The following is a 72,089-nucleotide window of genomic DNA, read 5'->3' on the forward strand; positions in this document are numbered from 1 at the left end:
TCCCACTAGAGGATTATAAATAGAAAAATATGGGAGATTCCTGTAAATTAATGATTACCCAAGATAGCAGGTGTTTGTTTTGTTTTGTTTTTTTCTTTTTTCTAATTTTATTTTATTTTTAAACTTTACATAATTGTATTAGTTTTGCCAAATATAAAAATGAATCCGCCACAGGTATACATGTGTTCCCCATCCTGAACCCTCCTCCCTCCCCATACCATCCCTCTGGGTCGTCCCAGTGCACTAGCCCCAAGCATCCAGTATCGTGCATCGAACCTGGACTGGCAACTTTATCCCAGGGATGCAAGGGTTCTTCAATATCTGCAAATCAATCAATGTAATACACCACATTAACACACTGAAAAATAAAAACCATATGATTATCTCAATAGATGCAGAGAAAGCCTTTGACAAAATTCAACACCCATTTATGATAAAAACTCTCCAGAAAGCAGGAATAGAAGGAACATACCTCAACATCATAAAAGCTATATATGACAAACCCACAGCAAACATTATCCTCAATGGTGAAAAATTGAAAGCATTTCCTCTAAAGACAGGAACAAGACAAGGGTGCCCACTTTCACCATTACTATTCAACATAGTTTTGGAAGTTTTGGCCACAGCAATCAGAGCAGAAAAAGAAATAAAAGGAATCCAAATTGGAAAAGAAGAAGTAAAACTCTCACTATTTGCAGATGACATGATCCTCTACATAGAAAACCCTAAAGATTCCACCAGAAAATTACTAGAAATAATCAATGACTATAGTAAAGTTGCAGGATAGCAGGTTTTTTAAACACAAACCCTAGCAGGCTTGCTTAGCAGCAAAACCATGTGACAAAGGAAGGAGACATGCCCTAAAAGAATAAAAAATATTGGCATGAGACTCACATATTGCCCAGTGAGCTCAGTAAGTTAGGACACACTCTCTGTAAACATAAAAACATAATTTTTTTTTTTATGGTAGACCTAGCTTGGCCATGTAGGGACAAGAAAACTCCCCTGCTCAACCTGGAGGAGGAGCTGATGATAGAAGCATGAAGTCTACTCAAGGAAGACGAAGACCTTCTTCTCCCCCTCTCTACTTTTCATTTGATTATAAAACTATATATGTTTTCAGGGGATGGCGTTTCTCACCTGCCCACTTGTAAACCTCACATGCATTCTATTCTAATAAATCACTTCTTATCTATCACTTTGTCTCTCTTGAATTCTTTTCTACGCTGAGATATAAAGGTCTATAGTACTGGGGCTCTTCAGAGCCCCCTCTCCAAATGACACCCAAAGGGTTTCATATGCATACATACATTTCCACAGAATGATAATCAGTTGCATTGCATGGAGCATAATTTGCATTTTTATGGACAAGAATTATTTGCATTACTGTCATTTTTCTGCAGCTTTAGGGGTTGTAAAAATATCAGAGACAACAAAAGCTTGAAATAATTCAAATTTAGAAGCTAGTTTTAATTTCACTAAATTTAAATCTTTCATAATTTTTTCCTGTACCTCATGTTTTCTGAAGTAGAAGGCTATACTTGTCAATCCTTTATTTAAAAGGAGGCTTAAGTTAATTATTTAAAAAATATGAATATAGAGCTTACTTAATGAGTTTTTGGATAGAATATTTTCAGTTTAAAAGAGATTGAACAGAAAAAAATTTGAAAAAATTCCCTATAGGAAGTTTTTTTTAAGGCGATTTCAGCTTCAATTCCAGTCAATAAATACTTCATAAGTACCTGCCGTGTGATTCAAAGAGGAGCAATAATGATACTTGTCTCTTGTTGTTGCTGTTCAGTTGCTAAATCATATCCAGCTCTTTGCGACCCCTTGGACTTCAGTACGCCAGGCTTCCCTGTCCTTCACCATCTCTGGGAGTTTGCCCAAACTCATGTCCATTGAGTCAGTGATGCCATCTGACCATCTCATCCTCTGCTGCGCCCTACTCCTTTTGCCTTCAATCTTTCCCAGCACCAGGGTCTTTTCCAGTGAGTCGACTCTTTGTATCAGATGGCCAAAGTATTGCAGCTTCAGCATCAATTCTTTTAATGAATATTCAGAGTTGATTTCCTTTAGGATTTACTGGCTTGATCTCCTTGCAGTCCAAGGGACTCTCATATTGGCACCAGTAATGTTCCACTACCCAAAGTGTTGGGTTTGACCTCATGTTTGAGTAGGACCTTATGTCTGATACTTTATTTCTGGAAATCTGGATAATTCAGTCAAGAAAATAGCTATGTATGAGTTTCCATAATTCACGTAGAACTCAGTTAAGTCCACTTTACTAGTGTGAATTGAAGGTATGTTCTTCTGTCCCTCCAGTTACCAGTTACTAGTTACATCTAATCTCTGTGTTGTAGCCACGCGCTCTGGGAAACAAACTCACTCAGAAGGACAATGCAGATAGTGGAGTGCAGTTGATTACACTGGCGGGCCCAAGCCAGAGTCTCCTCTTAGCCAAGGGCTCCAACCAGTTTTTGTGAAAACCTTATATACCCTAAGTGTACGTGCCCAAACCCACCTCCCCAAATTCCCTGAAACTAGTCTGAACAAAGGAAGAGAAAGATACAATCAAAGTTAACCCGTGATTCATATGCCTTAAGCCTAGATAGTTAACAGTGGACAATTATCAATAGGCCTGTGGTCATACCCCAATAAGCATAATAGAATGTATGATTCTATTCGGTTACACAGATAATTCAGTTCAGTTCAGTTCAGTCGCTCAGTCGTGTCCAACTCTTTGCAACTCCATGAATTGTAGCACGCCAGGCCCCCCTGTCCATTACGAACTCCTGGAGTTCACGTCTATCGAGTTGGTGATGCTGGGTATTCTTTTAGGCAATGGAGAGTCTAGGTATGAGCCCTGGGGTTCTTCCATCTGGGGGGTCTGGTTTTCCAGTTGGTATGTTGTTTCCACAGATACTGGGCATCTAGCTCAAAGTCCACAGTCCAGTCCAAGATGGAGTCCTGCTTTCAAGATGGAGCCTGTTCTGTCTGTTTCCTCCTTCATCTGTATCCAAACTCCCCCTTGGTAGCTGATTGAAGAAAAACACACACATCTAAGAGCAAACAATAATTTTCCTAGAAAGGTGCATTCTGAATCCCTATTTTAGAAAGTGACATTAAAAAGTCTTTTCAAGAAATGTATCCCTGACTTGTTTAGTGTTCTTCATTCTGACAAGGTATAAAACTGAGTTGAGAACCATGATTTTCTGGAGCAGTTTCTCAGACTAACCTAGGAAGTAGGTATCCAGACAAATCCTCAGTTTGGCTCAAATACAACTCTTTTCTATAAAAAAAAAAAATCTTTTCATTATTATAAAGAACTTAAAATCTTTGCATCTCAATCTTCTTTTACTTAGAAAAAGATCTTTGCTTTGTTTTGCAAATTAAATTGTTGTTGTTGTTCAGTTGCTAACTTATGTCTGGCTCTTTGCTACCCCATGGATTGCAGCACGCCAGGCTGCTCTGTCCCCTCTATCTTCTGGAGTTTGCTCACATTCGTGTCCATTCAGTTGGTAATGCTATCTAATCATCTCATGGGCTTCCCTGGTGGCTGAACAGTAGAGAATCCACCTACAATGCAGGAGACTTGCAGAAGACACAGGTTCGATCCCTGGGTCAGGAAGATCCACTGGAGAAGGAAATGGCAACCCACTCCAGTATTCTTGCCTGGAAAATCTCATGGACAGAGGAGTCTAAGCGATTGAACAACAAACAACAGTTTGCATAACTAAAAGTTTCCATCAAATGTGTTTTTCCCAAAACAAAAACTCATCGTCCTCAAAGGTTAATTCAGGTTCTTGACTTAGAAAGCTCCTGGCAGGTTTTTTTCCTAACTGAAGTCATTAAGATTAATAATAAATAAGAATAATATTTTCAGAATCAGCCATCATATTAATACAAGACTGAACTGGGTTGGTCACTTATAAGAGTGTGTAGGGTTTTCACAAAACCATGAGCTAAAGAGGTCTAAGTTGTGATTTTAAAATTCTCTTTTTTTATGATTTTGTCTCCTCTTGCAGTTATTTCTTCTCATTGTTTTTGATAGACTTGCCTCAAACTTTTTTTTCTTATAGTTTGTGGCTCATAAAGTTAGGATACTGCCATGGTCAAAGCTCATGAACTGGCCCAGAAGTATTCTATACAGGATTCCAGCAGACTTGATAGTCCCTTCCCACAGCTAACAGTATTGAGAAGTTCAGATAGACGCAGTGGCCAAATGGTTCTCTTTGTGAGTGAATTTAGAAAGTGTGTGTGTGGTATGTAAATATGTACATCTGAATAGATATGGAGTCACCAGTAGTATATGGCAGAGTTGGCAAACATTTTCTATAAAGGGCCAAATAGTGAATATTTCAGGTTAGCAGGCCATAGAACCTCTCTTACATCCTAGCTTAACTGAAACCAACTGGTGTCATTTCAGGGGCTCTGCAGACCTCTGTTACCATAGTCCTTTATGTCTCAGTGTAGAAAAGAATTCAGCGAGAGGCAAAGTGATAGATAAGAGTGAGTTATTAGAATAGGACACGCCTGAGGTTTACAAGCGGGCAGGTGAGAAATGCCACTTACTGGTATACACTTCTATAATCAAAGGAAAAGTGGAGAGGGGGAGAAGAAGTTCTTTGTCTTTCTCGAGCAGACTTCATGCTTCCATCATCAGCTCCTCCTCCAAGTTGAGCAGGGGAGTTTTCTTGTCCCTCATGTAGGGACAAGAATTATGGTCCACAAATTGTTTCTTTTTCTTTTTTTTTCAATGTGTTCAGAGAGCACATCCTAAGGATCATGAACTCACTGAGCTCACTGGGCAGGATGTAGGTCTTATGCCCCATTGTTTTATTGTCTTGGGGCACGTCTCTTGCTTTTGTTGCGTAGTTTTGTGGCTAAGCAAGCCTCTTTGGTTTTGTGATTAAACAAAGCCGCTTTCTTGAGTAATCATTAATTTACAGAGGTCTCCCGTATTTTAAAAATCCCCTAGTGGGATTAACTGTTTAATCACCTACTTTGTCCATTTACTGTGTCCCTGTCATAACTACTCATTTTGTAATCATTGTAGTACAAAAGCAGTAGTAGTAATAGACTGTATGTAAATGAGTGGGCACAGCTGTTTTCCAGTAAAACTTTATCTACAAAACACGCAACTGCCCCAAAGCTATTGTTTGCTGACCCCAGAATATAGTATAATCTGGGCAAGAAATTAGAATACTAGGGGCCCCCTACTCTGCCCCTTACTGGCTGAGTGCATAAGTTAGTTCCCTAAACTGTGACTTGAAAGAGTGGTTTTGTAAATTCGAAAGTGCTGTGCAGACATCTAAGATGGTATTCAACAAACCTTTCATTTATTCATCAAATGTCTATCATATGACCATTGTGCATCAAGAACTCTCCTCAAATTTAGTAATGTGCGTAAATCATCAGTGTACAGCTCAGCAAAATTTTAAAGTGAATACACCCATGTATTCATCCCCTCCAGGTTGAAATATATGCATAATATGTACATAAATATTACCTTCGCTAGTGCCCTTTCTCCAAAGGTTTAATAGCCTTTTGATGCTCAAGTTGTTCTAGCTTCGGTTTTTTCTGATTGACTCCCATGTCTAATAAAAACTATCCCCAAAACGAAAAAAAAAAAAAAAAAGGAAATCTATCCTAGAACAGCAAGGTGCTAGTAGATAAGGATGAGTCACATAAACTTTGGGGGGTACTGATATTGAGCTGTTAGGTGATTGTCAGGTTGGGGTCACAGGGTAAGATGGCAGCCTGGTAGGTGGGGGTGGGGTTTTCCCCTGAAGGGAGTGGATGTCCAGAGAGTCATTCATTTTTGGGAAGTGGTTAATTTTGGGCAGGAAATGAATTGGCACTTTGGGTTGGGGGTGGTCACACTTTTCTCTGTCTCTCTCTGGGTCCAGAAAAAGTTAGGTTAGGACTCTCAGTCATGAAAAGGCCTGGATAATTCTGGTAGTGGGGAGTGAGATGTTGCCTGACTGCAGAGTGAGGCCTAGAGTGACTGGTGTCTTTAGGTTCATGGTTCTCCACTTAGCAATGACAGTGACCAAGAGGAGAAGCAGCCAAAGTTTCTAGAACAGCCAGAATGAACCATAAAGTTTCAGTGATGTAGAGTGACAAGCTTCAAGAATCCAAAGTAGGGTGTGAATGGTGGAGGACCATGCCAAATTAATTTGGAAGCAAAAATCACTTTATTTTGTAGACTCGGGCAGGGGGCATGTACTCTGTTTAAGCCTTATCTTATTAAGAAGCCTACAGGCTTGACAAGTGACGCAAACACATAATTATAGTTATAGCACAATATGATAAGTGTTTTTGATGAAGATGAGATTACCAAGGCCCAGGTTGGAATGCCTAACTTAGCCTGGGAATGGTTCTTGAGAAATAATGCTTGGGTTGAGATTGTATGAATGATATCAGCAAACCAAGATGAAAAGGAAGGGCACGGACCTTGTAGACAAGGAAATCCCATGTGTGAAGTCAAGTGGCTTCACAGTAGAGCAGTGTAGTGTCCTTTGGGATGTGGTTCTTGAGTCAGACTTTGGGCATGTATATCCTGACCTGCTTAAACCTGGACTTGCTGATGCATTTCTTCGAGTCTCAGTCTCCTCATCTGTAACATGGGACTGGCAGTCTCTCATAAGATGGTGTGAGAATGTAAGAGCTACAGTCTTTGAAGGCTTCAATATGATGTCCAGAACCTGGACATAAAGAAGCATTCAGAAAGTGTTGTCAATTACATGCTGCTGCTACTGCTAAGTCACTTCAGTCGTGTCTGACTCTGTGCGACCCCAGAGATGGCAGTCCACCAGGCTCCCCTGTCCCTGGGATTCTCCAGGCAAGAACACTGGAGTGGGTTGCCATTTCCTTCTCCAATGCATGAAAGTGAAAAGTGAAAGTGAAGTCGCTCAGTCATGTCCGACTGTGACCTCATGGACTGCAGCCTACCAGGCTTCTCCGTCCATGCGATTTTCCAGGCAAAAGTACTGGAGTGGGTTGCCATTGCCTTCTCCTGCCAATTACATAGATTCATTAAGCTAGGTATGAACAAGGAGAATGGACAAATCAGGTCCAATTGAGACTGTGTATTCGAGGGTAAGAATGTAACTTCAGCCGTAGAAATTAAGCCTCCTTCAGCGTTTTCTTGATTTTCCTCATCTTGCTGGGTCAGCCGCATGACGGGTGCCCTTTCTTCCCTTGTCATCTTCTGTACCCAGTGCTGTGTGCATCAGGCCAGCTGGTACAAGGAAACTAACTGTGAGAGCAGAAGGCAGAGTCAGGTCACGGCAGTTCTGTCTCCTGTGCCTGTGCCCCTGGTGGAGGGAAGGGAATGTTGAAATACTTGAGCTGGTTTTCCCTTGGAGCCTCCCAGTGGCAAGAGGCATAAAGCTTCGATTCAGCATTTTCCTGCTTCAAACCAGCTGCACTGATAGCCTCATCCGCTGACTCCCTGTCTTGCTGCAGGTGAAATCTACTTTTCTGAGTGCTGGCTTTGTGCCAGACACAGATCTAGGTCCTGGGGGTTCAGAGAAGGAGTCTGGCCTTCCAGACATTCTACACTCAGTGGGGAAAAAGACACGCCAACACCAGTCGTCCAGTGCTGTCATGAGGGAGACCCGGGAAAGGACCCCCAGTACTCTGTCTCCAAGTATTCCTTTGGCTTATGCAGGCCAGTTTTCCTGAAGCAGTGGTCCACAACCTTTGTGGCACCAGGGACTGATTTCATGAGAGAGTTTTTCCATGGACTGGGGGTGGGAGGAAGGTTTGGGAATGAGTCAAGTGCAAAATGTGTATTGTGGACTTCATTTTTAATCTAATGCCGCCGCTGATCTGACAGAAGGTACTGGTATGTAGCCTGGAGGTTGGGAACCCCTGCCCCAAAGTATAAAAGCACCCCCCGGGTGTCTGTCTCACGGACGCCTTTGCTGGTCAATGGCTAGTTTTTCTGGCCACAGATGAGAGATGGCTTCGGTGAGTTTGAGGAACCTTCATTCACCTTCATTCCCCCTTAAGCATTTCCTCTCCCCACCGTCAGACTCCCCTGTGACTGTGAAATACAATACAATTACTTCACGTTTGTGTGCTTTTCAAGCTTGTGGTGTGTTTGTTCTCCCACAGCTTTGGGAAGGATTATGCTTCTTATTTTTCAGCAGAGGAAATTTCAGTTTAAAGAGTGCTTGTAACTCATGGAGCTCCTCATGTCAATGATGGCCTGAGCCAGGATTCAAACTCAGGTTTCTAAGCTGCCCTTCTCACCTGCTGACCTCAGACTTGTTTCCTGTGTTTCTTGGCCACAGGGAAAGTACGGTACATCCCCGTCTCTCTACCATGGCCAAAGCTTTCGACATATTGGCCAGAACTTTGTCCCAGCTCTTGCCTAAGGTTCTCAGGGGAGAGAGCTGGGCCAGAAAAGCAAATTTGAAAAACTCAGTGATAGTCATTTCAAATGAATACTGTCATAGTGACTTAACGATGCCCTTGGCAGTGTCCAGACCCTCACATTTGTATATACAGCAGAAGGGAAGGGAGAGTTCATTTCCCAAAATCAATTTGGGGGAAACTGGGAAGCATAATGGGTTCAGAGTATTCTCCACTTATCGGGGAAAGTCACGGAAACCAGTGTTGCTCAAACCATTAGGTGCCTGTGAATCTCTTTCGGATCTTATTAAAATGCACATTCTGTTTTAATAGGTCTGGTTGAGTGTGAAAATCTGCATTTTAGTAACTATCTTGTGATGCTGAGGTTGCTAGTCCAGGGCACAATATGGATACCATGGATTTAAACCACTGACTTTTAAACTTAGTTTACATTGTGGGAGCTCAATCCTGGGGTCTGGGGCCTAACCCTAGAGATTCTAATTTAACAGATATGAGATGTGGCTTGGGCATGAGGAGTTTAAGAAGTCTTTCAGTTGGCCCTAAGGTGCACTGAAATTTGATATAAACTCTCTAGGGAGAGTGTCTCCAGCTATGACAGGATTCCAATAGCAAATAGTCTTATAGAGATAGTAAGAGAATAGCAAGAAGAGATAAGAAAGCCTTCCTCAGTGATCAATGCAAAGAAATAGAGGAAAGCAATAGAATGGGAAAGACTAGAGATCTCTTCAAGAAAATTAGAGATAACAAGGGAGCATTTTATGCAAAGATGGGTATAATAAAGGACAGAAATGGTATGGACCTAACAGAAGCAGAAGATATTAAGAAGAGGTGGCAAGAATACACAGAACTATACAAAAAAGATCTTCATGACCCAGATAACCACGATGGTGTGATCACTCACCTAGAGCCAGACATCCTGGAATGCTAAGTCAAGTGGGCCTTATGAAGCATAACTACAAACAAGGCTAGTGGAGGTGATGGAATTCCAGCTGAGCTATTTCAAGTCCTAAAAGATGATGCTGTGAAAGTCCTTCACTCAATATGCCAGCAAATTTGAAAAACTCAGCAGTGGCCACAGGACTGGAAAAGGTCAGTTTTCATTCCAATCCCAAAGAAAGGCAGTGCTCCAAATTTTCAAACTACCACACAATTGCGTTCATCTCACATGCTAGCAAAGTAATGCTTAAAATTCTCCAAGCCAGGCTTCAACAGTATATGAACTGTGAACTTCCAGATGTTCAAGCTGGATTTAGAAAAGGCAGAGGAACCAGAGATCAAATTGCCAACATCCACTGGATCATTGAAAAAGCGAGAGTTCCAGAAAAATATCTACTTCTGCTTTATTGACTATGCCAAAGCCTTTGACTGTGTGGATCACAATAAACTGTGGAAACTTCTTCAAGAGATGGGAATACCAGGCCACCTTGCCTGCCTTCTGAGACATCTGTATGCAGGTCAAGAAGCAACAGTGAGAACTGGACATGGAACAACAGACTGGTTCCAAATTGGGAAAGGAGTACGTCAAGGCTGTATATTGTCACCCTGCTTATTTAACTTATACGCAGAGTACCTCATGTGAAATGCCAGGCTGGATGAAGCACAAGCTGGAATCAAGATTTCTGGGAGAAATATCAATAACCTCAGATAAGCAGATGACACCCCCCTATGGCAGAAAGCAATGAAGAACTAAAGAGCCTCTTGATGAAAGTGAAAGAGGAGAGTGAAAAAGTTGTCTTAAAACTTAACATTCAGAAAACTAAGATCATGGCATCTGGTCCCATCACTTCATGGCAACTAGTTGGGGAAATAATGGAAACAGTGAGAGACTTTATTTTGAGGGGCCCCAAAATCATTGGCAGGTGGTGATTGCAGCTGTGAAATTAAAAGACAGTTGCTCCTTGGAAGAAAAACTATGACCAACCTAGAGAGCATATTAAGAAGCAGAGATATTACTTGGCTGACAAACGTCCCTCTAGTCAAAGCTATGGTTTTTCCAGTAGTCATGTATGGATGTGAAAGTTGGACTATAAAGAAAGCTGAGCACCGAAGAACTGATGGTTTTGAACTGTGGTGCTGGAGAAGACTTTTGAGAGTCCCTTGGACTGCAAGGAGATCCAACCAGTCCATCCTAAAGGAAATCAGTCATGAATATTCACTGGAAGGACTAATGCTGAAAGTTTCAGCTGAAGCTGAAACTCCAATACTTTGATCACCTGATGGAAAGAACCAACTCATTGTAAAAGACCCTGATGCTGGGAAAGATTGAAGGTGGGAGAAGAAGGGGATGACAGAGGATGAGATGGCTGGATGGCATCATCGACTCCATGGACATGAATTTGAGCAAGCTCTGGGAGTTGGTGATGGATAGGGAAGCCTGGCATGCTGCAGTCCATGGGATTGCAAAGAGTCAGACACGACTGAGCAACTGGAATGAACTGAACTGAAGAGATGGATTATATAGCAAATATTACATCTGACTTACAGAAAAGGTTTAATGAAACCAGTCAGGGTTTGTCTTTTTCCAAATTCTCTAATGGCAGGGGTGGATTTTGTCTTTTGAAAATTTGCCCTCTCTTTAATCAGCATTCTTGACCCTCTTGAGTGCTGTGAAACATTCGTAAGAGAAGATGGCTTTCAGTCTTTTTAAGTTTTTTTTTTTTTTTTTTGGTGGCTTATTTGGTATTTTTTCTCCAGAATAGGGCCCATGTTTGAGGAGATTTTCTTTGGTTACTTATTTAAGAAATATAGCTATGGAACAGCTGTCAGATATATCGGGAACTGTGCTAGACTATGAGGACTGAACACTGAGTAAGACTGACGGGGTCCCTGCTGTTGAGGACTTTGGATGTTGGAGAGGAGCTATAGGGAGAACCAGGGTGAACAGTAAAGTGTCATGCAGCTAAGGATGGGGCGAGAGTGAGAGTGTACAGCAGGGGACTAGATGAGGCCAGAAGATCCAGAAGGACTTCGTTAAGGAGCTCAGAACAATGATAGGAGTTAATCAAGTAAAAGAGAGTGAAATGAGCATTCCAGGAAGAAGGAAAAAACATATGCAAATACTTGGTGGGAAGGCTGAACACAGGTTTGAGGAACTGGGAGAAGTTCAGTGTCATTTGAGCAGAGGACGTAGGAGGTGGGAGGTTGGTATAAAGGTGTGGTGCTGAAGAGAAAGGCAGGCTCTAGAGAGAGACAGGGAGAAGGCAATGGCACCCCACTCCAGTACTCTTGCCTGGAAACTCCCATGGACGGAGGAGCCTGGTGCGCTGCAGTCCATGGGGTTGCTAGACACGACTGAGCGACTTCACTTTCACTTTTCACTTGCATGCATTGGAGAAGGAAATGGCAACCCACTCCAGTGTTCTTGCCTGGAGAATCCCAGTGTCGGGGGAGCCTGGTGGGCTGCCGTCTATGGGGTCACACAGAGTCCGACACGACTGAGCGACTTAGCAGCAGCAGCAGCAGAGAGAGACAGAGCTGGTTTGGAAAGCTTGGATTTTAGGAAGGCTGGGCTTATAGCAGCTGGTGCATGGATGTTGAAAGGTGAATGTTCACAAACCAGGGCTTGAATCCCAACTCTGCCACCCCTGGCCTGTGTGATGTTGACCACACCTCTGTGTCTCAGAGTCTCAATGTAATTGTTGCCTGCAGTGTGGGGGTAATAATGCCTCCCTCCTAGGGCTGATTTGAGGATTGAATGAGTGAGTACATGACAAGTATATAACATATAAGAGCTTGATAAATGATAATTATTGCTGTCAGTTCCAAGAACAATGGAAAGCTGTTCTTCTGTCTGGAGGTATAATTTGTAAGGAGTGAGACAGGGAGGTGAGTTAGGAGGTGATGGTAGCTGAGACCAGAGGACCCACAGATATTGGACAGATATTGATTGGATGGGAGGTAGGAAACAAGGGTCATGGGAGTCTCGGGTAGTCCTTGGAATTTGGACATGGGGATGGTGACAAGTGTGGGATGTGTATCATGAGGTCGGTTGTATACAGGTTGAGTTTGTATCCATCAGGGATCAGTTGCAGGGAACAGACGTCACTCCAGCTTGTTTAGCAGGAAGGCATTTATCCCAGTGTATTAAATGGCTTGGGCTTCCCAGGTGGTGCTAGGGGTAAAGAACCTGCATGTCAATGCAGGAGACTTAAGAGATATGGGTTCAATCCCTGGATTGGGAAGATCCCCTGGAGGAGGGCATGGCAATCCACTCCAGTATTCTTGCCTGGAGAATCCCATGGACAGAGGAGCCTGGTGGGCTACAGTCCATTTGGTTGCAAAGAGTTGGACACAATTGAAGCAACTTAGCGTTTATGCATTAAATGGCTTATGGATCATCAAGAGGGCTGAGGAAACAGAATCCAGGTTGAGCTCTCAGGAGCAACCTCTAAGGCTGCTCCTAGGAACTGAGCCTCTGTGGTCCCTGCTGTCTCTTCAACAGTCTTGCAGTCAGGAAGTTGCCCCCTCTACAGCCACAACATCACCATTTCAAACAGGAAACCACCCCCAATAAGGAAGCCACTGCTACTGCCAGCTCTAGAACCAACGTGAATCTACAACAGACCATGTCAGCAGAATGCATTCTCCTGTCCTTACAGCCAGGCTCGCCACACCTGCTAAGCTGGATATTGGAACCCCGGCAGACCCCTGCAGCTACAAGATAACCACAGCCCTGCACAGCTGTGCATGCTGAGTGAGTGGATGAACATCCCAAAATCTAAGACCAAACCATTCTAAAGCCTGAGCTGCAAGGGAATAAGGAAAGTCTGTTTTTAACTTTCCCACCTGTGAGGCAGGGAAAGCTTGAACGGTTGTGGGATATGACTCATGAGAACATTATAAAATCAATTCAGGTGGTCACAACAAAATTATTTCCGTAGTCACAAATAAGGGTAAGTATTACTTAATGAAATGTTTGTCTTTGAGGTGTGTGTGTTGTTTGTATGTACACACACACATGCAGTTGTTTGCAAAGTAAGGTGTTTTTTCCCCCCTGGGTCAAGGCAAAAGAGTGAAACAGAGCTTGAGAGCCACTGCACTAGTCACTGAGTTCAGTCTCCCACTGCAGGGTCTCAGAACTAGAGCACAATAGCTACTGGACTGGACTGGATTTTAGGAAAAGAACCAAACTGAATGTAGAGATGATGCAGTCACTGGCAAGAAAGTGTCATTTGAAGGCAAGGGGGTTGGTTCAGTCACCCAGAGAGACAGTGTGGAGTTTGAAGAGAAAAGGGACCTGAGCCAAGGAACATGGATGTTTAGTCTCGGGAGAAATTTCCTTCTGGTGTTGCGTTTACCCCTCTTGCAGACTAGATTTTTCATTCATTCTCCAGAAAGAGAACCAGGTCCAGGGGAGCCCTGGAGTGATTTGGCAAGACGTTCCAAGCACACGCTAACTAGAGCTGATTTTGCAGTAGCCTGGCAGAGCCGTGGCACACAGGCTGGCACCTGGCCTGGGGCCTGGCACCACACTGGCACTCCGGACTTTGTGTGGGATGGTAGCACAGAGCAGAGAGGTTCTTAGGAAATACAGAAATGGCTCTTTGGATTCCAAGGCTCCAGCTTGTGAGTTGCGACCACAGAGGACTGTAAACCCTCACTGGTCAAGGTGAACGTAGTAGCTTTAGGGTGCTCTTTCTAAGTTTTAAAGAGAATCCCTTTGCTGTATTGAAAAATGGCAACAAGGGATGGGAAGTATGCAGGAAGATCCTTATTGCAGCAAGATCAGAAGGCAAGCCACATCCTTATCCGTAGGAGAATGAGCATACTCTGATGTATTCAAACAATGAAATAGTATAATAGCAGTTAAATGAATGAGCTATTAATAGATCTGTGTGTGTCAGCTTAGATAAATCTCAGAACCTTAATGTTATATGAAAATTTCAAGTCACAAAATGCCATATAAAGTAGGATATCATTTATTGAAAAATTTAAAAACACACAGACTTGTACTATATATTCCTATGGGAAAACAAATATAAAACCATATACGTGAAAGTGTTAGTCACTCAGTTCAGTCATGTCCAACTCTTTATGACCCTGTGGACTATAGCCCCACCTAAGCGCCTCTGTCCCTGGAATTCTCCAGGCAAGAATACTGGAGTGGGTAGCCATTCCCTTCTCCAGGGAATCTTCCTGACCCAGGAATCGAACCCGGGTCTCCTGCAGAATAGCAGGTGGATTCTTTACCATCTGAGCCACCAAGTGAAGGGAACATGCAAACTCCCAGGCTGTATTAGCTCTGGGGAGGGCACAGGGAAGTGAACAGAGCAGGGAGGCTTCAGCTCTACCTGTATTTTTTATTGTTTAAAAGAAGCAGAAGCAAATATAGTAAAATATTAATAGTTATTAAATACTGGTGAGTCATGGGAGAAATACTACTTTCTGTTCTTTTCATAATTAAAAATAAATACAAGAATATATAAATTTTGCAGTGCCCAGAGCAATAATCAGGCTTCTTCCCCTGACCCCAGGTTAAGCAGATGACCCGTAAAACAATTATTAGGGGAAACTGTATACACACACACATACACATATGCATACATAGAGTATACATATATGTACATGCATACACACATACCTACTTACACACACATATATACACTCACCTATCTATGTAACCTCAAATAAAACAAAGAACTTTTAATTTTTTTACTGCAAAATATTGTTCATATCATATATTTCTTCATTTTCCGAGAGATGAAACATTTACATCATGGGACCCTAAACTTTTTCCGTGATTTGACCATGTACAAAAATCTAAAGACCACCTGTCTCACATTAGAATGATGATCCTGGATTGTTTTGAGAGAGTCAGGGAGAAACAGAGGAATCCCTGAGGACTGAGGCCTGCCGCAGGGCAGTGCTCCTCTATGCTCTCAACAGCTTTGTCCCCAGTACCAGGACAGTCAGCAGTGTGCAGGGATTCCGGAAGCCTCCCCCGTTCGGTGAGTCCTGCCCAGTTTCTCCAGCACCCCTTTCTTTAGTGCCTGATCCTATCAGCCCCCCCACTGCCCCCAGATGTACAGGGCCCTTCTCCCAGCCAAGAATTGTGTGATGCGGGGATTCTGAGAAGGAATTGGATGAGGAAGTTACAGAGGCATCCATGTGTGATGGAGAAATGGGGTGAGGAAGAAGTCACCAAATGTGGAGAAAGACAGTCCTGTGGATTTTCCCAAGGGCAGAAATACATTTATACTCACTTGTTATTATTCATCAACTTGTCCATCACCCTCCTCTGCAAGTTCTACAAGTATAGTTTGTGCGTGTGTGTGTGTGTGTGTGTGTGTGTGTGTGTGTGTAATTATGTGTTTGGGTTGGGAGAGGGTAGAATGAGTGAGCACCAGATGAGTTTTTACCAAAGAGGCATACGTTCAGGCAGCCTGGACTCCCAGTTTGAAAAATGACTTATTTTACTTGTGTAGATGGTGTCATTTGCTCACAGCATTACCAGGGGGTTGGTAACACTCAGGGAGTGACAGAATTCCATTTTAAACTTTCTAGGCCATCCACTCCCTATGGGTTGCCATTCCCTTCTCCGGGAGTCTTCCCAACCCAAGGATTGAATCCAGGTCTCCTGTATTACAGGCAGATTGTGTACCATCTGAGCCACCAGGGATTCTGTATTATCCCTACATTGGGTTATTAATGATTATTATTCTAATTGTTTGTCTTGCTACTGGATTCCTTTAAATTCTGTGTCTTCAGATGCTGGCTTTCAGGCCATTGCCCGACAGAGACTGAGATTAGGAACCCCTCAGGAGGTAAATATCAGGTACCTCTGCTCTGGAGTGTTGGTTAAAAATGAAAATGGAAACTTTCTCAAGTTAATATATGAGACAGTAGAAAATTTTCCACATGCTTAGGTTGCAGATACTTTTTCAAGAATGCATGAGTTGGTTTAAGCATGATTCTTTTGTCCTACAGAGTTAGGGTGTAAATGCCATGTGCCCCCTTATTCTGTGGCTTCGGGTCCTCAAAACCGATGTTATTTTGTTTGTTTGTTTTGTTTTTTTATCACAGACCACTTGATTTGCTGAATTCAACATCTCTTCCAATGCCCACTCCTCCCAAAAAATCTGCTCCAGAAAGTGTTGAAGAGAAATGTAGACTTCACTGAACATTTCTTAGTGGAGACCTAGGAAGCGGTCAATGTAACACCTGGCTCAGCAAATTACTTTAATCTTTCCCTTAGCCGTTTTTATTCTCCGAAGTCCCTCTCATCCACACCACCACTGCTGTTTTTACTTCCCTTCTTTTAAATCATTTCTAGCCCTTCTCTGACAAGCTTTCCCGAGTTCCTACTCCTTTCTCTTCTTTCCTCCTAATTGAGAAAAATGCAAATTTTACTCCCTTCCTTTACATAGCAGTTAAGGCATTGCTTTTTCCTCTGAAGCATAACTTCACGAGCTTACATTTCAAGTCAGTGGTCCTTCTCTCGAGCAAACAAGGTGCTCCCTCGCGGATGGACACATGTAAACGTAGGTTGAAATGGCCTCATCACCCAGATCAGGAGAGGAGGCGGCCGTTAGTCACAAGTCCTCACCATTTTCAGTCATCATCGTCTGTCAGCAACACAGTGAGGCCTTAAAAACCCTCCACAGAATGGTTTCCTGAGAGCTGTTTGAAGTGGGGAAAGAGTTCATGTGGGAGACAGCAGCCGCTCTTCTCTTACCAAACGGCTGATCACCGTGGCGGCTGCGCGCTGACTGAGTACTTGCCGAACACATGGCACTTTCCTGACGGGAAACAAAAGCTGCCTGTTGTCTTATTGTCAGTCTCAGTTCCGGCAGAGTCAAGCCTGGCCGGGTGGTTTTCCAAATACCCACAAGGTATTAGATTCAGGATGGTCAGTTTTGCACACTTTAGATCCTACTGTCCACTCCATTTGTCAAGCAAGGCGCCCTGAACCTCATCCCCAAATCCCGAGTGACATGCCAGCCAGAAGGCTCCTAAGTACCATCAGTTTTATGCCAGTGTGGGGGCCTTTCCTTTGGCTGGGGGCTTCGGGAACAGCGCCTGGAATCTTAGTTCTCAGGTCTGTGATGAGAGAGACCTTTTTTTTTTTTTCCTGCTCTTCTGAGATGGAGGAGACTTGGAAGGGTTAAAACTCAGCCCCTTGGCTTTTCTGACATGAAATCCAAGTTCCAGGGAAGGGAAAGGACTAGCTCCAGGTCACACAGTGAGTTAGTGATTGGGCTGGGCCTAAATCCATCCCTTCTGGTTCCCATGCGTGGCTCTGTCCACCATGCCACATTGCGTCCCCACCTTCTATCTGGACGATACTTCACTCAAAAGTCTCTTTTTAACCCTGAGTTGGATCTTCCCAGGGGATGGAAGTGTACTATTTAATTCCCTTTGTGTTTTCAGTCTTGGCCTAAAGTTCTCTTGTTTTCCCCAAGTGTCTGGAAGGATAAGTGCTGTGTGGTAGGGAGTTGCTTTCTTCCCAAAGGCCAGGAGGGGTGGTTCAGTCTGAACTACTGTATAAGAAGAGGGACAGCACGTTCTCAAGGGGAAAGGTGTTTGTATCCACATACTGGAATTTATCCACCTTGACTGATATGGTGGTGTTGACCTGGAGGTGTTCCAACAAGAACTGGGAGAGGTTCTGGTATATGTTCTTGGTTTGTGCTCCAGACTCACACACTGTCACCAGGGTCTGCTTTTTAACGTCTTTGTTGATGAGGAGCTCCAGCTTCAGGTCGACGGCATGCTCTGGGCATTTCACAAGAAACTGCAGTTGGCAGATGATGAAGTACCAACCTGGGAACTGGATCACCAGGTTCTCATCCTGATATCTGACTCCATGGATGATGCCATCTTTGTTCCAAGACAACTGGGTTTTGTTTATATGCTTTGACACTGGAAGGAGAAAGACAAAAGGACCTCAGAGTCATTAGGCAAATTTCGGATGCAGATTGGAAAATTTGAAACTTTTATTCAAGGTTCCCCATTCAAGCCCCATGTTTTCTGTAATATTGCCTGCTGGTTCAGCTGTCTGGAATACCTTCCATGTTACTCCTAGGCATTGCTAAATGTTTAAGGTACAGGTACAAAACCATCCCTCTGCTTTTTCTCTAAAGCATAAAGCTGAAGGGTCAGAAAACACACAGTCCTAGACCTTTACCCCCTCCAGAGGTAATTGTTTTCCACTTAATCATTTTATCATTCTATTATTATTATTATAAGGTTTACTTTTCCCTTTTCAGACTATAAGTTCCTGGACTGTATACCTTATAAGTTTTGGGCTATCATGGACATATATTCAATCAATCAATGAACATTTGATCAACAGGGGACTGCTATCGGGTAAGCATTGCACTAAGTATCAGAGAAAAAGCATTCAGTTTGGTTCAGTTAGTAACCAATTCAGGGGTCAAGAAGTCTAGGAGAACCTCAGTCTGTTCTTTCACATTCAGATGCATCCCTTAACTATTCATTTTCTGAAGTTTTAAATGTCTTCCTCTCTTTAAAAGGGCAGCCAGACATCATTGTGCAGACCTCTTAAGTTCACATTAAGGGATTCCTCCCAGCTGGGATTTATAGAGGAGCAGAGAATTAGCAGGCCCTCTAAGCAGACATGTTGGTGTCAGAAGCCAAGTCTCTGAGTCTTTTCACTGACAAGTTAAAATCAGCCCTGATGGGTCCAGGTATCTTTCAGAATTGGGAAGCTGGGATGTTCATTTTAATTGCTTCCCTTTAAACCTCATTGCAATTCAACTGAAGAATGAGAACTAATCTAACTGCAAAATTGAATTTTGAAAATGAGCAGGATGGCTATTGCAGAGACTCTTGGCCATCTCCTCTGTACCTCATCTATCCTAGCATAAATGCCTCTTATTATTTCGTCTCTAAGGGACCTCTTACCTGAAGCATGCTGCAATATGCAAGTGGGGCCTGTGCCAACATGGTCATTAAGCTATCAATCTGGACACCAGGAAGTTTTGTGACTCTCTTGTGAATGACTTGATAGAGGCAGAGATTAAGAGCCTGCTTCCCATGTATGCGGGAAACGACAGTACCCTTGGCCTGCAGGCCGTAGATGAATGAAGAAGGGTGGGGGTGGAGCACCGATTCCCTCACAGGCCAGGGAGGCAAACTTAAAGGAGTGGATGAGGTTTAGGAAGCAGGAATCTTGCAGCTTTTGAGAGTAATGCTCTCCCCTCTCCCCCTATGCCATTAAAATTCAAATTATAAAAATTATCACACAGGTTAAACAAAATACACACGCAGGTCACATTTGGCCGTGAGCCTCTGCTTGTGACCTCTGGCCCAGAAACCTGAGAAAGGCCGCAGGAGTGACCCTCATATGGTTGGGGTTCCTGGTTTTGGTTACTGACCTTGGAGGTAGGCCCATGATTTCTTGAATGGAGCCCTTTTCAGGATACATGAGATGTCCTCTGAGCAATTCCCTGAAAATAAGACCACATGTTAAATGCCTCTCTCTGCTCTGGGAAAAGGAGATAGCAGATCTTTTCCCATGACCCTTTGATGGAGACAATTACTATTCTGCTTCCATTTGGGGGATAAAAGGAAAACCTGTTTATTTCTCATTTTGCCATCAAGTACCTTAGGAGTTTTTCTCTTTAAACTTGATTGCTTCCACATGGACTTTTACAAAAGACTGTGGAAGTTGGAGGAAGGAAACCAACAGGGCCTGACTTCCTATATGTACCTGGTGCCATTCTTGTCACTTCGTATACTCCACCTCACTGGATCTTTGCAACAGCTCTGTGAGAGAGGGCTGACTAAGTCCCTTTGGGAGATGGAAAAAAGTGTGGGCACTAGACAAATTCAGTGCATTGTCCTATGTCACTCGGCCAGGCAATGGCGGTTAGAACACTAAGGCTGGTAGTAATTATTGCCATCCTTCCTTTAAGAGTGTGCTTCTGTGTATTCCAGCTGATTGAATTCTCAGAATAGCTCTGCAAAGCTCACCCTGATGTCCAGACATGGTCAGCAATACAGCAAAGGTCATTGCAAGTTGGAGGAAACCCTGATATCCACTCCCATGTCTATCTGATTTCAGAGACCAGACTTCCTCCCCAAGGCCATTTTGCCAGACAGAGGAGGTAAACACATCCTGGTGTTCAATTTTAAAAGGCTATAAGATCATAGAGACCTAAGCAGGCAGCCTGCTATATGGAGCTTCCTTGGCAGGGAGAAAAGACAATGTTTATGTCATTGTGGAATTTAAGAAATCAGAATATTTTAAATGTATTCACTGGTGATGGCAGCTGCATTTCTTAGTATAGTAACTATTTTGTATGCACAGAACCAAGCCATACATTTCCTGCAACGACTCATGAACTCAGCTTATTCTGGGCATTTTTTTCTTCTCATTGAGTCTTGGTTTCCGTAATCTCTAGAACTGGCAGATCTAGGATCTAACATTGACATCTTTTTGATGGTGTCACCAGAGATGACAGAGACGACCGATGATTCCATCTGTCAGAGACTAGGCAGCCATTCGGTTGAGGCGGCCACATCCTAGCGGGCTTGCTCACGGGGATTTTAGAGTAGCATCTGTTGGACTCACAATCTTCCCCGTTGCCCTCTGTCCTGGCCTGGGAAAATCCCTCCTGGTCGTCCTTACAGTGGGGGCTTGCAGTGGTAGAAAGTTAAGTGAAGAGTTCCCCCTGCTGTCTGAACAAGCTCACTGCTAGAGGCACCCCCCAGCAGAAGCAGGGGTCTGTCTTCATTCTTATCTCCCCTGGAGGCATGAAGAGGCTCTGGTCCACAGGTCTCTTGGGTGAGGAGGGCTGGAGGGCCAGCTGCCCTTCTTCTTTCGTTCTTTTGATTTTACCCCTCACTCATCCTCCAGCTTTATCCTGCCTGCAGCCCACACTCTTGGGGTGTGCAGTCATAGCAAGGAGGCAACGAGGACTGCTCCTCCTTATTTTTTTTTTTTTTTGAGCCATGCCTCACAGGGCTTGTGGAATCTCAGTTCCCTGGCCAGGGATTGAACCTAGGCCAAGGCAGCGAAAGCCTGAATTCTAACCACTAGGCCACCAGGGAACAGAGGGCTGTTCATTCTTAAATGTGCTGTGGCTATGAGAAGGCCCAGCCTTCTCTTTTTGGGGTATGGAACGTCAGGTCCAAAGGAATCGCAGAGAGACATGTCTGGCTGTGTCTCTTTGCTCGGAACCCCTTTCTGACCCACTGTGACTGCGGGATCAGGGCCAAGCTCCTCCCCATGGTATTTGTGTTCCGTTGTGTTCTAATCCCTAATGAACTCTGCAGTCTCCCCCCTCGCCTTCCCTCTTCCCCCTGTTGCCTCTTGAACTTGTCCCACCAGTAGCAGCAGTGGTGCTGGGAATAATAGTGCTAGCTAGTACATAATGACGGATGGCTATTTTCTTTTTACTCGGCTAAGCCTGCTACATGCATTCTTTTATTTCATTCTCACTATCACCCCACAAGAAAGGTACTCTAGAAACTTCTCTCTTGTATATAAGGAAATTGAGTCTTTAAAAAGTATGTGGCTTGTCACATTTTCACAGCTAGTCAGTGGTAGAGGGGCAATTCAAGCTGAGGCTGTCTGACTCTAATGCCTGAGTGGAATTTTGACCATTCTATTGGAGGTTGGGCCCTTGGGATGCCCCCAATTACACCATACTGGCTTTCCATTTCATCTGGAATCCCCCTCTTCACTGGCAAGTTGTGCCTTGTTTAAAGCACTGCCTGGTAGCCACCTCCTCTGGGAACCCTTCTCTGACCTCTCCTTCCATTTATTTGCCTTCTCCATTGGACCATGAATCCTCAGGGCAGAGACTACTGTTTCCATACCCCCACTGCCAGCCCAGAAGATACTCTGTAAATGTTTGTCGAGCTGAATCATGTAGTCTGTCTCTGCTCCTTCCCTCTGTGGATGTCAGCTCAGCTCTCAGGGCTTGAGGAAGGGAATGCGGATGGTTGGCCTGGCCTCCCCTTCCGGGCTGGATGACACCTGGCTTCATTCTGTCCTTGGTTCTGCAGGTCAGGTTAGATTACATGGGAGGTTAAGCTTCAAGCCCTCGGCTCAGGCCAGCATGTCACACCGTGAACAGCTCTCCTCCTTGGCCAAGGACCCCCTCACACCTTGCCACTCGTGGCATCTGTCAGGTGAGCTTCTCTTAACAGGTGGATGTAGAAGTACAAGCCTGGACTCGCCTCTCACACATGCAGGTTCTTTTTTTTTTTTTCTTTCCCCTTTGGTCTTTGTATGTTTGTTGGGTTGACCTCAGCTGTAATTCTGAGAAACCCAAGGATGGAAAAAAAAAACTTACTTTTGAAGCTTTTGCATTTCCTGAAGTCAAATGCCATGGTGTATCTTAGTTTTTCTTTTCTTTTTTTTATCTTAGTTTTTCTTAAAGAATCTGTTAGATGTTTCGAAAAGAAGGGAAAACAGAGGCAACTCTCTCGAAGAATGACATCACTGAGTTGGCTAAGGGAAGGGACTGGGGAAGCAGGGCTCCAGAGGAGCTCTCGGTGGAATGGAACTGCTGAATGTGGAGAGGAGCCTGGGGAAGGCACGCTGCTGGTGCTTATCGACTTTCAAGGCTGTTAGGAGGGCCAGGGCTGATGGGGGCTGGCTCTGTGGGCCCAAACAGCATGGCTCCTGGAAGTTTTAGGAGATGATGCGCTCAGCTAATGGCGGACACCGCTCTTGTTCCCATTTCCCGGAGGAGGCAGTGGGAAGACTTTCATTAAGGACATACAACACACATTGCAAGTCACAGTGCTGGCAGCTCAAATGTTGGACCAGTTAGTGCTGTTCAGAGATGTGTTGGGCTGGTGTGAGAGTCATGTGGCTCTTGTCAAGACCTAGATGAATATTCCATGGGTCATCAGCCATGTGGCTTTGAGTCTCCTTATCACCCTGTGAGCCCATGATGTAATCTTTTTTGGTTATGAGACAGGAATCCTATAGTATTCCTGGAAGTTTGAATTTGGGGAGCATTGGAAGCAAAACACGGAGAAGGCAATGGCACCCCACTCCAGTACTCTTGCCTGGAAAATCCCATGGATGGAGTCTGGAAGGCTGCAGTCCATGGGGTCGCTGAGAGTCGGACACGACTGAGCGACTTCACTTTCACGTTTCACTTTCACGCATTGGAGAAGGAAATGGCAACCCACTCCAGTGTTCTTGCCTGGAGAATCCCAGGGATCGGGAGCCTGGTGGGCTGCCGTCTATGGGGTTGCACAGAGTCGGACACGACTGAAGCGACTTAGCAGCAGGGAGCAAAACACACTTCTGTTTCATTTATTTCCCAACCAAATTAGCTGCACTGAGGGGTTTAATTTGAAGAACTAAAGACTAGGGAGGGGAGGGGAGAACAGTCCGCACATCATGGCAAGTGGATGGCCCGGGAGTTAAAACCTAGGACTTTTCTTTGGGCAGTTGTGTCTCATGCTAGATGAAGAGCAGGGTGGATCAGATGATCCAGAAGGGCCGTTCTAGCTGATTTTAGACGGCTGTGTAGACTCAGCTGTACACTGCCAGGCCTGCTGCAGGGACACGAAGTCAGTCCCAGCTCCAACTATCTATCTTTTGAGCACGTTGCTCTACCCCATCTAGGAGTCTGTCTACACGCATTAAGATTTCCGGATACCTGTGGCAGTAGAACAGAGTGTTTTAGGTCTGGGAATAACCTAAGTTATGAACAACCTGGTTCTGTAAGGGTTTTCATGGTTCATAGAACTGGAATTTCCCTGAGAAATCATTTGGCCCAGCCTTGGTAACTACATAACACATGTGCTCCCCAATGCTACCCCCACAGCAGACTTGTCCGAGGTCACCCCATGAGTCAGTGGTGGGGCCGGGCCACAGTCTGGGACCCCTTGCTTCTGTCGGGCATTCCATCTTTTAGACAACTCAGGTTCTTCGTGAGTGCCTGAGAACCAAGGCCTTCAGGTGGGCAAGATTTGTAAGCCATCCTCTCAAGCTTTGGTCTCCTCTAGAAGGATCATGACATTTCCTTGGGCTTTGTTAGGAAGCCTGGAGAGAAATATTTGCCAACAAAACCCTCCTGGTCAGGTGCATAGAAGACAGAGATAGGGAGAGAGAATGCTGCTTTAGGTGGTTGGAAGGGTCATGTTCTAGATAGAAGTCAGAACAATGCAACGTGAAGATGGGAACCCTCCTTGAGATCTCAAAATATTAGACCCGAAAGGACCATCGGATGCCAAGCTAACTGTGACCCTAGATCTGTGAGTGGAGAGGCTGAATCCAGAGGGACTAACGGTCTGGCTCAAGACCCCACAGTAGGTTAAGTGGCAGAGCTGGGCTCAGATCACAGAGTTCCTGACTCCTAGTCCTGGGCTCTGCCCTGGTTTTTAGTTTTCCCGTGGAGCAGAGAGGCTTTAAATGTAGGAATAAGTGGGTGTGCAGCCGCCATACACACTGGCCTGAAAACTGACCAGACAGCTGTGTGTGCCTGGAAAACAAGTGCTAATGAGCCATCCGGACTTCCTCTTCCCGGGGAATGCCAGCAGGTGACTTCAGATTCACGGGCTGAACCCTGCCAAGTAACAAGTCAGGGGCTGTCAGGCTTCCATTAAGATGCAACAATGTCCAACGGGCAAAACAAGCCACACCTACCACTCCAGCCAGAAAGTGTGTGGTCTGAGTGCCAAGTACCTTCCAGGTTAATACTGGAGCAAAACAGACACAGCGCATCTCAAAGAAAGCACCTGGGTCCTGGTCAAGGCTTCTAACGTCAGACCTGTCCCTTCCTGTTACTGACCCTCAATTACTGCATCTGTTAAGTGGGGACAGCAATAGTCAACCCCAGCGTGTGCATGTTGCGAAGATGCAATGAGGTTATGGATGTCAAATGGCCTGTACAGCACACGGCTTGGAGGAGATAACCCAGCACGCGGTAGACCCCTCTTCCCCAACTCTTCCCTTGGTTCTGAAGTAGCACAGCTTAGCAGCGCTCTTAGCAGGCTTGTCTGGCCAATGAGATGCTCGTTAAACCAGAGCCCATGACATTATCTGGTGGACTGAAGTTTGTTAATTATGTACCTAAGTGTTTGAGGCCATCGGATGGTCTCAGGACAATGTGAATAGCCCTTCGTCATCTGTTGAAAATACTTTAATCCTTCCAAGAAGGAGAGGAATTATCCTCATGACTCTGCGTCTACCATGTCCTGGCTTCTGAGTTCCACTCTTTTGGCGCGATATCCAGGAGAGTCGCAATAGCGACATCTAGGGGAGAGCCTCGCCATTGTCAGTGGAATTCGGAATCACAGAGAATCCCTAACCTCAGGGTCATTTCAGCTGACTTCAGTGCTCCGGTTTCCTTGGCTAACTCGTCAAGGAGAAACTCCAGAATAGGCCATTCGTTAAACAAAGGGCTAGGTAGCCTTGGGTTTACAGATGGCATTTGAGGAGTAGCTGTTCTGACATGCTCAGTGTTAAACATCGAAAGTCACCAGTAAATACAAGTTGAGATCAAGTGAAAATTCATTTGAATCCCTTGAAGGTTCCTTGGGATTTTGAGGGTTTTGTTTTTGGCCACATGGCACATTGTGGGATCTTGGTTCCTGACCAGGTATTGAACAGGGCCCACAGCAGTGATGGCACAGAGGCCTATCCACTGGACTGCCAGGGAATTCCCTTGGGGTCTCTTCAATCCTGACCTGTTGCAGTATGTAAGATAAAGCTATCTGACTTGATGTGTAATTCCTGGAAATTCACTTATACTAAGTGCAGATTGAATTGATATTTTTGGAGGGTATTTAAGAAGCACCTTTAAAGTCTAATTGAAAAGGCAGAGAGAGATCTGCTCATGTCTGGCTCCCATTTCCTGGCCCAGGGCTTGCACAGCAGGGCTTGCAGAAATTTAAGACAACACGTGTGGTGTCCAGAGAGCTTGGATGAAACATGTAGTGAAGCCAGTTTGAGAAACAAACTCGCTTTCCTTCCCTCCTTGCTTTCTTTCCCTCCTTCCTTTCTAACTTCTGTCCTTCCCTCCCTCCCCCACCTCTGTTTGTCTTTTTCTCCTCTTCTCCAAAGTGAAGGATGGGGATTTTTCTCCTAGATTTAAAGACTTGTGACATGTGTATGTGAAAAATTCAAGTATAAGTGTTAATATGCGCCTCGATGATCTGAATTCTTTTCCTTTTTCTTCCCCTCCTCCTGTCTATCCCCCGCCCCCCACCGCATCTCCCCCTCCCTCTCCTCTCCTGTGGGTGACAAGGGGCAGGGATTAGACACAGATGGCTTTAGCACTCTGATGGCCTCTCCAGGACTCTGTCCCACCTTATTCTGTGTGGCCCATTTTCTAGTTTATTTCTGTTAGAGAGAGTCCTGATCCCGGTTAGCACTGCCTTAAGAAAAAGACACTTTCGGAGTGAGCTTTGAGTGAATAGGTTTAAAGTAAACACAGAGGCAAATAAGTTCTTTGAGGCCTGTGACTACGTGAAAAGCAGTGACCACTGAGCAGTTGTATCCCCACTTAGTGTGGGGGGGAACTACGACAACCAGCGGACCGGGCAGTTAGGTCCAGCTCTGTCCACCTGACAGATGTGAGGTCTCTGGTTGCTGTGTTCAGCCCTTCTGGAGGAGGATGCTGCTGCATCTCTACCTGCCTCTTGTGCAGCCTGCATCCGGATCCCAGCTACATGACCCCAGGTACAGCGGGCGATTGCTGAGCAACCAGCTCCTTGTTTTAGTTTCAATGCCTTCCATGGGCAGCTTGTATTGTTTCTTTGGGGGTGGGTTCACTAGCTGCAATTAGCTAACCTTATTTGATCTCTTTTAAATGCCCACGTTTTCCTTTTAGCAGAGGGAGTGGGGGAGGAGAGTAGCTTGCAAGCCAGGCAAACATGGGACATTGTTGGAATGGTATTACGAAAGTGGTGAGAGAATCCTAAGATATTTGTTTGCGAGATGGGGAACACACAAGAGGGGTTCAGGACTCCTCCAGGTGGTCTATCCACTATTTCCACCTCCTCAGGGCCCCCAGGAACCTCTGGATATTAGTGTGCACGTGACGCTCACAGGAAAGGCAGACTATCTTAACTGGCCACAGTGGGGGTGGGGGGAGGATCCTCCCAGTTCTTAGGATCCTCCACTGCGAAGCTGGAGCCTGAATTTGGCCTCCAGATCCCCTGCCATGGGCTGTTCACGCTCCCCACAGCCCTGGCTCTCGTGCAGAGCCATGTGTGGAGGTGCCTTAGTGGCCCGGAGCTCAACACCAGAGAGCAGGCTTCACTGACGGGAAGACAAACAGCTATAGGAGCAGGAGTGGAGGAAGTGCAGAGAGCCCTGGGGGGATTCCTGGCCTTGGAGCCCTGGTGGGGACACTACGGAAGCATGGTCCTGTTGCACTCAGCATCTTGACCATGACATCCTGGATAAGCCAAAGAGCTCCCAGGCACATCAGCTTGGATTTTGAGGTCAGGCCCCACTCCTTGCTAGCTGTGCAATCTTAGGCAAGTTGGTAAATCTCTCTGTTTCCCTACTTAACAATTATCAAGGGGCTAATAATTATCCTGGGGTTTGTTGTGAGACTGCACGAGTGAATCACGAAGCCCTCGGCCCAGTGCTTGGCCCAAAGCAAAGGCCCCATCAGTGTTTACTATCTTCATCCCGTCACATCCTTGCACCTGCCTAGCTGGGGAATAAAAGAAAAACTGATTTACAAGTCGTCTATGGAATTCCTCCAGTGCAGGTAAGAACTGATATTTGGTTGTTGGGATGTTGGAAATGCCTGGGGCTGAGGTGATCAAAATTATTTTGCAATGAAGTCAGGAGTTTGAATTTCTGCCGAGTTTCTGAGGGGAAGTGATGGGTGGTGAAATTGGGAAGAAGGACATGGAAGCAGGTGGGGGTGGGGGGTGGGGGGTATGTGTGCTAGAGGGCTGAACCCAAGGGAAGAGTGCTCCTGAGAGTGCCCCACCTGGTGGGTAGAGTGCAGAGGCTTCGCGATCACGTATGCTCTGAAACTCCATTCTGCTTCCATGTTGGGAGGCACCACCCCACCAGCCTCTCCACATCCCTAAATCCTGCTGCCAGCTTTGCTGCACACACACGTGGGTGCTTCTGGAACTCTGGGGCGATCAGGCATGGGGGCTTGTTCTGGGGTTGGGGCAAATACAGCACATACATGAGAATGCGTGGGATTCAGAACGTGCGGGAGGCAGGAGACAGGAAGGAGGATGCCGAGAAGCAGCACAGCCCCCCTCTCCCGGCCCCCGCGTGGCAGACAAGAGTCGTATCTGTGGTCCCTCTGAGCAGCTTTGTGAGGGAGCCCCTAGTGACTCTGTTTGCTAGAGGAAGGGAGAAGGTCCTCCTCCCGGGGCCCTGCCTGGCTGTCCGCAGTCTCAGCTGAGCCGCCGCCAGGCCACCGGGTCCTAAGCACAAGAGCGTGGGGGTGAGGTGGCGGTCTGCCGGTGACAAGTCTCCTGGCCGGGAGTGGGAGGTGAATGCTGGGACTCAGACATCCTCTCCTTACAGAAAAGGCTTGGTGTTCCGTGGTTTCCCTGCAGCTAAGTGTCGTCCTGTGTTAATGTTACTTTGGTGTGTGTTCCTGGCCCTGTTTGCTAAGCTCTGGGCTGCTGCTGGCTTCCTAGTGGACAGTTTCCACCGGCCGGCAGCACAGGACTCCCTGGTAAGAGTCCAGCTTCCACTCTCATCCACCTGAGGGGCAAACCACACGCTGCCCCCAGAGCCTCCTCCCTGGAGCCTCTGGGAAACAGCGCTCCTCTGCCCGGAGTGTCTTGCCATGGTTTTTCCAAAGGGAGTTCACTGCCTCTGCCTGTTCACAGGGGGTTTGTTGGGGAGGAGGCTGTGCCTCCTGCAGGAAGCCTGCAGACTTCCTCAAGATTATTAGGAATCATCTTTTTAGACTTTTTCTTCTGTATTTACATATTGAAGGAAAGGTTAGAATATCATAAAGCATCACAGCTGGAAGGACCCTTCCCGTTCATTCAGTGCACCGTCTTTGTATGTTACAGACCTGCCCTGAAAAACGCAGCCTGCTGGTGTGGAGGTCAACTCTGGAGCCCAGGTCTTGCTCCAAGGTGGTATTCTTTCCACCTCATCTGACCACCGTGTCTGTACGTGGTCAAGTTAAGACAGGTGGAGACTTTCATTAAGGACCACACACAGTAGGTCACTGACATTTTATGGCCAAAGCACATCGTGAAACTGTGTATGAGCCCCTGTGTCCTTGTCTTAAAATGCCGACTCAAGAGTCAATGATTGGGAAATGTGAAGATGTAGAAGCAAGGAAGAGCTGTTGGGCTAAGAAACTGGTAACAATCTATAGACTATCATTCAGCCACATAACAGAATCACTAAACTCCCAGTTTCCTGAAAGATACAGATAAAGGCCTGACATACATTCCTAAGTTGTTTTTACAGGAAGCAGACCCCTTTCCAGATGAAAACTGCTGACCACAAGAACATAGACCCTAGACTGAAACCAGAAGGTTGACCCAGAAGGTTGACAATGCTTGAAATTTCACCTTGTTGCCAACCAATCCAAGAACAAGCTGATCACACCCTGCTCCTTGAACACAACTCCTCACTACTGCCTCCAGGGTAGGTCACATCGTCTTCAGGGCATGGACCCACTGTGGCCCGCTTTGCCCGGCAAAGCAGTAAAAGCTTTTCTCTTTTCTACTTTCTCTTTTCTACTTCACCCAAAACTCTGTCCCCATGTTTCTATTCAGCACCAGTGGACAGAGGCTAGTTTCGGCAACAATCATGTGGGGCTAGAGAGGAGCCCTGGATTCTGACTCCTGCTCTGCCATCAGTTCCCTAGACGACCTTCCAAAAGTCACCTTGATTCCCTGGGCCTCAGCTCACCACCTGCCAAACAGGACTATTAATCCCCAAGTTGTTTGCTTATAGGATGGAGGCTAAGATAAATCTAGGGTAAGAGTGGGAAGGTCTTTAACAAGAGTTTCATGGCCCTAGGGAGAATTATTAGCATTTTTAAATCTGGCTGCAAAGACATTGAATTGTGAACTGTGGTTGGTTTTACATTAGTTTGTGTTCTGATATCCACAGTGATGGCCCATATAAGAAGGGATCTGATAAGTGTTCTAGTCCATGGCTGCCAAAATTTTAAATTTCTATAGACCAAAATAATTACTTCAAAACCAAAATTAAGGACTCCAAAATGTAAATTTCAGTGACCAGTACAGAATGGGCAGCTTCTTATTTTGCCTGTTGTTGTTCAAACAAACAGACAAAATAACTCTGAGTAAAAAGCAAACCAACCTGATTCCCATCTGTATCAACCTTGTGTTGTAAAAGAAAGGACATTTTCACACAAAAACAACATAGAAAAGGACATGCTCTCAGAGGAAAGTATAGTTGACTGCAGGAAAAGGGGATCACTTGTGAGACCCCCTGTAGTTGACAATCTACAAAGCCTAAAATGTTTACTGTCTAGTCGTTTACAGAAGAAGCTAGCTAGCTTCTGCATTATGCCATGCTCCCTTCTGACGTGACAGTCTACAGAGGCTTGGTGGGAATCGAGGTCTCATGCTAAGTAATTTCAGCCAAAGTTCAGCTATTGTTGACAAAGCTGTAATTATCAGTCTGCTTTGAAATACACAGAGTGCTGCTCCATTTAGGGGATTCTGCCCTTACTTTCCAAGTCTCTGGGTGACAAACAGAAGGAGAAGCAGAGCTCAGGGTGTCCTGAAGGAACTCCAGGTGTGATTGCTCTTGGTGTGAGGAACTGTATCCACACACGTGTGTCCTCTGGTCCCAAGCATGCCCTGGTGTGTCTGTCCAGGTGCCTATGATGACCCACTCTTTCTCTTAGTTTTTTCCTCTGAGCTGTCTGGTCACCCAACTGTGCTTGCTGTCTAGGTTCTAAAGGTGACAGGACTGAAGGTTGGTGTTCTGAAATGAGGACATCTGGGTTCTAAGTTTGACTCTACAATACCCTGAACAAGACCCTTCACTTGGTCTTACTTTTCCTTTTCTGTGCAATGAAAACATATATCAGATGGTCTCAAAGTTTTTCACTTTTCCATGTTAACCTAACTCTGCATCTCACCAATCTGAGGCTAGTAGAGACAACCTATTGATTAGTGACTTAGTGATAGAAAAATATGGGGCGTGGGAAGGTCTGTTTGACAAACCCTCAACTTCATTATGCATTTGGGCTGTAACCAGTTATTTAATGACTACTATATGTTGGTCACCATGCAAAGCAGTTTCCAGAAGAGATCTAACAGTTTCTCCAATACCTTCGTGAGGTTGTTATTATTACTCTCATTTCATAGATAAGGAACTGAGTTTCTCAGGTGGGATGTAGAGCCAAGATTCAGATCCACACCACCTGACTCTAGATGTTAAGCTCTTAACACAATAGCGCTTTGTGTTCCTCTTGGGTCCATGGGCCAGCCTGTCCAGAGGCAGACTTTTCACTAGTGGGAGAGTTGAGGGCTGGTGGGATGACGTGGGGACGTGAGTGCAGCTCAGAAGCCGCTCGGAGGAATGGAGATGCAGCAGCTTGGCCCTGACAGCCCACCTCTGCCCCCACCCACTCTGTTGGACACTCACGATGTTTCTGGTGGTTAATCATCTGTGATGTGATATGGATATCCCCTGCACAGTTACTCCTAATTCCAAAGTCTTACCTCCTTTAAGGGGGAATTGGCCCGGCGGGTTGGGAATGGAGTCCTGAAAGAGAAGAAAGAGAAAAGTTAAAAAAAAAATGGATGAGGATGTCGTCAGATTGAAACAGCTAGTCTTTTTCTTTTTCACTTTGGTTGCCCTCAAAGTATTGTGTAATTTAGAATTTGTGTTCCATCTGACTCTTAAGATTAAAAAAAAAAAAACAAAAAACGAATTCACTGACTTAGTTTACATGAGCTTTACAACCTGTTTATCAGAAATAATATTGGAGGATTACTATCCACGTTTCACAGGTGAGGAACTGGAAGCTGAGAGGTAAAAAGTTTATGGCCATCAGGGGCGAGAATCTGCAGCTCTTAACTTTCAGTCCAGCGCTTTTTCTTTTCACCACCACATGTACTACTTTTTCTTACTTTTGTCAACGTAAGGCAAACAACTGTAGTGTATAAATACATGTGGGCTCTTTTCTTCTATATTTGATTCAGCAAACAGTGAAAGTATGTTGTAAATATACCTGGGAAGGTACTATTTCTCCTGTGGTTGGAAATTCTGAATTGATAGAATGACTATGTGCCAAGCATTGTGAAGATACCATAAATGATTAAATTGGGCCCCTGTCCTTGTGGATTTATTGCAGATTTACATTTGACTCTAATATCTAAATACTTATATAACATGCTGCTGCTGCTGCTGCTAAGTCGCTTCAGTCGTGTCCAACTCTGTGTGACCCTATAGACGGCAGCCCACTAGGCTCCCCCGTCCCTGGGATTCTCCAGGCAAGAACACTGGAGTGGGTTGCCATTTCCTTCTCCAGTGCATGAAAGTGAAAAGTGAAAGTGAAGTCACTCAGTTGTATCTGACTCTTCTCGACCCCATGGACTGCAGCCTACCAGGCTCCTCTCTGTCCATGGGATTTTCTAGGCAAGAGTACTGGAGTGGGGTGCCATTGCCTTCTCCGTTATATAACATAAATAAGCATAAATGTATATTATTTATGTTAACATTCACCTATGTTTTATTTATTCTAGAATAAGCATAACTGTATATATAAATAATCACACAGTTAAGAAAGAGGTTGCTGGCAGACAATCTGAGAGCAGATTGGCTCCTGAAGGAGGACCTGCGGGGTTGGGGAATGGGGGGGAGGAAAGGAGGTCTTGCTCACATGTTCTGAGCAAGTAAGCAACAGAAGCAGATGGGCAGTTTTTCACCCCAATAAATTTTTCAGAAGCCGTTCTCTACGTCTGCGTCTCTATGTCTTCCCTGTAAACAGGTTAATCGGTGCTATTTTTCTAGATTCCATATATATGCCTTAATATGTGATATTTGTTTTTCTTTTTCTGACTTACTTCCCTCTGTATAACAGGCCCTATATTCATCCCCTTCGCTGCAACTGACTCAAATTGGGGAAGGAGTGAGTGAAGTCGCTCAGTCGTGTCCAACTCTTTGTGACCCCGTGGACTGTAGCCCCCCAGGCTCCTCCGTCCATGGGATTCTCCAGGCAAGAATACTGGAGTGGGTTGCCATTTCCTTCTCCAGGGGATCTTCCCGACCCAGGGATCGAACCCAGGTCTCCCGCATTGCAGGTAGATGCTTTACCATCTGAACTGAAGGGTTTAGAGGCCGTCAAATGGACATGACCTATAAAGGCAATTTTGATGGTTTTATATAGAAATGACCTCTAATGGAAGAGAACGCAAATGGGAACTATTTGAGATACATTTCTATGTAAAATGTAGTTTGCACTTAATTCAGAATTTTAAATGAGCACTCTGCAACCGAGACCAAATATCAATTATCTCTTGAGGTTTTCTACTATGTACCAACATCAAATCTACATAGGAACAAATGTTACTCCTGCTTTTCTCTTCTATATCAAATGTCCTGAAGCCTTTGTGTCTCTCTGGAGCGAGGCCGAGTTTCTGAAGGCACATTCAGGGTAGGGCAAATTGAGAAAGTAGCACTGACATATATATATATACACACACAGACTATCATGTGTAAAACAGATAGCTAGCAGGGAGCTCTGTGTAATAGAGGGAGCCCAGCCTGGCACGCTGTGATTGACCTAGGGGGTATAATAGGGAGCAGGGGAAGACGGCTCAAGAAGGAGGGGGTGTGTGTATATATATATATATATATATACACACACACACGCGTGTGTGCTAAGTTACTCTAGTTGTGTCTGACTCTTTGTGACCCTATGGACTGTAGCACACCAGGCTCCTCTGTCCATGGGATTCTCCAAGCAAGAACACTGGAGTAGGTTGCCATGCCCTTCTCCAGGGGATCTTCCTGGCCCAGGGATCGAACCTGCATCTCTTATGTCTCCTGCATTGGCAGTTGGGTTCTTCACCACTAACGCCACTTGGGAAGCCTATATATATATATATATATATATATATATATATTTATGACTGATTCTGATTGATATATGGCAGAGACCATTGCAACATTGTAAAGCAGTTATCCTCCAATTAAAAAAATAAAAATAAATGAAGTTAAAAAAATTCTTCAGAGACTAGTTTTCCCACCTTGGGCTCTCTCCGCCTTTCCCCCACCTCAACCTTGGAGACACCCCTCACTGTCCTGGCAATAAGGAGTGAAGTATCTTTTGACCTACCCAGATCAAGGTCTCCTGTAGTGTATTGGACTGAGATATTAATAAAGACCTAAAGAAATGTGAGCATTTTCATGGATTAAAACAACTTCCCAATGTCTAATCGAGCAAGAAATTAGTTGTTGCCTGTGTCTTATTTTCTTAGTGTTGTGTCAGAACACCTAGGACCATCTAGAGTTCTCTTTTTATTCTGCCACTGCTCTAGGGACTCTGTCCTTTTCCTTCCACTGACAGCTCTTCTGATCAGTGACTCTCCTCTCCAGCCCAAGTGGATGGTCCTGAGTCGAGGAGGTCTCCTGAGGCATAGTGCTGCAGAGCACTGATCTGGAGGAGGAAGTCAGTATAAACTCGAGGGCTTCAGCTTATCAGGGGAAAAGAAATGAACTTGGCTTGGAAGGTCCTTTCCTATTTGCTTCCATAGTCTATGATTTTACTGCCTTGGCTGAAAGCTCTTAACCTAATAAACAGCGCGGTACATCTGTGGTCTCTCAAGTACACACACAGTTCAAAGGAAAATCTGATGTCATAGATTCCCCTCCTGGTTGCCTCCTGAGACAACAAACAGCCTTTCATAAGTTAATAAACATCTGGCTTACTGCCAAGCATGTCCATCGATTAGTGTGATGTGCACACATGTGAAGAAAAACATCTACATTTAAGTGTGGTGCTGAGCTGGTGGACTTCATTGGCTGCCCTGGAACATATCCAAGGACAAGGAGAGAATGCCAGAGCAACAAGCCCCGAGGAGCCATCGCAGTGGCTACTGGCAATTGGGGAATACCAGAGAATTGTACATTCAGCACATGTCAAATGGGCACATCGTGTGTGCCAAGCTCTAAGTCATTGGAAGACATCCTGTGGATTTTATGGCTCAATCATTAAAGCAGTCGTTCAGAACATACAGATAAATATAGAACTAGAATTGCAAGTTGTGGCAAGAGCTACGAGGGAGAGAGGCAGCATGTTTCCAGATAGCACTTGAACATGTGTACGAATCACTTGGGGAGTTGTTAAAATGAAAATTCTGATTCAGCAGATGTGGGTGGAGCCTGAGAGTCTATTTCTGCTAAGCTCCCAAGTGACAGCAGAGCTCCTGGCCCACAGAACACAATTTGAGGAGCAAGGCTGTAAGAAATACTATCCGAGCAGAGATCTAATTTAGGGGAGTCTGAGTTGGTGAAGTGGGGGTGTGGTCATTTGAAGGCTCTCTGGTTTTCTAGCTTCAGACAGAGGATGTCAAAAACAACATGTCATAGTACAGGGAAGAATCCTGTTGCTTAAACCTTAGCCCAGGACCCATGGCATCCAAGACAGAAGCGTGACTTTTGCTGCCTTGAAGAGCTCCTGGCATGAGAACAGGTCTCCATAGCTTCCCTTAGCTACCCCCAGTAGACAGGATCAAAGGATCAGGGCCAGAGGGGAGCCAAGGCATCCTTTAGTCCATCAAGCCAATTTTCACAGACAAGGAGACTGAGATATTTGTGAGTTGGTGGCAGATCCTAGAATGAAATTCTCAGTGCCCTTTCTATGCCCCAAGAGAGATGCTGTCTGCAGAAGCCAAGGACAGACCAGCTCATTCTCCTTCCCCTCCACCCAGGCGCCCTCCTGTTGGCCGTCTTTGCATTTGGAGGCGGAGAAGTAGGCTGTAAAGAGATGACAATTAAATTTTGTTGAGGACCCTCTATGCCCTTGACACTATGCTGAGTGCTGTCCGTTTATCTACTCCTCTTTAGTAAGGTACCTCCCAGTCTAAGAATTCTTTCCCAAACCTAGCCTGGGGATCTGGGTCTTGGCTGGAGAAATGTGAACTACCATGCTTAGCAACTTGGCTTTGAGGTAAATAGTAAACAGGCTAGACACAGATAGAAGCAAATGGGCCCTCCCAGGTTTTCATTCTCAGCTCCATTGAGTAGCTTCCTCATAGCTCAGTTGGTAAAGAATTCGCCTGCAATGCAGGAGACCCTGGTTCCATTCCTGGGTTGGGAAGATCTCCTGGAGAAGGGACAGGCCACCCACTCCAGTATTCTTGGGCTTCCCTTGTGTTTCAGCTGGTAAAGAATCCACCTGCAATGCAGGAGACCTGGGTTCGATCCCTGGGTTGGGAAAATACCCTGGAGAAAGGAAAGGCTACCCACTCCAGTATTCTGGCCTGGAGAGTTCCATGGACTATACAGTCCATGGGATCGCAGAGTCGGCACAACTAAGCTACTTTCACTTTCACTTTAGTAGCTCAGGAAACTTGGTTTCCATGTATACCAACCAGCTACATTTCCTTAAGTATGCTTCTCTCTCTGTCTCTTTTTTTTTAGACTCTGAGTATCTCATGGGTATCCTCAACAATGTTTCTGTGTATGGAGGGAGGAACCCTCCTTACATTTAACCTTTTTGTTCCCAGGTGAAATGAGCTGTTCCAGTCATCTTCTCTGCCTAGGACTCTTTGTTTTCCCATTTCCTTTAATCACTGTGATTGCTAATAATTCCTCTCTCTGCTGAATTATTGACATAATAAGATATTATACATAAAGTTATGGACATTGTCAGATATTATGCATAAAGTGTTAGCAAGTGGTTGGAAATGGTGGCTATTTTGGTTACCCTCTTAATCCTAATGAAGTGTGTAATTTGTCTCAATACCTTGAAAGGTTTATTTCTTTTCACAGAGCAATCCTGTGCAGGGAAATCAGCTCCTAAATCTACTTTGACAAAAGATGCCCTCTCTTATTGAAAATGGCCAAAGACAACTGATGTTTGGACTATGCCAGGTGGCCTCACATCTTGTAAGGTGAGCCATGGAGACCTTTACCAGGAATGCCTCTCTTATTTTTGAACTAATGTGATTAAGCACTTAATGTGGGTACTTCAGAGGGGATGACAGAGGATGAGATGGTTGAGTGGCATCACTGACTCAAAGGATATGAGTTTGAGCAAGCTCCAGGAGTTGATGATGGACAGGGAAGCCTGGCGTGCTGCAGTCCATGAGGTTGCAAAGAGTCAGACAAGACTGAGCAACTGAACTGACTGACTGAGGGTACTGAATCATCAGGGGCTAAATGCTTTACATGCATTAACTTATTTTATCTTTACCGTAAGAATTAGTGATTGACTGAGACTTAGAGAAATAGCTTAGTGGCTATAGAAGGTCCCTTAGATGGTGAATAGGAGGGAAAGGATTCAAACTGGGGCATATTGACTTCAAAGGCAATGCTCTTCAATCCCAAGCCATGTTGCCCCTCTAGGGTAGGGCAGGATGCAGCTGGGGCAGGAAATTCTCCTGAGACTCCATGATAAAGTGGATTGAGGTCCTAGAAAATTGTCCTCGGTAGCCTTGGTTTTGCTAATGTTAGTGAAAGTGGTCATTGGAATACAGGGGCTTAAAGCAGTGCTTCTCTCACTAGTGGTCTTGTTAAAATGCTAATTGTGATTCTGTAGGTCAGGGATGGGCCCTTAGGTTTTACATTTCTAATGAAATGACGAAATCATCTTCCAGATGATGCCAATGCTTTGGGGCCAGGGACACACTGAATAACAAGGTCTTAAAGACAAGTGAACTCTGGGAGTTGGTGATGGACAGGGAGGCCTGGTGTGCTGCAGTTCATGGGGTTGCAAAGAGTCGGACACGACTGAGCGACTAAACTGAACTGAACTGAACTGAAAAACATTACTCAACACATAGTCAGAACACTGAGGTCTGCCTGTCCACAGGAATGGGGGAAATGGCTACTGGAGGCTGAGTGTGGAGCTGAGCTTATGGATAGGTTCAGAAGACCTTCCTAGTCTGTTGATGGGGTGGCTTCCTGTCATCTTCTATCTGTGCTTCTTGCCACCTGGCTCTAAGTCCTGCTGCTCCCTGGTGCAGTCTGGACTGATCTCTGTTCTGCGCCTGGCCTTACTCCGGCCCCACCTAGAATGCCTGGCACCATCTCCTCTTGTTCCCATCCTTTCAATGGAGAGCTCTTCTCCACTGACGCATGCCAGCTAGCAAATACAGAAGAAGTGAAAGAATTAGGCAATCATCATCCCTCAACCCTCAGTGCATTGGCTGATTCAGTTGAGGGTCATCACCAAAGAATGCCAAAACCATGGAATGAAGGATCTTTGAATGCCTTCGAAGTATTACCCTGTAGATTACTTAATAAAAAAGATTAAAGTGGTTTACTAAGAAGACTTCCCTGGTGGCTCAGATGGTAAAGCGTCTGCCTACAATGCAGGAGACCCGGGTTCAATCACTGGGTCAGGAAGATCCCCTGGAGAAGGAAATGGGAACCCACTCTAGTACTCTTGCCTAGAAATTCCCATGGATGAAGGAGCCTGGTAGGCTACAGTCCATGGGGTTGCAAAGAGTCAGACACGACTGAGCGACTTCACTTTCACTATGAAGACAGACAGTGGTCATGCCTTGAATCAACTGACTAACTGTTATTGCCAATAATGGGGCAACCTGACATATGCTTCTAGCCCTGCTGTGAAAAAGAAGAATATAACATTGCTTATGTCCTTTTCTTGCCCAAAATGTTTCATCTGAATATTATTGTGAGTAAACATTGACAGGCCCAAAATGTGACAATAGAACTGTCCTGGATCCTTTGATCCTTTGAAAAAGTCATGAAAAAACAACAGAGAGCAGAAGAGACTGTTAGATCATTGCTTCTCAAACTTTAATGAGCATATAGAGCACCAAAAAAAAAAGTGAAGTTGCTCAATCGTGTCTGACTCTTTGTGACCCCATGAACTGTGGCCTGCCCAGCTCCTCCATACATGGGATTTTCCAGGCAAGAGTACTGGAGTGGGTTGCCATTTCCTTCTCCAATAACCTTATTAAAATGCAGAGTTTGATTCATTGCATCTAAGGTGGGGCCCGAGAGTCTGCATTTCTAATAAGCTCCCAGAGCCACCTTTTAAATAGTAACATTCCAAGGTAAAACAGATGAAACCATTTCTGTATGTGACCTGAGAGTAGATTCTGGATCGAGAAACAAAAGGCACAACAGCTATAGAAGACGTTTTTGAACAAGTGGAGGAAATTAAAATATGGCCTATGTATTATTATAAACTGATGCTGCCAAGATAACATTAACTTTCTTGGCCATGATAATGGCACGCAGTAAGCAGGAGATGGGCGCTGAAATGCGTGTGGGTGAAAGGTCACCCTGACGGAACCTTTCTTTCATATTTATAGAAAGGAGCAGAAATATGGCAAGATACCAACACTCACTGAATTTAGGTGAAAGATTATATGGGTATTTACCATTCTATTTTTCAGTAGGTTTAAATTTCTTCAAAATAAAACTTCGGGAATCAGACACAATCCTTTTAATTCTTGGAGGAGGTTCAGCTTCCCTTCTAACCTCTTTTGCAAACCCCTTCCTCACCCCGAGCAGAAATTGTCTTCCTCTCTTCTGGTCTATGGCAGTGAGTGCAGCGCTTGCATGCTACGTTACTTCAGTCCTGCCTAACTCTTTGTGACCTTATGGATGGCAGCCCACCAGGCTCCTCTGTCCCTGGGGATTCTCCAGGCAAAAATACTGGAGTGGGTTGCCATGCTCTCTTCCAGGGGATCTTCCCACCCAGGGATCAAACCTGCATCTCTTGCATCTGCTACATTGGCAGGTGGGTTCTTTACCGCTAGTGCCCCCTGGGAAGCCCACATTTAGTGCCATTCTGCCCCAGATTCAAGCACTTGAGGGTTTGGGCCTCACCTCTCCAACTTAGAGATTCCCAGAAAACAGGGCTCCCACCTTGTCCACTTGGGTTCTTCCCTTACAGCTTAGCCTAGGGCTTTCCCTGGAGAAGTTGCTCAATGGACTTCTTCGGATAAATAACTGACTGCATTGGAGAGAGTAAGTTGGATAGAGAGAACTATCACAGGGCATTTCAGTTCAGCCCTGTAGTTTATCTGGAGTGGAAACAAATCTAAAACCTTGCCACCGTCACCTCCAATCACTTCCCCTAAATTCAACTCTCGGTGGGGAAGTAGAGTGGCATTGGAAGGGTAATTTTTTTTTTTTTTTTTAAATAAAAGGAGTTTTCTCTGTTTATAAAGGGAAAGAAGGCAGTTGCTTTCTCTTCTTTCTAGAATACATGAGCCCTTCCTTACTCTAACATTGTGAAATGTAAATAGATGTCTCCAGGGGCTAGACAAGACCAGGCTTCTTGTTTATAACAGAAACATTTCTTAAGATTGAAGGCCTCCAAGCCAGTTGAACTGTGAACACCTCTAGCGTCAACCTTATTGCTGTTGTTTAGTTGCTGAGTTCTGTCTAATTCTTTTATGACCCTATAGACTGAAGCTTGCTAGGCTCCTCTGTCCATGGGATTTCGCAGGTAATAATACTGGAGTGGGCTGCCATTTCCTTCTCCAGGGGATCGTCCTGATCCAAGGATCAAACCCTCATCTCCCACTTGGCAGGTGGATTCTTTATCACTGAACCACGTGGGAAGCTTGTCCACCTTATAGCTTATATATGATCTATTTATAACCCTTTGTCTCTGGAGGAGATATGAGAAACTTTTTTCTCTTTGCTTTGCTGTATAAGTTGTGTGACATTTCATTCTGACACAAATGCATATACTCTGTTGTAATTACTTCATAAGAAATCAATTTTCTTTCTTTTCCATGAAGATCTGTCTCTTTGTTGGTTGGACTTCTACTTCCTCAAGAGTATTGTGTACAATCTCTTGAAAAATACACATTGCATTCCCACCTCCAAGGATTTATCCCACAGATAGACTTGCAGATGTGCACAGTGAGCAAAGCTTCTAGAGAAAATCTTGTGTCCTTCACTAGACACAGATGAAATATGAAGTACAATAAAATGCTATGTGACTTTTCAAAAGAATGAGATAGACTTCCATGTATTGACATGGAAGGATTTCCACGATCTATTAAGTCAATAAAGCAAGCTGCAAATTTACGGATTTGCTATAATGACGTGTGTGTACTATATATTTATAGAGCATAGATTTTTGGAAAGACATGAAAGAATCTGTCAATTGTCCTTATCTCAGGAAAGAGGAATTGGTGGTTGGGTGGAGAGGGTGTGAGAAATTTCTACTTTTTTCTTTGCCTTTGCTTACTATTTACTTTTCTTAAACCACGTGGATATAATATTTTAAATGAATATAATGGTTTAAAGGTCAGTAAAATACAGCCACTTCAGAGACTTAAGACAATAGGCAATAAGTTCCACAAGTAACATGAAAACAGATATTTTTGGCTTTGATCAAGGTTCTATGTCCATTACTTAGAACATTACTGTCCTGCACACAGTAGATGCTCAAGAAATCTTTAAAGTTGAAACCTAAGTTCTTTGCCTCTCCCAAGGAATTTGCCTTTGGAGTTATTTGGTTTTCAAACCAAATCTCAAGGCGATCTTTGTCGATTTTCCTACATGCCCTACACTTCTCACTTTCCTCATGCTGATCCATTGGCCAGGAATACTCTCTCCTCTGATCTCTGGAGACCTGTTTGAAATTGTGCACATTTCTCAAGCCAAACTGAAACTCCAGTCTCCAGTGAAGTTTCTCTTAGATCTGCCTGGGAAAACATTCCATCTCTGTAACTTGTGGTTTCATGGTTAGCCCTATGTGCCTACATCCCATCACTTATTATATATTATAAGTTAATTTTGGTTTAAATTTTGCCTGTACATGTGTCTTTTTATTTAGAACTGTGACTTCTGGGGGCTTCCCAGGTGGTTTTGTGGTTAAGAATCCACCTGTTAATGCAAGAGATTCAGGAGACCCGGGTTCAATCTCTGGTCAGGAAGATTCCCCTGAAGGGGGAAATGGCAACTCATTCCAGTATTCTTGCCTGGAAAATTTCATGGACAGAGGAGCCTGGGGGGCTACTGCCTATGGGGATGCAGAGTCAGACACGACTGAGCACACACAGAGTAATGGTGGGGACTTCTTAGGCCAGTAGAACCAGCTCATGGTTCTCACCTTGCCCCCACCCACCCTCAGAAGACTGCTGGGTGGCCATCAATCCATTTCACTTTTAATAACTGGGCTATGAGTTTAAGGTCCTTAGGTATCTCCCATTGATTCTTTTATTGGGGGTCCTATTAAGAGTCAATTCATTTGTCTAAGTTGTACCTGTACTAAAGCCTCTTCCCACAGGAACCTGGTAACTCAAGTTCAAGGAGATAACTCTCTCTTCTTAGTTTTTCTGACAGTTAATATCTGAATGAATTATTGGAAATGGTATGTATAAAACACTTAACTTGTATATCACAGTCCTTTTAAGCAAGTTACTGATATTTCTCAGGCTAAGAAATCATAGTACATCAAACCCTAGAGTCAGATTGTGAAGTGAATCTTTTCATCTCCCAGAGTGAGGGGAAGTCAAGGAATTGGACGCCAGGAAGGACACACTCCCAAGAGAAGAGGAGGAAGGGAGATTTTTTTTTAGTGCTGCTGTGGCTGTCTGTGTCCTTAAAGGGAACAGTGGCCTCATTAAACAGCCAAGCAGTCTTGACTCCCACTTTCTCAGAACAATTTAGGTCAAGCCCTGTCCCCTTTCTGTTCCTCGTTTTCCACATTTACAAAAATGAGGCAGAAAGATCCACTCCAGTTCCTTCATGGAAAGAATCAATTCAACCAAATGTGGGACTTGAATTAGGAGCATTCTGGAGCTCCTCCTCGCTTTATATGTCAGCACCACACCACGTACCAGGATTATATCTTTCTCTCTCTCTTTTCCCCTCTTTCCTTCTTTCTTTCTCTCTCTCTCTCATACCAGTTCTAGCTACAATCTAACTGAAGACATTTTCGAAGGCCACTTTAATTTCTTTTCTTTGGCTCTTGCTGTAAAATGATACACCTCTGATTTACTTCAGATTAGAATTACAGAAGTTATAGAGTCTGTACAGAATAAAAAGGGTCCTAGAAGGCAATGGCACCCCACTCCAGTACTCTTGCCTGGAGAATCCCATGGACGGAGGAGCCTGGTAGGCTGAAGTCCATGGGGTCACTAAAAGTCGGACACAACTGAGCGACTTCACTTTCACTTTTCACTTTCATGCATTGGAGAAGGAAATGGCAGCCCACTCCAGTGTTCTTGCCTGGAGAATCCCAGGGACGGGGGAGCCTGGTGGGCTGCCGTCTATGGGGTCGCACAGAGTCGGACATGACTGAAGCAACTTAGCAGCAGCAGCAGCAGAATATTCTCAAGTGTGTTATTCCTAGTAGATGTAGATGAGCCCAATAAATGATGAGTTTCATAAACTTTACAATCTAAGTCTCAAATGCTAGCAATTCTGTTATCTTTCACTTTTATGGAGGTATGAGTTTCAAAGCTTCATTTAAATGTCAGTTCTTGAGGACACTTGAGAAGCAGATACCCAAGCCTTTTAAAGCCTGGTTCTTTTCAGCAATCAATAAGGTAAAGAGCATTCAACCTAAGACAACTAAAGGAAACCAGAACAAATTCTGCAGGATTGAAATACTATGAAAAATGAGAGCTTTGAAGGAATAAATAGAAATGTACGTACTTTGAAGGGGTGGTAGTATTGGGGGTACAGTTCTTAAACTATCAAAATTACTTCATTAAAAATTCATGAGCAATATATACTCTTAGTACAGTATTTTCTCTAAAATACATCCTGGTGGATTTGCTGTAAACACCAATTTCCTAAAATATGAATAAGCTTCCTCCTTCACCTCCTCTGTTTTCATAGTAATTCTTACCATTTACTTATAAAAAACAAAGGTAAATTTCCTGAGACCGCTTAACTTCACAGTGTGTACCCATAATTGCTTGTAGTTTCGGGGTTCTGAGCAGTCTCAGAGGGAACAGGTGTGAAAAACATTTCTACCTTCTGCCTCCATGAGCTGTGTTTTTGTGACACACTAAGCCCTTCAAAGCAGTGGGTCAGGAGGAAGCTTTGAACTTGTCTTGTGAGCTTTAACACTGACATGTCCAAGCTCTAAAGAGCCCTGGTCTTCTCTCTGGCCTCCTTTCCTTGCTCTCTTTTCTTGTTTTGGCCTCTGAAACTTAACTCCTGGCTAGAAAAAGTGCTTAGCATTGGCCGAGGCCTCTGAAATCTCAGGAATGTCTGGACTGAGAATACAGAATCCTGGAATCTGCTCTGAAGTCATCAAAGACATGACACTGGTTGTACAAATGTGTTATTAAGTTTCCTTGTCTCTTCCATCTTTAATAGAAGTCTTTAGATCAGCAACAGTTATTATTTTTTTTAATTGCAGTATAATTTCTTTAAAGTGTTGAGTTCATTTCTGCTGTACAACGAAGTGAATCAGCTATACATGTATATATATATATCCCCTTCCTCTAGGAAAATTTCTCAAGGCTAAAAGCTCCTCTCCCTTCTTTGGCTCAGGTGTATATAGAAAGTTTGGAGGTGATGGCTCAAGAAAATTTTCCCTCAAAAAGCCAAATTATTTGAGAGGAGTGAGTTTCCCGTTTCTTTGCTCCCTCTCTCTGTTGATGTTGGTTCTTTGCTTCGTTTATCCCGAAGTCTCTGTGGAGAAACTGAACATAAATCAGAAAGGAAAGGCAAAGAAGAGAAGTCCACTTACCGTCTTCTGAACTACCAGCACCATAATGGTCGCCACAGCAAAGACGAGACACAGAGCCAGCGAGGCCGTGGTGAAGCAGAAGTACCCGCGGCCCGTGGTTCCCCAGTGGCTGGTGACGGAGCCTGCGGGCACATGCATGGCTGTGTCTTGGGACGGGGCCAGTGGGTTGAGTGCTCGCTGCGGCCCTGGGTCCATTCTTATATAGGCTTCCCCACATCACACCTTATCTCTCCTCATCTGATTCGGTTCTAGGCCCATCTCTGTTCCAAGAAGGATTCTCCCCCTGCATCCTGGATCATGTGACTTGGAAAAAAACCTTCACCGGCTGCCTCACGAAGAAACTCTTCTCTGGGGGCGTGAGGCGAAAGGCAGCAGGACGGGTGGGGGACAGGCTCATTTTTCATCGCCAGGGATCAGTTTGAGTGAAGAGAAACTGTAGCTATAGAGAAGGTGGCTGATGTCAGAGGCCGAGTAGGAAAATGACGGTTTCCCTACGCTGCTGTGTGTGTGTGTGTGTGTGTGTGTGTGTGTGTGCGCGCGCGCGCGCGCGTACACACAAAGCAGCTGCTGTTTCAGTCAGACTCAGCCACAAAACGCCTTCCGGCTTGAGAAGCTGCACGTTCTCCTCAGCGCGGCCTGTGGCTCAGAAGTCCTCATCAGAAAATCTCTCTCTGCTGGGCCTGGAGGGCATGGCAACCCCTACTCCAGTATTCTTGCCTGGAGAATCCCATGGACAGAGGAGCCTGGCGGACTACCGTCCGCGGGGTCACACGGAGTCAGACACGACTGAAGCGACTTAGCACACGCAGGGAGGCTGGATCCCCCGGACCGTGGCAGAATGACTCAGAGGGGTTGATGATGTTGGCTCCTCTTAAGAACTGGAAATGCTACCAGATCTCTGGCAAGGAAGAGCCCACAAATATGGAAGTTTCTCCACAGGGAGAAAAGCTTAATGGCAGGATGAAATTGGGGGACAGGTTCAAAGATGCTGTCTGAGAGCAGCAAACTGGCAACACCGATATTTTGAACAAAAAAATCCTCCAGAGTATATTGGGATCTGTTAAATTTGCATGTAAAGTTGGACCTGCGGTAAAACTCAGAAAAAGGGGAAGCAGCTGGCAGCGAGGGTGGGGGTAGGGAAGTGGTATGGTGAGGAGTGCAGGGGTGTGTGTGTCCTGGTGGTGTGTGCGTGTGGGTGCTGGGCGTGTGGTATGTGTGTGCTGTGCATGTGCGGAGTACCTGCATGCTGTGTGGTGCGAGTTGTATGTGCTGTGTGTGTGTGTGTGCGCACATGTGACTACTACAGTCGAGCCTCTTCTGTCTCAGAGTAACACAATGCCCCACTTCACCCTCACCTCTGCCCTCTGAGGCAGCTAAGATTTTTTTTTTTTTTACAGATATGGGAAAATTGAGAATCAGAGAGGATAGACACTGCCTCAATCAAAGTTGCAAATGTTGATCAATGGAATCACTTGGGTAAACAGTTAAACCCTGCTGGCCCCGGAATCCCTGCTACTGTCATTGTACGTGAGGTTGAAAACCTGAGGTCCTCTCTCAGCCTTCCCCCTCTCCCTTATGGTCTTGGGTCCTTGTACAAACCCTTATGCCCCTCTCTTTTTTTCCCTGTCTGCACTGACAGGCACCATAAAGATCAAATGAGAGCGTGATATAAGAGTACTTCTTGAATGGGAATAGACTTGGCAGAGGGTATTGGACCATTCTGGTTGAATGTTCCAAATAGTCTGGAATTTAGACAGAGTGGATAGATTCTCAAGGCAGGCAGAGCTGCCCACATCTGACTACTAATCATCTCCATTTCAAAAGACCATTTAAAAAGTGAATTACTGCATAACCGGTGCCTCCGGATGTAGCTGTTTGAAAAGTTCATTTGGAAGTACCCAGTCCTTTGCAGCACCTCTCCCCTTTCTGTGCGCTTTTCAGCTGCTGGGTATCTGCGATCCCACAGAAATCCCAGAGCCCCCCAAGGAACTGTTCTGTGTCCAGAGCCGAGCTTGGATTACTGCGACTTTGGCCTTTGCAGAGACCCCACTACTGAGCATCACCTGACTTGGGTCACTCTTAAGAACTGGTCTGGATATTCCTTCCCAGTGAATCCATAAAATCATAGGGATCCTGGAAATGGAAGAGCCAAAAAGAGGTAAATTCTGGGGGGCTACATAGAGTGGTATAAAATGTACCATCAGTTCAGGTCAGTCGCTCAGTTGTGTCCAAATCTTTGCGACCCTGTGGACTGCAGCATGCCAGGCTTCCCTTTCCATCACCAACTCCTGGAGCTTATTCAAACTCATGTCCATCGAGTTGGTGATGCCATACAACCACTTCATCTTCTGTCATCCCCTTTTCCCCCCGCCTTCAAGTGTACCATAAACAAGGAAGATGAGGTTCCCTTGATCCCAAGTAGGACTTGGTTTGGGAAGAAGCGGGTGCACATATCCATTGGATCTGTCACTGAGGTGGGAATAAAGCAAGCCAGCGTCTTCGGGGGTACGCACCTGGCTGATTCAGGGAGAAGACTGTGTCCCGTGGTGGGCTCGGGGCAGTGAGTGGGAAGCAGAGGGCTCTGTCGTCCGCCCAGAGCCGCTGAGAACCGGCTGCTCCCTTGGCCTTTCTCTGCAGTCTCTTTGATGAAAGTGGAAAACTTCTGATTGTTGAATGGAAGCTGTGGGTGTTGAAAAATAAAAAGACTTTGCTTGAAGTGCAGGTCTTCCTGAAGGCCTGCGGGGCTCAGAAGAGCAGTGGAAAAAAATGTTTGTCTTACAGTCACAAGTTTTGCATACAGTGTAATGTCCTGGGAGGGAAGGCTGACAAGGGGGAAAAAATCTTTGTTTTTTATTCAAAGATTTTTATTTTGTTTTTATTCAAAACCCTTTGTTTTAATTCAAAACCTTCTGAGCAGTTGAGATTTTCACATCAGTTCGGTTCCCTGTTGGACTGCGGACCCAGTTTCGCTCCTCTCCGTGTGGCACTCCTCTACTGTTGAACCACCTGTGGTTCCCTGTTTCTCAGCCCCGTTGGTCTAAACTCTCATCTGCTGTCAAGCTGTGCCTGAAGCTAGCCCGGCCCACCTGGTGGTCCCATCTCTTGGGTTAGCTGGCTTTTTTCTCCTCTCTATTCAGCCACCCAGTGCACAAATGGAAAGAGTTTTTACAGAGCTTCTTGTTGAGTGATTTTCAAATCCTTTCTGGAAGCACCAGCAGTACAGTGAGTGTTAAAAGTCATGAAAGTGGAGTTCTCCGGCTAGAGCAGAGTCAGGAGAAGAAGGGCTGATTGCAGGCTGCTCATTCATCATTTAATAGCCAGAGGTCTCTCCAAGGTGGAACAACATTGGGAAACTTGTGATTTAGCTCAAACCCCTCAATCCTCAAACCAGGAAACTGAGCTAAAGGAATGGAAGTGACCAAGATGGAGTGGGGTAGGGGAGTTCCCCTGGGGAGGGGTAGATAACTTAGAAGTCTCTGTGCTCGGTCTCATCTGCTTCCTACTGATGTTCCAGGCACACTCGGGCTTCTTGTCACATTCTCCTCGCCCTTTCACAGCTTCATATCCTTCCTGTCCCTGGAGGCCCCTGCCAGCCTGGATCCATCCTCTGGGAAAGCCTATCCAGACCTCTCAGGTCCAGCATCTTCACTCCAGAGCCCACTGTCTTCATGCCACATAACACTGCATCTCATTATCTGCTTGTCTTGACGTCTGTCCAGTGTGTGAACATGTGTGAATTTTGCCTCCCCTTTAAGATTGAGAGTTTCTGGGGGCAGTCTGCACCTTTCTAGTCTTCTGAGTCCTCACATCCCACCCTGTATTACTTGATGCAGGGGCTACCTATGGTCAATCTGCACTCAATGAATGAGTTGATTTTATGTTTATAGAAAGAGAAAGTTCTAGAAGTTTGGCTAATGCAAAAGAACTGTGTGATGGCATAGGTGTCCCTGACTTCTCAGTGGTCCCACCTTTCCCTGTCCTGCTCCAGATGGCTCACCCATTGGCTCTTACGTTCCATCACAGCTGCATGAAAGTCACCACCAGCCTCCTTTCAGCCTGTAGTTGCTGAGGAGTGGCTGCAGCATCTGAGACGCAGTGAGCAAACAGACTTAATCTCTCATCCCTTCAAGACGGAATCCCATTTAAAAACACAAATACGAGCCGGCTGTAGGATCCCCCTACCCTCCTTTGTTTCCCCATAAGAGAGACTAATACTGCTATCATGTAGACACCTCGTTGTTCCCAAAGTGTGGTCCCTGAACCAGTAATAGCAGAACTTAGTGGCTGGCACTGCAAATTCTGGGGCTCCACTCTACACCTACTGAGTTAGAAACTCAGGCTGGGGTATGGTAATCTGTGTTTTAACAAGCACCCAAGGGAATTCTGACTTCTGAAACCATTTGGAAATCATTGGTTTAGGGAAATAACTTCTCCAGCTTCTAGAAAGAACCTAGAAGGGATCATCTTGTCCAGACTCTGGCCTTTAGGCAGGTGAAATCCTACCCCTATTTTGTAGACTAGAAAACTGAAACTCATTAAGAGAAGAAGAGTGTTGCCATGAAGACTCATTTTTTAAATCTCTTGATTGAACCCTCTTTCTAACCTCAAATATGGCTATACGCTGCAGAAATACTATTGCTTTTGCAGATAGAGATATATTTGTAGTACTTATCTAAACTTCTTTTGCGATGATCACTGTATGTAGTAGAGACAAATCTTAAAAAAAACACCCAAAACTCCTTGTGTAAAAATACCCCATGGGTATTTTAAAGCGGTAAAACTGGCAGTGAAACTACCTACTGAGGAGAGTGGGTCCTGTCCTGCTAACCGGAGTGGCCTTTATCTTGCTGAAGGGAACTAACTTGAATACATCAGACATTGGTGTTAGCCAGAGTGATTGTTCCCTAAGAGGATCCAGTGATGAAAGATATAGTCAGGGCAGGTTTAGGGCAGGGTCAGCAAACTGTGGTCACTGGCCAGTTTCAACCCACCACCTATTTTAACAAATGCAGTTTTATTAAAACAGTCATGCATGTTTGTTTATGCACCATCTGTGGCTCTGTTTGCATTGTAATGGCAGAATGAAGTAGTTGTAACAGAGATCTCAGGGCCCAGAAAGTCTAAATTATTGCTATCTAGCACTTCACTGGAAGAGTTCAGTGATCCCCGGTTTAGTGTATTAAGCTCAGGGCAGAATAACCAAAGAAAGGATCTGGAGAAAGGAATAGAAATGTGTTTCCCAAGACTCCTCTGTAAAATCTTCACTTCTGTTTACATTAAGTCATGCTTGCGTAAGAACTGAGAGTGAGGTGTGGCAGAAAACATCTAGGAAATACATAGATAGATATACTTTCAGTATTGGATATATCCACATGTGTGTGTTTATAAACACTAGATAATATACATGTATACAAGAATACACACATGTTAATTCTGCCTACTTTAAAAAGGGTTTGAGGCAACTTGAAATAAATGCACAAATATGTAAGGACTGAAGCCATTACAACAAGGCAAACAGTAAGAGCCCAGATATGAAGGTAGAGTGTAAAGTGAATGGATTAAGGAATCCTGGCTGATGACATTGTCATGAGCACAACACACACACACGCCTGAGCTTCCTGGTAACCAGGGCAAAGAAGAAAGAAAGCACATTGGGTTGCAGAACTCTTTGACTGTAAAAAGCAGATGAGTTCAAATGGAGACATGGACCCTTTGCTGCTTGTATAGGTGCTTTGAAATAGACTCTCTGACTTAGGATAATTCAACTGACAATATTTTGACTTGACGATGGTGTGAAAGTGATATGAATTTAGTAGAAACCTCCCTTTGAGTTTGGGATTTTGATCTTTTCTCGGGCTAGCAACACAGGTATGATACTTTGTCCTGATGCTGGGCAGTGGTGGCTGCAGCTCCCAGTCAGTCACAAGATTACCAGGGGAAACGACAATTCTGTTCTGCACTTTCAGGGTAGTTTTCATTAAATTACATGAGATACTCAGCACTTATTATAAAATAGGCTCTGTGGCAGGTGAATTTGTCCAACTATAGGCTAATGTAAGAGTTTGAGCACGTTTAAGGTAGGCTTGTCTAAGCTATGATTCTTGGCAGGTTAGGTGTATTAAATACATTTTCAATTTTCAAATTATAAAAATTACCTTCAATTTACGATGGGTTTATCAGAGCATAATTCTACTCTAGTTCAGCAAATGATTGTAACCTATGAATTGAAAGTATGACATGGCAATGACTTAGGATAAAAGCCGTTTTAACAAGTTGAAAATACTGCAATATTTAAAAAGACATGTTGCTTTATGGTTTTCAGTGACACAAAACTAATGATAGGTAACTACTAGGGAAGCAAGAGATTCAAGGGAAAAAAGGAGAAGTAAATGGCAACCCACCCCAGTATTCTTGCCTAGAGAATTCTCTGGACAGAGGAGCCTTGCTGGCTACAGTCCATGGGGTTGCAAAGAATCGGACACAACGGAGCGACTAACACTTTCACTTTTACTTTCCTAACCTCTAGGGTCTTCCAGTAGAGTTGAAGGACTAGAAAGCCCTTTAATTTACATGGTGCTTAAGGACTCAATTATGGGCTGATGTACTGCAGTCCAAGGGGTCGAAAAGAGTCAGATGGGACTGGGCAGCTGAACAACACAATAAGGACTCAGTTGTCATTCAAAGAAGAGAGGTGGGTCTGTACTTTTTTGCAAAGCTGAGGAAAGGTCTTTCCATATCAATAAAAAAGACATGAGAAGATAAAGAATGATGTGGTACACATCATCCACTAGGTGTACAGGAGCTTCCTATGCTGCCCTCAGGAAGCTTATAATTGGATGAGATGGCAATTAAATAAGTGATTGAAATATGACATGGCTGATATTAATAACAGATGATTCAGGGTGTTACACGTGCACAGTGGGAATACGCGAACTCACCTGTCCCTCTCTAGGGGACTTCCTTGAGGTGACCTCTTTGACGTCTACATTAGTTTAATGAGCAAAAATCCACCCAAACTCTTCTAGGTTGTCTTATTGCCTTTCTTTTCCAGTTTAAAATCTTTTAGCATCTCTCCTGTGGAACCCTGGTTGTGTTTCCTTTGCAAGGCTTCCCGGGCCTTCCCCTAAGTTTCCTTTTCAATCTCTGATCCCTCATAAACCTTCCCACCCCTCCAGGTGCAGTTTATGCTGATCCCCTCACCTGCTAATCTCTCCCCTGAATCCATTTCTCTGCAGGTAGCATCCTCACTCCAACATCAAATTCCCTATCTTATATCTCTTGCTCCAACAATTCAACAGTTTTTTTTTTTTTTTTTAAGTTGCTGTTCAAATGTTTTCTCTGAGCTTCCACTCCCAACTTCTAGTAAGAAATAATATATCCCTCTTTTCTCTGTAGGACTTCATAGCACACCTATACCTCCAAGCAATAATGATGAGAGTAATTATTTTATGATTACAACCACCACTTACATTTAATGAGTTCATATTGTGTGCCACACACATTACATTGATAATGTCATATATTAGTTTTTACAAGTAGCCCATAAATGCTGTTATTCCCATTTGGCAGATAAGGAAACTTAAACTTGGAGCTGGCATTCTGACATAGCCTGCCTGATGGCAGAGCAAGTTGCTGTAAGCACTGTGTGATTATGTTGCCTGTACTCTAGGAAGCTAGGCTTCCTGATGGCTCAGAGTCTTCCCTGATGGCTCAGCGGGTAAATAATCTGCCTGCAGTGCAGGAGACACAAGGAGATGCTAGTTAGATCCCTGGGTCGGGAAGATCCCCGGGAGGAGGAAATGGCAACCAGCTCCAGTAATCTTGCCTGAAAAATTCTGTGGACATAGTAGACTGGCAGGCTACAGTCCAAAATGGTCACAAAGAGTTGGACACTGAGCATCTGAGCACTCTAGGTAGCTACCGAAGGGCTTCGTTCCCCTAGATGGACTATAATCACCTTGAGAACACAGCATGTCCCTGCAGGAAATGACTTACATGTGTCTGCAACTAGCAGGCACCCAGTAAATGTTTAATCTATAATCTACCTACCAAACCCATTTAAAATACATAATATTGGTGAAAAACGCCATTTAAAAAGTTTTTCATAAATGAGGTCTAAACATGAGACTGTCCCAGAGAAGAGATCCCAGGCCGGGTCCCCGCCCCAATTCTTGTTGCCTTCTGTCTTCCAAATTCCTGTCTCTTTCCCTACCCCAGTCCTTGCTTCTAAGCATATGTGTTCACCCATGTCTAGAAATGGAAGCAGAGAGAAACTCTGACATAGAGATGTCAAAGGACATTAGGGTGTTCTTGGAATGTACTTGGTGAACGAAGAATCAGATGAACAGATGTTATTTGGAGGAAAGGAGAAAGATAAAGTGTGGAGAGGGAGCGGCAGACGTCTGGAAACTTTTCAGAAGGTCAGGATCTGTTCTTTTGAAGAGAAGAATGCCTTGTTTCTGAGATATTCAAACTTTTTTCATGTAAAGTCCAGCCCCTATTCTCTGATTGTGTTAGATTTTCGGACTTCACTGAGGGTGGAGATTGACACTGAAAGATGTCCCAAAGTGTTGTTTCCTGATGTTAACAAAACCAGGAAATGACCTTTTCTTTTCTCTTTAAAGTGAGCTAACTCTTTTTTTTTTCAATTTCTACGAAATCTGCAGCTCAATTGGTCTTTGTTTTGCAGTAAAAATTGATTTATCCCTGGAATAAACAATTCAAATTAAATAGGCGCTTTTAACTGGTGCAGCGCTGCATATTTTTAGTTGTTAAGGGCCAAGCAAAGGAGAAAAGATGTGAACCACAGCAGAATGCACCAATCCATTTTTTGTGGCTGTTATTTTTACTGGAAAGGAGAGCAAAGAAGTCCCAACCTAATCTAACTTCTTAACACCAACTTTTCAGTTGTGCAAAGAAAGAGGGTATTGGCAGATAAAAAATGCCAAAATGTGAGTGCTTGCACAGGGCATAATCCAGGAAGTGGGGCAGTAGGGTGTGAAAAACTAGAAAAGCGGGTAGTGGAGCACTCTCCGGGAAGGGCATTGACAGTGAAGCTACAGAGGAGCACAGACGTTTGGAGAGGGCTTAGAGAGGTGTCCTGAAAACACAGACCCGACTTCAAATTCCTTCCCCTTCCTTCTACTCAGAAATGAACCTCTGTTGAGCACTTGCAGCAAGATGCTTGTGATTTTTGAGAGGGATCCTACTTAGTCACCCCAAGTCTCAGATGTTTTTGTTGGTAATATGACAACAATCATTGTCACTTTTAGGGTAGTTAAAAGATAGATCTTGTGTTTAAAAACACCTTAGAACACCTCCTGATACACAGCGGGTACTTGGTTTACATTTGTTGGAAAGGTCTGAACTTTTCTTCTTGAAGTTTTAGATGCTAACTTAGTGAAATACACCACTGGGTGCATATTCAGGCAACAGAACTCTTCCTCCATCGTCCCCCGTCCAAAGATGTCTGTTCTCTTTCCTTTCTTCCTCTTTCTCTCCTCCCAAACTCTTTCCCTTTCTTTTCTCATCTGTCCTTGTGCCCTTCTTGGTTTAACTTCCCAGCTGCAATTTAACCAAGTATATTTCTCTCTTTTATTTTCATGTTACATGTCTTTTTGTTGGTCCCTAATTGTTTATAACAAATATATATTCTTTTCATAAAGAAGATACTGGAAACAACCTATAATCCATATCCATAGGGAGATCACTAGCAGTACTTGGGATTGTATTAAATATACATTATACCGTTGTTTGCTTTTTAAATGTGTGTAGTTTCCCATAGGTCATAGGAAATATGTTATTTTCTTGTCTGAATATCATACTATCTTTCACTACCTCTTTCCAGGGAATGTGGAATATATAAAAAATAAAATTAAGTTTCTCCCTCTGAAACCAGCCTACAAGGTGGTTAGCATGTGCTATGTGCCCTTTTCTTCCTGACATGTAAAGTTGCTTTCTGGGATATCCCATTCTGTCCTTTGGGTGAGAACTGTACGCAGTAACTGACAAGTAGCTGGACAAGCTGAAAATCTTCCATAGGAACTGAGAAAGCGCAGTGCATCAGCACAAGGGGGCTTCCCAGGTGGCACTAGTGGTAAAGAGCCTGCCTGCCAATGCAGGAGACATAAGGGACTCAGGTTCAATCCCTGGGTCAGAAAAATCCTTGGAGGAGGGCACGGCAACCTACTCCAGCATTCTTGCCTGGAGAATTCCATGGAAAGAGAAGCCTGGCAAGCTACAGACCTAGGGTCACAAAGAGTCAGACATGACGAAAGTGACTTAGCACACACACACACATTGGTACAAGGGACTCATCTGCCAGTTTGGCAAAATCTTAGAAGCTGCCCTACCCTTAAAGGACTGATACCCAGGTGTGGCTTGGCAAGGTGTTCTTAATGGCAAGCTCCTCCCATGAGGTTCTGCCTTTGATTTCCCTGTGAATGCCCCTTGGAGCATCCAGACTAAGCAAAATCGGCCCAGGTCTCCTGGACTTTCATGGGACCAGAGAGACCTGTACCCTGGAGGCCATATGGCTTTGCCTTTCTTTCCCCTTTTTCTTCTTTGAAGTGATGGAACTTGATAACCACTTTTGGGGGGAGAAAATAAAGCTCCAAATTGGATACATTTAAAACATTGTGGAAGCCGTAGTCCCTGTTGCATTGGGCAAAGAGTTACTTGATTAATTAGGTTAAAATAAAAGGACCTCATCGTTCTTACAGGGTTATGTGGAAAACATCATAATGTTGTGATTAAAGAATTACAAATAAAAAGTAGAAACAACAAGGGGAAAATACACACGGATATTGATTTGATCTGGGAGTGCATAAGATCTCTTAGGAGTGGCAGCAATTGGTTATGAGCCTGCTATGTGACCACCGGTTCTAGTCCTGCGCTCATCTGTACTACTGCTTCTCAGACTTTAATTATGCATAGGAATTGCCGGAGGATTTTGTTAAAATGCTGATTCTAATTCAGGCAGTCTGGACTGAGGCTGACTCTTAACGAGTTCTGGGTAATGTTGATGCTATCTCTCCAAGGGCCATGCTTTGAATAGCAAGGATAAATAACCGGATCTGCACAACCACAGAGACATGCCTCACCTAGAATACAGCAGAGGAAATATAGCAGGCTGAGAGGCAGCACCGAGTGTGTCTTTTCACTGTCTTCATGGCGGTCGCTCCCCAGCAACACCGGTGTTGGCTCTGTAACGACTGCACAGTTGGGCATAGGGGCCATTCTGGTTTAAAAGCCCAAAGCTCCGCCAGAACCAGTGTCTATACGCACAGCTTCCAGGTCCCACATGGTGAGAAGCCTAAATCTATGGCTTTCCACCCGGTATTCATAGTTCGTTCACAGTTGCCCAGTCTAGAGGCAGTTTATCATTTAAAGATCATTTTTCCTGTTCACAGTGTCATTCCACCTTCATCGGGGAATAGTGCTTTGAAGTTAATGTGTAGTCACTTTCCTGTGGCGAAAACAAAGGCATTTTGTTAAACGTTTGCTTATGCTCCCCAAATTGTTTTTGTTTCTGAAGATCATCATGAAGTCTATGGCATTCTGTTGCCCTTACAGAGAGAGTGGAGCCATGTGGAAGCAATGAAATATGATGAGGAGGTACGAGTTGGCATATTTCTCTGAGCTCCTTCTTAGCTACTGGGCTGGGGACAGAGGATCCAGCAAAGAGCCCCAGGGAAGATGTTGGGGGTGGGGTGGAAGATGGTAGAGACTCAAGCTAAAGGGAGAATAAAAGTTTGAACAGAGAGATGTCTGGTAAGTGTTGCTTTATGTTGTGTGAGATATAACCAGCCCAGCCTGCAATGCATTGTTTAAAACAGGATGCCTAAGAGGAAAAGGGGGTTCTTCTAATATTAATTTCATTGAAATACACTGGGAGAATAGGCCTAAAGGAGCACTGTCCTCGCTAAACCCCAAAACATATGGTCTCTCTAGATATAATCCATTTTGTGATCAGCCAACAGATTTGTCAGTCAAGCAGTATGATTTACCATTGCTTTTGGAGCTGTGTGTATGTGCTGGAGAGAGGAATTTAATGAAATGCTGAGTTCAGCTTCCAGGTAATATGCAAAGTCAAGGACCATCCATGGTGATCTGTTCATGTTTGAGAAAATGCAGAGCTAAACAGGTGAATTTCCCGTGCCATCTCATAAGCTAATGGTGGAGTTGGGCCTCAAACTCTTGTTGCCTTCATTTCTTTTCCTATTGTCTACTCTGCCTCTCTGTATTAGCAGGATACTAGTAGGATATGCAGCAGTAACAAGTTAACCCTGAACTGTCAGGAACTTAATAAAATCAAATTTTCTCTCTTATGTGAAGTCTTCTGAGTGACAGATGGCCCTCATGGCCTCCAAGCGCTGGAAGATTGCACATGGTATCAATGGGCAGGCCAGGGAGTGGCTTATGCCACTGCTGCCTGCAATTCTATTGGTTAGAACTCAGTCATAGGACCACAATCTAAATACAGGGGAGGCTGAAAAGTGTAGCCTTTCTGTGTGTACAGGAAGTAGAGTGGCGAACAAAAAGCCTTTTCTCCACACACTCTCTTAGAACTATGCTTTAACAGTTGGAGTTAACAGTTGCACAGGAAACTATATAAATGAGATCGAAGGCCCCATGAGTGTAGCACAGAATCCCCCATTTCCACTCCTGCCCACCATAGAAGACGGTATTAGTCTGCTCCGGCTGCTAAAACAAAACACCACAGACTACGAGGCTTAAACACCAGGCATCTATTTCTTATATCTCTGGAGACTGGGAAGTCCAAAATCAGGGTGCCACCAAGGTTGGGTCTGATGAGAGCAACCTTCCTGTACTGCAGATGACTGCTTTTTTGCTGTGCCTCACATGGCAGAGAGAAAGAGAGAAAACCCTCTGTTCTCGTCTTAAAAGATCACTAATCCCGTCATAAGGAACCTGCCCACATAATCTCACCTCTATCTAATTACCTCCAAAGTTCCCATCTCCTAATAGTATCACACTTAGGGTTAGGACTTCAACATATGAATTTTGGGAGGACATAAACATTCAGTCCAGGGCTTCCCAGGTGGCTCAGTGGTAAAGAATCCACCTGTCAATGCAGGAGACACAGGTTCTATCCCTAGTGCAGGAAGATCCCTTGGAGAAGGAAATGGCAATCCACTCCAGTGTTATTGCCTGGGAAATCCCATGGACAGAGGAGCCTAGCAGGCTAAGGTTCATGGGGTAGCAAAAGAGTTGGACACAGACTTAATCACTAAACAGCAACACAACAAACATTCAGTCCATAACAGAAACCTTCTGCCAAGACCCAGGACTCTATATGGTTGGAAAAAGAGATACTTGGGTTCTGGCCCACTTGTGACTCTGGGAACTGGGATCTCTGGTCATGTGGCTTCTCAATGCATCAATTTCCTCCAATACTTAACCTTTAGAGCTGTTGAAATAACGAACGTGAAAAAGTGTAAGGAAAGGAGTGGTGATTACTATGCCACAGAGGAGGCGAGGTTGTCTGTTCATCTTTTCCTTTAACATGTATTTTGACCACAAGTGTGAAATAGTTTGCCTAGAAACTAGGAATACAATGGTGATTAACAACAAATTCACTTGCTGCTCAAATCCTCACAGAATTTTTTGCCTATTTAGAGCACACACATTGTTTTGTGATGACAGTTGGCCCTTGAAAAACTCAGCTTTGAACTGCATGGTCCACTTACATGCAGATTTTTAAATGCTACAGTGCTACATGGTTTGTGGTTGGTTGACTCTGAGGATGCAGAACAGCAGATATGGAGGACCTGGATACTAGAGGGCGCACCACAAGCTGGACTCGGATTTTCAACTGCACAGAGGATTGGCGCCTCTAACCCCCCACACTGTTCAAGGGTTAACGATATTCGGATCATATGGATTGTAGTTAGTGCAGTGAGAGAAAGTTACCCAGTTACATGAATGGGTGTGCTTGGGTCACTTGATCTTGTTTAGGGGACATAAAATCTTCCTGGAGCAAGTGATACATGATTAGAGATCTGAAGGATCATTTGAAAGTAATCATTAATGATGATGATAACAATTCCTGAGCTTTTACTGTGTGTTAGGAGCTATTGTACGTGCCTTACATGTATGATATCAGTTATCTTACTGCCTTGATTCTTCCTCCAACCAATTTAAGATTCAGGTGTTAACTTTAGCCTGTTTTTTACAGAACTAGTTGGAGAAAAGAGGGGTGCATCTTCCAGTAAAAGGGGCCCCAAACACAAGAGTCTTGTGGTTGCAGAGAATAGGCACATGAGTCATTTGAGGAGCTGAGAGAAAGATGAAGTGTTTGGAATCATATTGTGTAAAATGCTATCAGGAAAAAGACCTCCCCTCTTCTCATCAAAGTGTGAGTGTGTTGGGGGATAGGAGAGAGAAGCAAATGTGAACATTTGTGTTTTGGTATCAGATTCAACTATCAATAAAATACTCTTACCAGGTAATATGCAGAACTCCATTTAAAAGTTTTATCTGTGTTCTTCAGAATGGGACTGCAAGAGCTCAGAGAAATCGAGGCTTTTGGAAGATGCAGAAAACCCTTAGGCCAAGAGGAGGGAATTTAGGGTTTGCTACCAGTTACCTTCTTTTGAAGCTATTAAGCTGGATATGGGAGCTACTGAGTTTTATCGAGAAGAAGGGGTTGCAGGGAGGAATTCTTCCACTTGACCTTATTTCAATCTGCAATGTGGATTGGGGGCGATAACAATTTTGTATAATACAGCGATAGCTTATCTAGCCTGGCTCAGCTTGTTTTCACAGCAAGTTAATAGGAAGGACATTTTTTCTCCTCTTCTTAGAAAATGATCAGCTCTTTTTGAAGTTAGAGTGATTTTTCTATGCTAGGCAGCATTTTGTTTTCATCGAATTGACTTTGATGTGAAATTTCCTGGCATTTCTTAATTCTGTAAAGAAGGTTTCTCCCTTTGAAATTGAAATGTGTACGTGCGTAATTATATGTGCTACCGTGTCTCTGGCTGATGAATGTGTTCACACATTCACTAGCAAGTATTTATTCAGTACCTCCTATATGTTAGATTCTGAGAGTGCTTCAGTGGGCACATGGGATTTCCGTGGCCGTGGAGTTTACCATCTGAAAGTGCTTATAGACATTCAGCAAAAAGATATGAAAGTGAAGATTGTATCAAACACTAAAAAGGAAGAGAATGGATTTCTCTGAGGCAGAATAAAATAGGAGGGTCTACCTGAGAATGGATGGCGTGCTGGTTAGTTTCTGCTCATCCCTGCCATCCTCTTTCCCACCTTTCTTCATCCTTCTGGGGAGGCTGGCCTTCAGGGACTGCCTTAAACGGCTCCTTTGCTCCCAGTGGGAGACTGGCTATTTGGATGGTGGGAGAAGAATGAAGCTGGGGCGTTTACTTCCTTAGTTGCTTTCTCTACCGATCCCCCTGCTTAGTTGTGGCCCTCTGCCACCAAAACTTTAAGGTAACCTTCTCTTACACTACTCTCCAGGTTCTGGTACATCCTCCCTTCCTGCGTCAGGCCTGAGAGAGGTAATGGACCCCTCCTCCTGGTGTCCCTAAAGCCTGTCCAGGCCTCTGGATTGTTGTTGTTCAGTCGCTCAGTTGTGTTTGACTCTTTGCGACCCCATGGACTGCAGCATGCCAGGCTTCCCTGTCCTTCACCATCTCCTGGAGCTTGCTCAAACTCATGTCCATGGAATCAGTGATGCCATCCAACCATCTCATCCTCTGTTGTCCCCTTCTCCTCCTGCCTTCAGTCTTTCCCAGCATCAGGGTCTTTTCCAATAAGTTGACTCTTCGCATTAGGTAGCCAAAGTATCGGAGCTTCAGCTTCACCATCAGTCATTCTAATGAATATTCAGGATTGATTTCCTTTAGGATTGACTGGTTTGATCTCCTTGCAGGCCAAGGGACTCTGTATAGAGCCCCTCTAACACCTTTTTAGCTGCCTTAACATGTGACACCTGCTTCCTGCCAGGGTCCAGACTGATAGGTATCCAAGAGGGTTTTTCTGAGGATGTGGCTTTTAAGTTGAAACCTGAAGTGCCAAAAATTGTGGACTAGGAAATTAATGGGAGGAAGTGGGTTTTAGAAGAGGGAAGAGTGTGTGTGAAAGCTGTGAGCCCAACAGAGTTTTATATGCTCAAGGGACTTATCAGGGAGAGACACACATGTAAGGCAAAGGGGAGGTAGCACCAGATGAGGCTGGAGAAGTGAACAGGGACAATCACTCGTGGCTTTATAGCTGCTATTAGGGAGTTTGGGTTTAATCTGAGTGTGGTGGAAGTCATTGATGGAGTTTAGTCAGGGATCAGATATGTCAGGATCAGACATGATGTACTTGTCTGTCAGTTTGCTTAAGGCCATTAGTTGACACTAACTGTATGCTAGGACCTGTGCAGAGGGTGGGGGTGAGGGAGGCAGATGTAGAGGCGTAAAGACACAGCCCTTCCATCAGGTAGGAAGAGGACTGGGAACACTGGGAGAGTTAGAATATGTACATGTTCGTGAGTGTATGCTGAGTCGCTTCAGTTGTGTCTGACTCTTTGCAACCCCATGGACTGTAGCCAGCCAGGCTCCTCTGTCTGTGGGATTCTCCAGGCAAGAATATTGGAGTGGGTTGCCATTTCCTCTTCCATGGGGTTCTTCTCAACCCAGGAATTGAATCTGTGTCTCCGGTGGCTCCTGCCTTGCAGACGGACTCTTTACCGCTGGGCCACCAAGGAAACCCAGAATATGAACATACAGAATGTTAATAAGAAGGCATGATTTGAGTAGTGTAAGAGAGCGCACCAGTGACAGTGGGGAAGAATAGAGGAGACTTCCTGGGGATGGTAGCGTTTGAATGGGGCTTTAAATAATAGATAGATCTTAGATATTGATGATGGGGAGGCATTCCAGGGAAAGAGAACTGTATTGGCAATACTGTTCAAAGTAGCTAGTGTGTGTACCAGTGATAGAAGAAACGTCTGTCTGAATGTAAACCAATCCTTTGCTTCTTTCATAAAGAGAGTTTTGCAGTGGACTGGATGAATCACAAGTTGGAATCAAGATTGCCAGGAGAAATATCAATAATCTCAGATATGCACATGACACCCCTCTAATGGTTGAAAGTAAAAAGGAACTGAAGAGCCTCTTGATGAGGGTAAAAGAGGAGAGTGAAAATGCTGGCTTGAAATTCAACATCAAAAAAACAAAGATCATGTCATCCAATCCCATCACTTCATGGAAAACAGAAGGTGAAAAAGTGGAAGCTGTGACAGATTTTATTTCATTGGGCTCCAAAATCTCTGCAGATGGTGACTGCAGTCATGAAATTAAAAAATGCTCCTTAGAAGGACAAGCTATGACAAAGCTAGACAGTGTATTAAAAAGCAGAGACATCACTTTGCTGAAAAAGTCCATATAGTCAAAGCTATGATTTTTCCATTTGTCATGTACGGATATGAGAGTTGGACCATAAAGAAGACCAAACACTGAAGAACTGATGTTTTTGAATTGTGGTGCTGGAGAAGACTCTTGAGAGTCCCTTGGACAGCAAGGAGATCAAAGTAGTCAATCCTAAAGAAAATCAACCCTGAATATGCATTGGAAGGACTGATGCTGAAGCTAAAGCTCCAATACTTTGGCAGCCTGATGTGAAGAGTCATTAGGTAGCATCACAGACTCAATGGACATGAATGTAAGCAAACTGAGAGACAGTGGAGGACAGAATAGCCTGGTGTACTACAGCCCATGGGGTCACAAAGAGTCAGACACGACTTAGCGACTGAACAGCAACAACACATCTGGCATTCAGAAGTAAAGGAGTTTGATAAAGTGGGCTGTAGCCAGATCACAGAAAGATGCAAACAGCAGGGTAAAGAGTTGGGATTTTAGGCTGTGGGCTGTGATGGGATGGACACTGGACATTTTTGAGAAGAATGGCAAGTTTAGAGCTGTGTTTAGAAACGTAGTGAAGCAGAACAAGGCAGGATAGCTCCAAGGGGAGAAGTGTGAGGCAGTGATTAGAGATCCAGTTCTCTCTTATGTGGTCTTATTAATTCTTTTATAGTTGATTTGCAAAATTCTGTGTTAATTTCTGCTGTACAGCAAATTGATTCTGTTGATTTCAGAAATCACAGCAAATTGATTCATATAAATACATTCTTTTCTATGTTCTTTTCCATTATGGTTTATGCCAGGACGTTGGATGTAGTTGCCTGCGCTGTACAGTAGCACCTTGCTTTTCCATCCGTTCTATTGTGCATAAGAGCTTGTGTTTGCTAACCCCAAACTCCCAGTCTGCTCCTCTCCCAACCTCCTCCCTGTTGGCAACCACGTCTGTTAGTCTGTTTCTCCTTTGCAGACATGTTCATTTGTGTCATATTTTAGGTTCCATATATAAGTGATTTCATATGGCATTTGTCTTTATCTGGCTTAGTGTGGTAATCTCTAGTTGCATGCATGTTGCTGCAGGTGGCATTATTCAGCTCTGTTTTGTGGCTGAGCAGTATTCCATTATACACATACGCACCACCTCTTCTTTATCCACTCACCTGTCAATGGTCTTTAGGTTATCTCCGTGTCTTGGCTACTGTGAATAGTGCTGCCAGAAACATAGGTGTGAATGTATCTTTTCAAATTATAGTTTCGTCTGGGTATATGCCTAGAAGTGGGATTGCTGGATCACATGGTAATTGTATGTTTTGTCTTCTGAGGAACCTCCACACTATTGTACACAGTGGCGAGACCAAATTCAATTCTTTTCAATAGTGTCAGAGGGTTCCCTTTTCTCCACATCCTCTCCAGCATGTGTTATTAATAGACATTTTAATGATGGTCTTTCTGACTGGTGTGAGGTGATACCTAACTGTAGTTTTGATTTATATTTATCTTGACTGTGTGGATCACAATAAACTGTGGAAAATTCTGAAAGAGATGGGAATACCAGACCACCTGATCTGCCTCTTGAGAAATTTGTATGCAGGTCAGGAAGCAACAGTTAGAACTGGACATGGAGTAACAGACTGGTTCCAAATAGGAAAAGGAGTACGTCAAGGCTGTATATTGTCACCCTGCTTATTTAACTTCTATGCAGAGTATATCATGAGAAATGCTGGACTGGAAGAAACACAAGCTGGAATCAAGATTGCGGGAGAAATATCAATAACCTCAGATATGCAGATGACACCACCCTTATGGCAGAAAGTGAAGAGGAACTCAAAAGCCTCTTGATGAAAGTGAAAGTGGAGAGTGAAAAACTTGGCTTAAAGCTCAACATTCAGAAAACGAAGATCATGGCATCTGGTCCCATCACTTCATGGGAAATAGATGGGGAAACAGTGGAAACAGTGTCAGACTTTATTTTTCTGGGCTCCAAAATCACTGCAGATGGTGACTGCAGTCATGAAATTAAAAGACGCTTACTCCTTGGAAGGAAAGTTATGACCAAGCTAGATAGCATATTCAAAAGCAGAGACATTCCTTTGCCAACAAAGGTCCGTCTAGTCAAGGCTATGGTTTTTCCTGTGGTCATGTGTGGATGTGAGAGTTGGACTGTGAAGAAGGCTGAGCACCAAAGAATTGATGCTTTTGAACTGTGGTGTTGGAGAAGACTCTTGAGAGTCCCTTGGACTGCAAGGAGATCCAACCAGTCCATTCTGAAGGAGATCAGCCCTGGGATTTCTTTGGAAGGAATGATGCTAAAGCTGAAACTCCAGTACTTTGGCCACCTTATGTGAAGAGTTGACTCATTGGAAAAGATTCTGATGCTGGCAGGGATTGGGGGCAGGAGGAGAAGGGGACGACAGAGGATGAGATGGCTGGATGGCATCACTGACTCGATGGACGTGAGGCTGGGTGAACTCTGGGAGTTGATGATGGACAGGGAGGCCTGGTGTGCTGTGATTCATGGGGTCGCAAAAGTCTGACACGACTGAGCGACTGAACTGAACTGAATGATTATTGATGTTGACCATCTTTTCATGTACCTCTTGGGCATATGTATGTCTTCTTTGGAGAAATGTCTATTTAGGTATTCTGCCCATTTTTTGATTGAGTTGTTTGGGTTTTTTGGTAGTTGTTGAGTTCTATGAACTGTCTGTATATTTTGGAAGTTAAGCCTTTGTCGGTCGCATCATTTGCAAGTAATTTCTCTCATTCTGTAGGTCTTTTCTTTGTTTATGGCTTCCTCTTCTGTACAAAAGTTTGTAAGTTTGATTATGTCCCACTTGTTAATTTTTGCTGTTATTTCTATTGCCTTTGGAGACTTACCTAAGAAAACATTGGTACAACTTATGTCAGAGAAGGTTTTGCCTATCATCTCTTCTAAGAGTTTTAACATGTAGTATGAGTTTATTTTTATATACAGTGTGAGGATGTGTTCTAACTTCATTGATTTACATGCAGCTGGCTGACTTTCCCAATACCACTTGCTGAGGAAACTACCTTGTTCCTATTTTATATTATTTCTTCCTCTGAGATTAATTGCCCACAGGTGTGTGGGTATATTTCTGGGCTCTCTGCTCTATTCCACTGATCCATATGTCTATTTTTGTGCCAATACTATGATGTTTTGATTACTGTTGTTGTTTATTTTTTTGAATGACATTAAAGTAATTTATTCATCTCGTATTTTATGCAGCACAATTTCTCACTAAGTTATGTCCAACTCTTTTGCAACCCCATGGACTATAGCCCACCAGGCTCCTCTGTCCATGGGATTTCACAGGGGAGGATACTTTAGATCCCCTTCTCCAGGGGATCTTCCTGGCCCAGGAATCAAACTTGAGTTTCCTGCATTGGCAGGTGGAGTCTTTACTGATGAACCATTCGGGAAGTCCCTTTGCTTACTATAGCTTTGTAGTATTATCTGAGGTCTGGGAAGGTTATGCCTCCTGCCTTATTCTTTTCCTCAGGATTGCCTTGACAATTTTGTGTTTTTTATGGTTCCATATAAATTTTAGGATTATCTGTTCTAGTTCTGTGAAAAATGTCATGAGTAATTTAATAGGGATCATGTTAAATCTGTAGATTACTTTGGTATTATGGCCATTTTAACAATATTATTTCTTCCTATCCAAGATCATGGGATATCTTTCCATGTCTAAATCATCTCAGTTTCTTCCATTAATGTTTTATAGTTCTCAGCACATATGTCTTTCACCTCTTTGGTCAGGTTTATTCCTAAGTAATTTTTTTTAAGTTTTTTTTATTTTTTATTAACATTCTCTTTCTAACATATCATTGTTAGTGTAAAAAATGCAACTGATTTCTGTATGCTAATCTTGTATCCTGCTACGTTGCTGAATTAATTTATCAAGTTTTATTCATTTATCAACAGTTTTTTCTATCCTTGAAATGATGGCTGTGACCTAAAATGTGGTGTTATTTTCTCAGTCCTTTTTCCATGCTAATTTTTTATATTCTGGAACACAGTGAGATATCTTCAATGAAATAAAACAAGATTCTTGATGGCAAAAGTGAATTGTAGTCGCTGATTTTTAGCCTGTTAATTTGGTGGCGGGAAGGAAGGTATAGTACTCATAGTATACTATAGAATACTATAGTATTCTGTAACCTGTGTGAACTTTGGCACTTCACAGAATTTTACTGGAACCCATCGCTTCCTAAGCAATGTCAGAGAATCATGCAGAGAAACTTGGTGGATTAACAGTACTGTGTTTATTTGTAGATTAAAGGGATCAGTCATTTTAATTAACAAAGGTCCAAAATAGGATTTATAGAAGAGAGGGGGAGGGAAACAGAAACAAACAAACAAAACTTCAGGCAGTCTAGGAAAAGTGAACTCAGGGGTGCATTTTCTGGGTAAATGGACTGCTGGCATCAAGCAGATAGTCAGTGTGAACTGTATCCTTGAGAAGACTGGGTAGAGGGTGACAAAAAAAAAAAAACACATCAAAAACCCATTCCAGTTGTTTACAAATTCTCTGTAAAACCTGAAGAGTTTAGCTGTGGAACATACATAACAGACTTGGTGCCTGTGAGTTTGGAGTGATTCAGAGTGCTTCTGAGCAGAGGCAGTAGCATTTAGGAAAGCGCTGAGGCTGGGATAAACCTGGCATAATTGAGGATCTGAAAGATGGCTCTTGTGGCTGGAATACAGGGAGAGGAGGAAGGCTATAGCTTCAGCCTGGAGGCCCCTCTGTGGGTCCTGGAATCAACTGGCTACCAACATCATCATTACTATGGTCCACATCATCACAGCTGCCATTTTCGGAGCTCTCAGTATATCAGGCTCAGTGGTAGTACTTTCCATATATTATCCTATATGAACTTCCCTCAAACCCACGGAGACTGCCATTGTCATCCCCATTTTGCCAGTGAAGATACTGAGGTTCACAGAAGATACTGAGATTCACTCACTTGCCCAGGTTGTAAGTGGCAGAAAGGAACCAATTCCAACTTAATGTACAACCTCAGACTTTATGTATGTATGTATGTGAAGTCGCTCAATCGTATCCGATTCTTAATGTACAACCTCAGACTTTATGTATGTATGTATGTGAAGTCGCTCAGTCGTATCTGACTCTTAATGTACAACCTCAGACTTTATGTATGTATGTATGTGAAGTCGCTCACTCGTATCTGACTCTTAATGTACAACCTCAGACTTTATACGCATTGCTGATTGCCATGGTCCTCTATTCCTCCTTGACTCCAGATCTCAGCAAAGTGTAAATCCATGTTTATTCAGCTGATTATTGCTCTGATGATCATTTTGCTCAGCAGATGCCAGTTTTAGGTCAGTGCTGTCCCCAAAAGTGGCACCCAAATAAGACACCCTGCTTCCTTAAATAGGAATCTATATTCTAGACAATGAAATAGAATTGAGATAAGCTATTGAATGAATGATGGATCCAAATGAATTGCTCACAAATGACTGTTCAAGAACACGGAGAACTACTTCCTTTTTTTACCTTTTTGTTTCGTATTGGGGTGTAGATAATGAACAATGTTGTGACAGCTTCAGGTGAACAGTGTAGAGACTCGGCCATACACATACATGTATCCTTTCTTCCCCCAAACTCTCCTCCTGTCTAGGCTGCCACATAGCATTGAGCAGAGTTCTCGAGAATAGGATGAACTATGTCTTAAGTCTAGCACCTTCCTTTGCAGGTCATCACTTTGGCCATTGGGTGTCCCAGTGAGTCCCACAGAACCTGAGATATGGCTTATGCATCTAAATGCTTTAAAACAAATTTGCCAAAGTCCTTACTTAATAACAAACACTTTCTTACGTGGAATAGGATATAAACATACCTTCTGCTTGCTTGATTGGTAATATTAAGAGAAACCTCTCATGTGAAAACACTAACATTAGAATAAATAAATATATTTTGCTTTTTAAATTTTAATTAAGCTAGCAGTTCTCAAAATGTGGTCTAGGACTACTGAGGTCAGTAAGGTGCCTGTGAAGTCAGAGCTACTTTCATGACAATACCAAGATGACTTTGGCCTTTCCCCAGCTCTTTTTCTCATCAGTGTAAGTGGAGAGTTCCAGAGACCACATGATGCGTTTTATCCACATCCCAATGAAGAAACAGATGTGAGAATCCAACTGACACCTATTAATCCAGACACGAGAGAGATTCACAAAAATGTAAAACCAATGTGACTCTTCTCAGTACTTTTTTTTTACATATAGTTTTTTAAAAATAAAAATATCATTTATATTTGTATGGAGTGGATTTACTGTTGGCATTTTAAAAGGAATTAATAAGATTCTTGAAGTTCCTCAGGTTTTACTTCTAAGAATATTTATAAATAAATGCATACAAACACATACTTTGGGATGTTTGGTTTTTGAAAACCTGAGGAGTTTTGAGACAAAGTGACTGAGAACCACAAATTAAATTAATGTTTCAGTTCAGTTCAGTCCCTGAGTCATGTCCGACTCTTTGCGACCCCATGAACTGCAGCACGCTAGGCCTCACTGTCCATCACCAACTCCCAGAGTTCACTCAGACTCATGTCCATCGAGTCGGTGATGCCATCCTGTCATCTCATCCTCTGTCGTCCCCTTCTCCTCCTGCCCCCAATCCCTTGAGGTGGCCAAAGTACTGGAGTTTCAGCTTTAGCATCATTCCTTCCAAAGAAATCCCAGGGCTGATCTCCTTCAGAATGGACTGGTTGGATCTCCTTGCAGTCCAAGGGACTCTCAAGAGTCTTCTCCAACACCACAGTTCAAAAGCATCAATTCTTTGGTGCTCAGCCTTCTTCACAGTCCAACTCTCACATCCATACATGACCACGGGAAAACCATAGCCTTGACTAGATGGACCTTCATTGGCAAAGTAATGTCTCTGCCTTTTAATATGCTCTCTAGGTTAGTCATAACTTTCCTTCCAAGGAGTAAACGTCTTTTAATTTCATGGCTGAAATCACCATCTTCAGTGATTTTGGAGCCCAAACAAATAAAGTCTGACACTGTTTCCACTGTTTCTCCATCTACTTCTCATGAAGTGATGGGACCAGATGCCATGATCTTAGTTTTCTGAATATTGAGCTTTAAGCCAAACTTTTCACTCTCTTCTTTCACTTTCATCAAGAGGCTCTTTAGCTCCTCTTCACTTTCTGGCATAAGGGTGGTGTCATCTGCATATCTGTGATTATTGATATTTCTCCTGGCAATCTTGATTCCAGCTTGTGCTTCTTCCAGCCCAGCGTTTCTCATGATGTACTCTGCATATAAGTTAAATAAGCAGAGTGACAATATACAGCCTTGACGTACTCCTTTTCCTATTTGGAACCAGTCTGTTGTTCCATGTCCAGTTCTAACTGTTCCTTCCTGATCTGCATATAGGTTTCTCAAGAGGCAGGTCAGGTGGTCTGACCTTTCAGAATTTTCCACAGTTTATTGTGATCCAGACAGTCAAAGGCTTTGGCATAGTCAATAAAGCAGAATAGATGTTTTTCTGGAACTCTCTTGCTTTTTCAATGATCCAGCGGATGTTGGCAATTTGATCTCTGGTTCCTCTGCCTTTTCTAAAACCGGCTTGAACATCTGGAAGTTCACGGTTCACATATTGCTGAAGTCTGCCTTGGAGAATTTTCAGCATCACTTTACTAGTGTGTGAGATGAGTTCAATTGTGTGGTAGTTTGAGCATTCTTTGGCATTGCCTTTCTTTGGGATGGAATGAAAACTGTGGCCTGTGGCCACTGCTGAGTTTTCCAAATTTGCTGGCATATTGAGTGCAGCACTTTCACAGCATCATCTTTTAGGATTTGAAATAGCTCAACTGGAATTCCATCACCTCCACTAGCCATGTTCGTAGTGATGCTTTCTAAGGCCCACTTGACTTCACATTCCAGGATGTCTGGCTCTAGGTCAGTGATCACACCATTGTGGTTATCTGGGTTGTGAAGCTCTTTTTTGTACAGTTCTTGTGTGTATTCTTGCAACCTGTTCTTAATATCTTCTGCTTCTGTTAGGTCCATACCATTTCTGTCCTTTATCGAGCCCATCTTTGCATGAAATGTTCCTTTGGTATCTCTGATTTTCTTGAAGAGATCTGTAGTCCTTCCCATTCTGTTGTTTTCCTCTATTTCTTTGCATTGATGGCTGAAGAAGGCTTTCTTATCTCTTCTTGATATTCTTTGGAACTCTGCATTCAAATGCTTATATCTTTCCTTTTCTCCTTTGCTTTTCGCTTCTCTTCACAGCTATTTGTAAGGCCTCCTTAGACAGCCATTTTGCTCTTTGGCATTTCTTTTCCATGGGGATGGTCTTGATCCTTGTCTCCTGTACAGTGTCACAAACCTCTGTCCGTAGTTCATCAGGCACTCTATCTATCAGATCTAGTCCCTTAAATCTATTTCTCACTTCCACTGTATAATCATAGGGGATTTGATTTAGGTCAAGCGATGGCACCCCACTCCAAGACTCTTGCCTGGAAAATCCCTTGGGCGGAGGAGCCTGGTAAGCTGCAGTCCATGAGGTGGCGAAGAGTCGGACACGACTGAGTGACTTCCCCTTTCACTTTTCACTTTCATGCACTGGAGAAGGAAATGGCAACCCACTCCAGTGTTCTTGCCTGGAGAATCCCAGGGACGGGGGAGCCTGTTGGGCTGCCGTCTATGGGGTCGCACAGAGTCAGACACGACTGAAGCGACTTAGCAGCAGCAGCAGCAGCAGCAGAATGGTCTAGTGGTTTTCCCTACTTTCCCGGCTGCGATGGATCGCGCAAAAGCCTGGCTGAGAGGAGCTACCCCTCACCCAAGGCCAGGGGCGGCGGCCGGGAGAAGCTACCCCACGCCCGAGGTCAGGGGTGGCAACCAAGAGAAGCAACCCCACATCCAAGGAGCCGTGGCTTCGCGGGTGCAGGAGGGCTGAGAGGAGCTACTCCACGTTCAAGGTCGTGAGGGCTGGCCGTGAGGAGATACCTCTCATCCAAGGTAAGGAGCAGTGGCTGCGTTTCGGTGGAGCAGCCGTGAAGAGATACCCCATGTCCAAGGTAAGAGAAACCCAAGTAAGACGGTAGGTTTTGCAAGAGGGCATCAGAGGGCAGACACACTGAAACCATAATCATAGAAAACTAGTCAATCTAATCACAAAGACCACAGCCTAGTCTAACTCAATGAAACTAAGCCATGCCATGTGGGGCCACCCAAGACGGGCAGGTCATGGTGGAAATTTCTGACACAATGTGGTCCACTGGAGAAGGGAATGGCAAACCACTTCAGTATTCTTGCCTTGAGAACCCCATGAACAGTATGAAAAGGCAAAATGATAGGATACTGAAAGAGGAACTCCCCAGGTCGGTAGGTGCGCAACATGCTACTGGAGATCAGTGGAGAAATAACTCCAGAAAGATTGAAGGGATGGAGCCAAAGCAAAAATACCCAGTTGTGGGTGTGACTGGTGATAGAAGCAAGGTCTGATGCTGTAAAGAGCAATATTGCATAGGAACCTGGAATGTCAGGTCCATGAAT

At 44.2% G+C, this 72,089-nt stretch overlaps 1 protein-coding gene across 1 annotated transcript; it reads right to left on the reverse strand.

Annotated features, from left to right (window-relative positions):
* Positions 1–16,572: 16,572 nt before the first annotated feature.
* Positions 16,573–45,661, reverse strand: TNFSF8 (TNF superfamily member 8). Its single transcript, XM_027550620.1, has 4 exons — positions 45,141–45,661; positions 31,984–32,026; positions 19,728–19,799; positions 16,573–18,249 (listed from the first exon to the last, which is right to left on the reverse strand). The coding sequence occupies exons 1-4, from the start codon at positions 45,333–45,335 to the stop codon at positions 17,855–17,857; spliced, it is 705 nt and encodes a 234-aa protein (XP_027406421.1). The 5' UTR covers positions 45,336–45,661; the 3' UTR covers positions 16,573–17,854.
* Positions 45,662–72,089: the final 26,428 nt, after the last annotated feature.

This window comes from Bos indicus x Bos taurus, chromosome 8 (genome assembly GCF_003369695.1).
Source record: "Bos indicus x Bos taurus breed Angus x Brahman F1 hybrid chromosome 8, Bos_hybrid_MaternalHap_v2.0, whole genome shotgun sequence".
In the NCBI taxonomy this organism is placed as follows: Eukaryota; Metazoa; Chordata; class Mammalia; order Artiodactyla; family Bovidae; genus Bos; species Bos indicus x Bos taurus.

Excerpts from the sequence above, each read along its gene's own strand:
- TNFSF8 (XM_027550620.1), bottom strand. The coding sequence starts at position 45,335 with ATGGACCCAGGGCCGCAGCGAGCACTCAACCCACTGGCCCCGTCCCAA. Across the intron at positions 19,800-31,983 it reads CCAATTCCCCCTTAAAGGAG|GGAATTGCTCAGAGGACATC; the intron begins GTAAGACTTTGG and ends TCTTATTTTCAG. Across the intron at positions 18,250-19,727 it reads ATCATGGGCCTACCTCCAAG|TGTCAAAGCATATAAACAAA; the intron begins GTCAGTAACCAA and ends TTCTCCTTCCAG.